This window comes from Equus przewalskii, chromosome 5, assembly GCF_037783145.1.
Source record: "Equus przewalskii isolate Varuska chromosome 5, EquPr2, whole genome shotgun sequence".
NCBI classification, from domain to species: domain Eukaryota; kingdom Metazoa; phylum Chordata; class Mammalia; order Perissodactyla; family Equidae; genus Equus; species Equus przewalskii.
Window position 1 is genome coordinate 77,492,177 of NC_091835.1, and position 60,948 is coordinate 77,553,124.

Here is a 60,948-nt window from a genome sequence, read left to right on the forward strand (position 1 = left end):
ACTATTTGAGATGCACATATATAGGCTTCAGGGAGTTCAGTTGGTTCTCATTCCCCCAAAAGAGAGGTTTTCTTCAACTTATATTACTTTGAAAATTATTTTGTGGTGTAAAATTATGCTAAATTTGTGGTGTCAATTGGTTTTTTTTCACTCCAAAAGAAGCACAGGGTAGCAAACTACTATTTCTATGCCATCATTATTGCTTCCATATTTTATCATTTAAAATAGTCTGCCATTAATAGTAGTTAGGGAAAATAATTCATTTATGTATATCTATATATTACTTCACGTTGGGTCAAGCTTATATTGGAAAAATAAAAAATAATGGAAGCTTCTGTATCCATTGGTTTTTTTTTTTTCTTTGAGGAAGATTTGCCCTGAGCTAATATCTGCTGCCAATCCTCCTCTTTTTGTTGAAGATGATCGGCCCTGAGCTGACATCTCTGCCCATCTTCCTCTACTTTATATGTGGGACGCCTGCCACAGCATGGCTTGAAAAAGTGCATAGGTGTGCACCTGGGATCTGAACCAGCGAACCCCGGGACACTGAAGCAGAGCGCCCAAACTTAACCACTGCTCCACCAGGCCAACCCCACTGTATCCATTGGTTTCATTTTCAACAGTGGATATAATGCACAAGTATAAAAAGATTCTTGCTAATGGAAACAGAAAATAAAGCTAAAAGGACACCTATGCTGCACATTGACTGTGGCAGCTGACATCCTTCATCATCCTCGTCTATTTCCCTCTTTATAGCTAAGGTTCTGGATTAAATACGTTTTGCCAAGGACACATACTCACATGACCTCTGGAAGACAGAAAGTAGGTGGAGGACTTTTTCTGTGGTGATGCTGGCTGACACATTCCACTGTCTAGTCACCACCTTATGACTATGGGGCAGCTGCAGTCATTGTGGTGGGGAGATCAGTGACAACAAAAGCTTTCCATCCCCTGTATCAGATCTGGATTTGAAGTACAAAGACCTAAGTCAGCACCCAAATTTTACTCCTCCATCCTTTTCATGATTTTTAAGTACCTGGTTCCCTGTATTGAATCTCGTTCTACTCAAAATACCCAAAGTGGTTTTTGTTTTCTTCATTCAAACCTACCTGATACAGCACTTAACATCTCTGCATCCTAAGAATACACTGGAAAGTGAAGATCTTTAATAAAAGAAAAGGCTTATTTATCAACGATTGGTCTGTTACCAAATCATGGGTTTGTCTCCACACAAAAGCCAGGTATTGAAGCATCTTTTAAAGTTTCCTGCCCCACTCCTAAACAAAGCAAACCCCAAAGGACCACAAATGCCTTGATAAACTCCCACACTGTGGAAATGGGTGAGCTGGTTTGATAGAGAGGAATAAGACTGAAGTAGCATCAGCGTCGATTGGCATTATCTACTCCTACTTTCCTGACATTTTCTCCAATATTATGAAGCATAACTTGGAGGAATAGATAGCTATTCTATTTCCCTCAAGCAGGCAACTTGGGGAAATCCCTGAGTGCAGCCAGTTCACACTCTATTGACATCTATTGACCACAAAAATTTAAATGAGAGAAACAAATTTCAGTATTCTGTTCACAGATGGACTAAGCCCTGCTGAGGTGATAATTAGAACACACCAGGTTCTGTAGCTTTGGTAAAGAAAGAGAGTCGGTAGTCTCTGGCTTTCCATTTCTATCAGTATCCATCCTACAGGTTCTATCAGCTGAAAGATGCATATCAACTGACAGAATTTGTTGACTTTGCCAAATCTAGCACCATAAATCGTTTGTCAAATGATTCATCAAGAAATGAGAAAAGAGCAAGCGCTGGTGGCCCAGCGGTTAAAGTTTAGCATGTTCTGCTTCAGCAGCCCAGGTTCGGTTCCCAGGTGTGGAATTATACCACTTGTCTGTCAGTAGCCATGCTGTGGCAGTGGCTCACATAGAAGAACCAGAAGAATTTACAACTATACACAACTATGCACTGGGGCTTTGGGTTGGGGGAAGGAAGCGAAAAGGAGGAAAATTGGCAGATGTTAGCTTAGGGCAAATCTTCCCCTGTGGAAAAAAAAGAAATGAGAATGGGGTGCGAAGTTATTTTCAATTACACAGAGGCTCACTGGCTTGACAGATAAAATGTGTTTGAGCTTTAGACTAAATTTCAAGCAAAGGGTTAAGTCTTACTGAGGAAAAGAAAAACAAATTTTAAGCACAATATGAAATGTCTAAAATGTTTTGGTTTATTGTTCTAATATCACCACTTTGTAAGCCTTTGGACAAAATTCCCATGCTGGTTAAGGATACACATAAATTTCTTAGTAAAAGAAAATATTTTTTGTAAATCAGAGTTCAATGTTTTTATTTCACAGCATATTATTTATTCTTTTTTATTTTATTGATACAGTGAAACACAGAGATTAGGTGTATGTTTTGATGAATTCTGACAAATGCATAAAAAAACATATGCAACCACCTGTATAAAGATACAGAAAATTCCTCTGTGCTGCCTTACAGTCAATGCTCTGACAACAAAAACTTTCTGATTTCTATCACCATAGATTACATTTTCATTTCCTTGAATTTCATTTAAATGGATTCATATACCATGTATTCTTCTGTGCCTGGCTTCTTTTATTTCACATACTGCTTTTTCATATCTTATTAAGCTGTGTATAAAAATATTTATTTCTTTATATTGACAAATAGTATAAGAATTCTGCAACTCCCCATATAACTCTATATACTCTCATTTCCTCTCTCCTAGTCTTTGGGCTATTTTAATTGTGTATTTTACTTTTACATATGCTATAAACAAAAAATATCTTTCAATTATCTTTCCATTATTCAATAATCTTTTAGAGCTATTAAGAACAATAAATTGCCAATTTTAAAAAATATATCTTCATTTTTTGCCATTTCTAATGGTCTTTTCTTTAAAAAAAAAAAAAAAATAGATCCTAGTTTCTGTTTGATATTGTATAACTTCAACCTGAAGAGCATTTGTTTTCTTGGTGTTGATGTATGCTCAGTTTTTGTTTTTGCTAAAAAGTCCTTCATCCTTCATTGTTTTTAAAATATATTTTTGCTGGGTAGGGAATTCTTGCTTGATTTTGTTTTTAATTTGACACTTTAAAGGTATCATTCCATTGTCTTCTGGCTTGCATAATTCCTGACAAGAAGTCTTTGTGATTCTTATCTTTGTCTGTCTGGATACAAGTTGTCTTTTTTCTCCGGCTACCTTTGAGATTCACTCTCTAGCTCTGATTTTCAGCAGTTTGAATACAATGCATTTATGTGTGGAGGTTTTTGTTTGTTTGTTCTGTTTGTTTTTAGTATTTATCCTTCTTGAGTCTCTCTGAGCTTCTTGGATATATAATTTTTATTATTTTTGGATAATTATCAGCCGTTATTTCTTCAAATATTTCTTTTCCATTCTTTCCAATTAGCTTTCTGGGATTCCAATTACACATATGTTACATTGTTTTATAATGTCCCACAGCATGTTCTGTTCTCTTTTTTATTTTTTTTCCTGCTCATTTATTATTTTACACTGTGGTATTTCCTGTTGACCACAGATCAAGGTCACTGATCCTTTTCTGAGCTGTACCATGTCCACTGCTAAGCCAATCAAAGGCATTCTTTAACTATGTCACCTTTTCTTCCCCTAGCATTTCCATTTCATTCATTTCTCTTCTAAAATTGCTCATCTGTTCATGCACATTGTCTACCTTTTCCACGAGAGCCTTTAACTTATTCATCATAGTCATTTTAAATTCCCTGTCTGACCTGATTCTGTTGATTATTTTGACTCTCAACAGTAGGTCATATTTTTCTTGATTTGTCCTTTGAGAGACACTTGTTTCTTTCTTAATTTTTTTGTGTGTTTCATAATTTTTAGAACAGAAGAGACTGAAATAAATAATATATTTTCAGAAATTGGCATGCTTCTTTTTCTGCTATGCCTAAGAGTGCTGGATTGAGTTATTCCAGTTAGGTTTAGCTGGGCTTGTGTTGTATTGTTTACTTTTGTTTGAAGTTTCTTATTGCTTTTATTACCCTCAGGGTACTACAAGCTTCAAAGCCATCTACTGTTACTTTTTGTTTAGTTTAGGGCTAGATTGCTAGAGTGTCCTTCTCACTGTTCCTGTTCCACTCTCAGCTTTAGGCGTTTCCTCTCAGCCTGTTCCTCAGAGAGGGGTTTTCTCCGTGTTTTTGTCCATTCTCCAGTGGTAGGCCACTATTACTTGTTACTGATACTTATTGGTCTGGTAGAGAGTGGGGTGTATTCTCTGTTGTCACAATTCAGACTATTTTAGGCAAAATTTATATCCATGGGTATTGAGAATGGGACTTTTTCAGTGATCCTGCCTCTTACACAGTAGTAGGATACCTTTAATGGTTGAAGCCTAGGATGGTTTCTTTTTGAAGCCCAGAAATAGAAAAAAGCTTTCTTTTCCCCTTCCCCAGTCAAAATGGGTTCTCACTGGATCCTGTGAGTGACAGAATTTGCTTCCCTTAAGACTTCTGTCTGGTGAGACTTCGTGCCTTTCCTACTACCCTCCCCCTGGTCTACACATGAGGGTGGCTTTCCCCATTCTCCCACTCTTCCCTCCACCTTTTTAATGAGAATTTGGTGAGATCCATGGAGAACAATCTTCAAGTGCCTACAAATTCTCATGCTAGACTATATTTAGCCCTTAACAACTGGCTAAACATTTTAGCTGAATATTTCTTACCAGAATAATGGGAAGCCCATTTTGCTCCTGTGGTCTGCCTTATGTAAGCCAGCACTTCCATCTCATTTCTCTTTGGAGGTATCTGTCTGTCTTTAGATGTCAGGCTAGTTTGTCACCCTTTGCTGTTTGTTCAACAAGTTCTGAAAGAGTTATGATTTTATAGATCTTCTGGCTTTTTCTTGTTGTTAGGTTGGGAATAAACTTAAAATATGCTAAGCAGAGGCTGGAAGACCACCTTCATTTTGAAAGATATTTTTTCTGGGTAAAGAATTCTGAGATGATGGCTTTTATCTTTAAAAATGTTACTCTGTCTTCTATCTTGTATTATTTCTTATAAGAAGTCTATGATTCTTCTTTTATTTGTTCACCTATATGAAATATATCTTTTTTACTCCAGTTGTTTTAAAATTTTCCTTTTCAATACTTGTTAGTAGCTAATTACAATATGCTCTGTATGATTTTCTTTATATTTATACTGATTTTTGCTTTATTAATCTTCCTGGATCTGTGGATTTAGTTTTCATAAAATTTGGAAAATTTTCAGGCATTATAGTTTCAAATTGCTTTTCTGATTCCTCCTTTTCTGGTATTTCAATTACAATGAAATTAAAGAGCTTGAGTTTGACCCACAAATCCCTTAGTTTCTGTATATTTTTTCAATTTTTGTCTCCCTGTGCTTTATTTTTTATGATTTCTATTGCAATGATATAATGCTCACTGACCTTTTTTCTTCTCCATTGTATAACCTGCTGTTAATTCCATCCAGTGAATTTTTAAATACAGATATGTAGTTTTCATCTACAGTCTGTCTTCCATTTCTTCTCTCATTATTTTCATTGGTTTTTTGTTTGCTTTTTTTTAACATCCTTGAACATAGTTATAATGGGTGTTTTGAAGTTCTTGTATTAACCTCATCATCTGTCATTTCTATATCTGTTTTTATGGAATGATTTTTCTGCTAGTAAATGGGTCAATTTTTCTGCTTTGCATGTATCTGTTAATTTTGGATTAGATGCTGGGTATTGTTGAGTGCTGAATTTTGGGTTCTTCCTCTTAAGACTGTTGCAGTTTTTGCTAGAAAGCAACTAAATTATTTGGAGATCGGCTTGATATTTTTCCAAGGCTTATTTATAAGCATTACTAGGATAGTTATGGGATGTCATTTATTCTATGTCTAACTTAGCTCTACTACAAAGACATTATCCTTCTGGAGTGTCTACTGAATGCCCTCTATGTTCAACATGGTTTCTCAACTTTTGATGGCCAGTATTCAAACATTCTCAGCCCTGTGTTAGCCTTGAGGATTATTTTTCTTACAATTTCCTGCTGTGTGTTTCCCTGCACATGTTTGGCTTATTATTTAGCAACAGACCCTAGGAAACCTCTGTGCAGATTTCTGAAACTTTTGTCCATTGCTTCCTCTTCTCTGGTGCTCTACCTCACAAATTCTAGCTGCCTCCAGCTCCCTCATCTCCAAGCTTTGTCTGCTCGATTCAGCAGGATTTCTTGGTCTATTGGGGTCTTCTTCCCTCCACCACCATCTGAAAAGTTCCTCCTAGCAGGAAACAGTGTCAATTGTAGGGCTTACTTCATTTATTTTTCTTCTCTATGGGTCACTTCCAACTGTTCAGGGTCTGAAAATAATCTTTTCATATATTTTTTCCAGTTCCTAGTTGTTTCAGATGGGAAAGCGAGTGTGGTCCTAGTTAATTATGAGTGCAAGCAGTTTTTGAGCAATTTGTTTATGCATTTGGAGCATTTCTGGATTTCAGTTAATTTCATCAGCCCACCCTATAATCAAAGGCCTGGATGATTTCACCTTGTTCCTAAAATATCTCTATATATGTGAGTCCCACTCTATCCAGTTCAGGCATCCACCCGCATGTCTAGAAGCTACTCACAGGCAATCTGCTCTTCTATGAGAGCTTGCTTCTCTTTGAGAATTTAGTTTATTGAGGTTTCTTTGCATTCATCGCTTTTTATTATCCCCATAGAACAGTATGAGTTTTATTTTGACTAATATTTTTTCTTGTTACTGGGCAGTGAAAATCTTTCACATCCATCTACATCCTGACCAGGAGTAGAAGTTGTGTACTTTTGACAATATATTTTAGCAAATCTTACTAATACCACTTCTTTTTGGCATGCTCTAAGAAATTAATTGATCTCTTTCAAAAAGCAATGAGGCAAGCCTTCAGATTTCTTGAAACACAAATCAACCTAAAGGCTTTTATCAATAAGATTCTTTACGACACAGAATTTAAAGGGTCTTTCTTTTTTGCTCAGCTTTGCCGACCTGCTGCTTTTGGTAAAGGGGCACTTTACAAGGTGAGCTCTTTTGGGGTTCTAAATGGACATACAGGCAATAGTTTCTCTTCTTTCCTTCATCCTAACATGCCATACTCCTCTTGGACTTCAGCAGAGAAAGTAAGTTACTTGTGTGTCACACTATCCCCTGCCTTCCTCAAGACAGGATTTTCCAGTCTCTTCTCCTCTGGTATAGAATTAATCTCTGTATTTTCTAAATCCAGCCTCAAGTTATAGCTGTAGTATCTGGGGTACATGCAAAGAAACTGGCTTATTCTAGGGAACAAATAGGTAAAGCTTTCAAAAATACTAAGTTAAAGTGAGAATATCTGTGATACAAAGAGGACAAATAAAATTGTTGTCCTATTTTTATTCTCCAGGGTAAAAATTATGGAGAAGCACTACTAATTTTCAGAAATTCTCTACATTGAATAAATTCCTTAAATATGGAGGGTGGGCAGAAGTGAAATTTACTAAAATTTGTTTGGTCCTCTTCTTAGGAATCCTTTCTTTCGAAGGCAAGTTAAGGATTACAACCATATATATAGTTAAAAAACAAATACACTTATGAAAGAGTACTGACAACAGAAGTGCAGGTATATAGGAATTATATGTATAATCTTTTTGCTACCTATTAGATAATCCATTAAGCAAATTGTTTTTAAAGCAATATTATACTGTCCAATACTGTAGCCACTAAGCACATGTGGCTATTTAAATTTATATTAATCAAAATTAAATAACAATTAAAATTCAGCTCCTCAGTGGCACTGACCACATTTGAAGCACTCAGCAGGCACATATGTCTGGTGGTGACCCTACTGGACTGTAAATACAGAACATTTCCATCGTTGCAGAAAATCCTATTAGATAATGCTGGCCTGAAATGTACTATATTCTGTCCTAGGCACTTGGTTATAGAAACATACAGAATTTCTGCCCTCATGGCAAATTATGTTGCTTTATTCAGAAAATAAGTGTGTAATTAGTGATCTAAACTCATGTTAAGAATAAAATAAAATTGCACCATAAGAATTAAAAAGAATTTCTGAGTCAGGGCATGGAAGTGGCTATTTTACCCAGAATGATTAGGGAAGACTTCTTTTCAGACACGGCATAGAAGTCAACCGTGCCAAGACCTAAGATAAGAGCACTTGAGTCAGAAAGAACAGAAAATACAACTTTCCTGAGCTTTGCAAGGTCGTCCTGAAACAGAAAACAAGGACAGTGTGACTGAAGCATAGAGGTCATTTGAGGGAGTGTTAAGAGATGAGCTCAGAGGAGTGGGAAGTAGCCAGATCATGTGAAGTCATTGTGATAGAAAATGTAATTTGGCTCACTCAGCACCTATTCCAGTTCCCTCTACTTTGACTTTCTGTATAATAAAGATAACGTAAATATATTTCCCAGACTCCTTTCCAACTAGGTTGCCATACATGGCCTAAGTTATGCCAGGTAGGTGTGAGTCTGAAATGAGCAACTTAAGATGATACGTACACAATGGAAGACTGAATCTTCAGGCAAGTACAAAAGCAGAAGGCATTTGTTTGCTTGTGGCTATTATAGAATTGTTTGCATCCATTCTCTGCTGCCATGGATATCTACAGGTCCTGTGACATAGATGGTCATCTTCCCTGGCTATTTTGCTCTTGGCTATGTAATACCCAAGGCTAGTTCTATGACTTTCCTGGATAGTGTATTTGAATAATTTTTTACTCAACCAGCTGAAATGAATTACATTCTCTGAAGAAAAGAACCAAATATATGATGGGACTTCTAGAGTTGTGGAGTGAGAGCTCAATAAACCCTCTCCCCAAAAAACAACGATAAGAAGGAGAAAAGACAAAAATTACCAAAATCAGCAAGGAAAGAGGGAACATCACTACTGGCCCTATAGAAATGAAAAGATTTATAAGGAAATACTATGACCAAAGTTATGCCAATAGACAACTTTGATGAAATGAGCAAATTCCAGAATGATGCAATCATCAACACTGACTCATGGGAGAAAATCTGGATAGATCTATAACAAATAAAGATATTTAATTAGTAGCTAAAAATCTTCTACATGGAAAGCTTGGGCCTGGGTACCTTTATTAATGAATTCCATCAGATATTTAAAGAAGAAAGACCAAGTCTTCACAAACTCTTCTAGAAAATAGTAGAGGAACACTTTCCAGCTTATTTGATGAAAGAAGTCTTTACCAGTGACTTATGAAGAGTAAAGAAATATGAGAAAAGGATTGATTCAAATAGTTGCTCTCTCAGTGTGACCTCAAGGAGTCCCTGGAATGGTGGTAATGGGGCCATTAGAGGTGGGGTGTTACTTTGGCCACACTTATCTCAGGGGTCAATTGCTTTTCACCCAAGTTTAGATTCCTTTAGATACACATGTGTATCAACAGATCTATGCATGATGGAAACCGATGCTGTGACCATGGCTCGGTTTCTTTCCCAAACTCCTTTAGGGGCCTGAGCACATAAAGAGATGCAGAAGAGCATCTGTTTCTCGGACTCAGTTCTTCCTGACAGTTAGGAGTCTGCAGCACCTCAACGTCCTTGAGAGGGAGCAGTTGCTTAATTCAAGTGCCAACCTTCTGGTCTTGGGTCTTTGAATGAAAAACACTGGTATGACAATTAAGATGAAATTCTCCCAGAAGTTTCCTTGGAAATGAAAATAATTCAACATACATTTTGAAAGGTGTGCTTGAGATAATTTTCATGCAAAGATAATCCTTAAATATGCACAAGGATAAATGAAACTCACGAGGTTAAAATTTTCTTTCTTGCCAATTTGCTTACATCATCTGTCAGATTCTCCTCACAAAGTCAAGCTCTCTCCCACTGATTCCCACAGCACTCATTTACTCCTCCTCTGTCCAGGTAACACTTATTCATCCTTCATAGTTTATAAGTCTGTAAGGGGACCTTCATGACCTCTTCTTACCTGACCATCCCTCCCTTACCCCCAATTAATTATGAACAAATTCTCGTGGAAAACAAAGGACATGGAAGTGAAAGAAATGTTCCTTGGGAAAGAAAGAAGGAGAAAGAAGAAGAAATTTTAATACATTTTTGATGATGATCTTACACATTTAAGGAAACACAACTGGAAATGCCTAAGACTAATGTTTGAGACTAAGGTTAGAAATAAATAAGATTTTTGTGTTCTTCTGGGGCCAAAAGAACAAATCAATCCTTTAGCTAATAAACTCTTTTATATGGTTTGTATGTACTTTGAATGGTGCTCTTGAATAGGAGATATTCTTGAGTGAGAAACGAGATATATTTTCATTCTTGCTAATATTTGTTATTTTAAAAATTACATTGTAGTGGTGCTGTGTGACACAATAAAATCATATTCCGATTCTAGAATCTACCATAGGGAATTGTACTGTTTTCATACATATCACGCCCTTTAATAAACACTTGTTCAACTGAGTTGACCTAAGTTTGATTGCCTAATAAATTTAATGGTTGTATAAAAGTTGGATTGACTTCAAGAAAACGAAGCAACTGCTTGGATTATTATTCAAGGGAAGCAAGTAGTGAGTTCAGAAGAACAGATGTCTATACAGTCCAAATATCAAGATAAAATTCACTGGGTAATTGTTCAAGTTGCAAATTTGCCTGAAACATCATTGAGAAGCTATCAACTGGCATGTAATTAAAAATGGGTTTATATCAAGATATCATTTTTCCCTTTTCTGGCAAAAAATCTGGCTAAAATGACTCCAATGTATATTTTGCGAGAACTGCCAACACTGGATCCAATTTTTATGCCACCTAATAAAGTTAGCATTAAAAATACCTCATGTTTGGGGCCAGCCAGGTAGCACAGCGGTTAAGTTTGCACATTCTGCCTGACGGCCCAGGATTTGCTGGTTCGGATCCCGGGTGCGGACAAGGAACCACTGGTCAAGCCATGTTGTGGCAGGCATCCCACATAGAAAGTAGAGGAAGATGGGCACAGATGTTAGCTCAGGGCCAGTCTTCCTCAGCAAAAAGAGGAGGATTGGCAGCAGATGTTAGCTCAGGGCTAATCTTCCTGAAAACAAAACAAAACAAAACCTCATGTTTAAGGAAAAAGAGCTTGTTTTCTATATTTTCATCGTAAACTTTTAGGAATTCTAGTATTTTTGAGGATTAAATAATGTCAGTTTTAACAAAACAAAGCAAACCTTTCCTTTGTTTTCTTTCCTTTTTATTCATAAACATTTTCAGCCTTATCCCTTATTTTCACCTAAAGCGTCTCATATGGTAAATATTAAAATTCTGAGTACAGGAAACATAAAATGATGTATTTCACCATCGGAGAACAAATCACGTTAACCCATTTGGAAACAGAGACCTAGCTTCCATATATTTATTCATCTGTCCATATTTTTAACATATATTTGTTAAATACATCTTCTGTGAACGTCTGTTCTAAATGCTGTGCACTGCCAGTGCTCCTATGGCTAACGTGTGGGTTATAGTTTCAGCAACCAAGTACATAGTTAAGAAGATTACAATGTGACACATAGTTTTAAAGCAAGATAATGATTCCTTTTCATTTTACTTTTACCTACAAGAGCTACTGGAGGGCTTTGGTGGGTAGAGAAATCACTTCCTCCTCAGGACATTTTGAGAAATTTCAAAAGAAATGTTGAATTTGAGATAAAACTCACAAGAGAGGTAAGATTTCTTGAGGCAGCAATGGAAGAAGAGTGTGTTGGTTGGGGGGAATAGAAGAAACTAAAGTGGAGCTGTCCCATGATAATGACAGCGGTCATTGATTTAGTGTTTCCTTTGTGTCAGGTAATTTATACATTGTTCTTGTTAGTATGTCCAGTTGATTCTGACCCTGTGTACAGCAGAGCGGAGCCCTGCCCGCTCTTTCTGCACCATCCTCTCCCCTCCAGTGCTCTATCAGACAATGTTCTGCTGCTATTCATGGGGTTTCCACGGCCAATTGTTTTGGAAATGGGTGGCCATCTCCTTCTTCCTAGTCTGTCTTAATCTGGAAGCTCTGCTGAAACCTGTCCACCACAGGTGACCCTGCTGGCATTTGAAAACCCAGTGGCATAGCTTTCAGCATCACAGCAGTATACAGCTGCTACAGTGTGACAACCAACAGATGGGTGGTGTCTGTCCTTCCTAACGGGGAAACAAACTAAAGCCATGGTGGTGAGAGCAGTGGATCTTAACCATTAGACCCTCAGGGCTGGCTAATCTATACATTATCACTTATCATTCTAACAATGACCTTAAATCCTCATTCTGTAAATGGGGAAACTGAAGTTCAGAGATACTGAGTAATTTGCTGAAAGTCACACAGCTCCTAGGTAACAGAGGCTGAAGTCATTCCTCAGAGCACTCTGACTCTCAGTCACCATTTTAAGATTCATCCAAATAGATCTCTTGTTACAGGACCAGAATTCACACTGGAGAGAACTGGACTTTAAGACTAGAGAGCTATTCTAGGGAAGGCTGTAGGTGAATAACTACATCTGTCAGTACCTAAGCAATGTCTTGTTTCAATGACAGACATGATATTTACAGTGAAACTGACCTTTTTTTGTATGTAAGAGATTCAATACAGGATTCCATTTACTATGGCAGGATATGAAATTGACTCATGAGATTTGACCTTCCTAGTACTTTCAAACCAAGACTTTGAAGGACTCTGAAATTGACAACAAGCATATTACAACTAGGGACTAAAACCGGGAGACGCATACAGTAGTTGGAATGCAAAAGTTTAGATAACTTCTTATTACACTGGACCATCTGCCTGCCTTAGTTCAAGATTCTAATATTAGATTTCATTGGAAAAAAATGAATTGAGATTACATCAAGATAAAGTAGCATATCATGAAAATTATGCATGGAACATCCCTATGAAATCTTATTTTCTCCATCACTTAAACTAGAGCTGTGTTGAAAGTATAAAGACTTCTTCCTATAAGATACATAAGTTACAGTCTAGCTAATATAAGGTTTATTATATTCTCATCAGCTCTGAATTAATTTGAAAGGTAAAATGTAAGTGTGGTGTGTGCAAAATCTGGATTCAACACTGTAGTGATTACAGTAGCCTAAAAATATAGACAACTTCAATCCAGAAAATGTCAGTTGTGGTTGAGGAGTAAAGAATCAAAGGAAATCCATTGCTTTACTCTGACTCATATTTTCTATGCAGGAAGCTTCCATTCATCTGATGCACATACATATACACACACATACACACAGACTTCTGAGTAACCTTTATATTCTACTGGTAGATGCATGCTGGAACTAACTACTTTTGTCAGCCAAAGGCAGCCCCAATGAACAATCTCAGATTTTACCTTCTCATCATACACAAAAGACCCACAATTTGTATTGTGATCGTTTTGTCTCTTTTTGTGGACACTATGCTGAAATTTCATCTGTAGCGATGGAATTCATTGCAATATTAGGAAAAGATATTTTCTGTTTTGGAGATAAGTGATCAGTTGACATTTTTGAGTCTCACTGGATTTACACATAACCAGCTAGGGAGAAAAAAAAATGATAGTTAGAAATGAAAAGTGGAATATAAGAGGTTCAGAAAAGGTCTCCTTGAGTTGACATCTTTCAGTAGAGCTCATTATTTAATAAAATGGTTATATTACATATAAAAAGCTAAGATGCAATATCTAAAGGCTAATTTTTAAACTAATCTTGGTAATACTTTCTTGAATCTAAGAAAATGGTATCATTAAATATAATTTAACAACTCTTTTATGATGAAAATTAAAACTAACATTGTACCAAATGTAGTTATAATGGCTTATAGAACAGGAAGATATTTTTCTGGGATATGCATATTTTTATATTGAGTGAATCAAAAATTATGTCTGTACCTGAGATCTTATCACTGTAATGCAGATACTCCTTTTAGAGTAATGGCTTCCTGTATAATTCAGTTAATTGACATTTAAGCAGTGAAAACTTTGCAGAACAAACCAAGGGGATTGGAGCAATCAAAGAAAAGAATAGGCATGGTTTGTATTGTCAGGGGATAGATAATCTCTTTTGTTTTACAATCAAATTCAGTACTTTTCAGCTTTTGGTGATCATCAGTTTCATTGTATGCCGGTCTGGAATTTGCTATTACCTTTCCTACAAGCTATTAAATTAGTCTGTGACTTTTTCATGGATGCTGGTGGAAGACACAAGACTCCAAGGTCAGAGACAAAGGACTTTATTACTCACAATGTAGTAAGCAGTATGTGAGCATCAACAGATGCCTCATTGCTTTGTCCCCATGTTCTCCAGGGGTTATCCGGAAGACTCTGATGGATACTGCTAGAATTCATGTTGCTAAAATCCAGGTGGCTGAACCAGAATTAGGTTTGAATCTCCTAGCTTCCCTTTTGGTGTGGCTGCCACCCAGAGGATGTACCAATTAGTCTTACCTGAGGTTACTGATAGGAGAAGGACACACATCATGCCCAGAAATGGTCAGGGAACAATCCTGAATTTTCAAAGTAGTTTTATGCATTTTCCCTCCTCTTTCCTCTGATCATTACCCAAGAGGGACACAAGAAGAAATCCACTGACTCTGGGATGGCCACATTCAGTGACAAAATTTTCTTACTAAAGGGTATAGACCAGGAAGAGATAAAGGTAGAGTCAGAAATAATTTTAAGTTGATTTTTAAAAAATCCATTCCACCTCCCAGTGATGCCACAGCCTAAAGATGATAAGAAGCAAGAATGTCCATCAAATACCATGATCATCAGCCCATTTTTTGGTGACCTTTATGAGAAAAGACAAACCACTGTCAGACTGTAGATGGTTTGGGAAGTGGAACATGGGGCACAGTTTAGAGTTAAGAATCATAGTTGGATGGCCAGAGTTAGCTGATCAGAGTGGAACAGTAACACTATAACCAGAAAAAGAGTTGATGGTCATGAAGTATCACAGATAACCTTAAGAAAAGGATGAAAACTTCTGTGTGCTCAATTGGCCAAAAGAAGACAGTGGCAATGGCTCCTGCAATGTGTTCTGCTGCTGTGAGTCAAATGGGTCAACTTTTGGCATGAAGTGGCGACTTTGGCACCAGAAACGTATAGTCTTTTACTTTATGCCCAGTCTGCAAAAGTGGATGTGTTGCCTTCTCCAGTACAAAGGTGAATTTAGGTAGTGATAGTGGCCATCTGAGCAGGCTTGATCAGCAGCCTGATTCCAATTGATCTCATCGGAGAAGAGACCCTCACCACCTGCATGATTCAGTTGTCTGATTGCCCTCTGAGATTTGTTTCTACAGTTCATCGTTCCAAAAAGGGATGTGTTTAATCCACCAGTCTGTGGTCTTCCAAGCGGTAGACCAGATACCTGGGACACTGGCAGTAGCCCAAGTTAGTAAACATGTAAAAAGATTCATCAAGGGTAGTGCTGGTGAGGGCTATTAAGACTGCCTTGAGTTTTGCCTATTGAATAGAGTAACCACATCCACTTTTGTTTGCAAATATCTAGCACTAAGACTGAACATCAATAGTGGCCCAATGGACACCATTAAGTTTTAATTTAGCTGAGCCATCAGCAAATCAGTCCTAGAAATTTAAATGAACACCTGTGAATCAGATGCCACAGAGCCAGCAGCATTGCCTAACAAAGGCAGGGAAGTTCAAGGCAATGTTTCCGTTGCCTCTTTTTGATGGAAAGACAAAATGGTGCTCTGGCCAGTCCAGCTGTTCTCTTAACTATGCCATTTTCATTTGACTGGTGAGGCTTGTTGGGTTTCATATGTTAATAAGCCTGGACATCTTTTTGTACGTTTATTTGCTATTTCTATTTATTTTTTGTGAATTGTCTGCTTGAATTATTTACCCACTTTTCTATTCAGTTTTTCATACTTGTATTGCTTTGTTGAAGTTCTTTTTACATTACATTTTCCAGTTTTTGTTACTTGTCGTACATGGCATCTTTCACTATACAAAAGTATTTAATTTCTATGTAGTCAAGTGTGTCATGTTGTACCTATATGTCTCCTGGGTTTGGTGCGTTACCTCAAAGGTATGTTTCTACTCCAATATTATTAAAATATTTCTGTTTGTTTTCTTCCAAATATTATAATGTTTGAGTCTTTAATCCATCTAGACTTCCTTTTTATATATGAGGATTTGTAAACAAACTATTTTCTTCTAAATAAATAGTCAATATTCTAACAGCATTCATTTTATTATTCTTCCATTCCCCACTGATTTAAAATGCCTCCTTTCTTCATACAAAAATTCCAAATGTGCTGGGGTATATATTTTGGACTCTTCATCTGAGTCTAACATATTAACATAATAGTGTTGATAGGACAGGAAAGTAATTATGTGATATTGTTTTGGAATGAATAGTAATTTTTGAAGATATTGCCTTGTTGCTCATAATGTCATTGCATTTCTCAGATCATGCTTAAATGTGCATTTTTTTTCTGTTTTCTTTATAATGTTACAAGAAGAATTATTAATAGAGCTTACATAACATTTAGGAAAAGATAGAATGAAATTTAGTTTTTATAAGCAACTAGTCAATAGCAAACATAGATTTAATCTTAAAGCATCCCAGTAAGCAGAAGCATCTTTTCAGTAAAGAAAACCACTGCTTCATTCTGTAGTCACACTTACGCCACTGTCAGAAAACCAAAGATGTGAGTGAGGTCAAGGATGATTAAGGAGCTAGGTCCTCTTTTCAGCAATTTTCTTTATGTTTGTGTCAAGACCAAAAGTTAATGAGGTCCATATAACTCACTTCTGAGTTGTAAGTGAGGGAAATCTTGAATACTTACTGTGTCTAATTATGGATTACAGAGGTAACCCCTTTAACACCTAAATCTTGTCCTACGAAATCCTCCAAATGAATCCTCTGTTAACTGACATGTTGATATGGGATTCTATTGAAAGCTTAATTTCTGCTATTTGGCTGTTGGGTTTCACCTTCGATCACTTCTATGGAATATAGTAATTCATAGTTTAACACTGCATATACTAAGCACTCTATCAAGATGGGGACTTGGTTGCTTTTCTTTTAAGATAAATAAGGAGTGTGTACCCAGCACTCTTTGCCTTATTATATTATTTAATTTTTACTACAACCGGTAAATTAGATTTTATTATGTTCACTTTACTGATGGGGAAAGCCAGACTCAAAGAGATTAAGTGACCTGCCCAATGCCAAGAGCTCACAAAGAGCAAATTTGGAATTTAAAGCCTTGTTTGTAGGATTCCAAAGTCCATGATTTCCCTGCTATATCATCGTTCAGATCAAGCTTCAAGGAACTAGCTTACAGTACATACTGAGAGCCCTGAGCAACAGCCCTGCTGACTGAGTGAGCTGTGGTGGAACGCTTACAGAGCCAAGAGGCAGACATTTTAGTTACTTCTGGGAACCAACAAATCTATTAAGAAGAGTCAGAGATTTGTCATTATTTTGCTTTTAAATTCAAAGCATGTGTTCAAAATACATGTTCAACTGTTACTCAGATCATTCCTCCCACACCCCTTTTTTCAGGACAGTTATGTTATTTACTTGAATACAGCTTGGCTCCTTCGTTTCTGTTTGTTTTCCTTTCTGAATATGTAAAAATCTCACAGGAAAGTTTACTCCCTTTCCTGTTTCTACCTTGTTTCCTTTCATTCACAAGCAATTTCTTTACTTCTGATTTAGATTTTTGGTTCCTTTTTTGAAAAAAAAAACAAAAGATAAAGCAGATAGATGTATATTTTCTTATTTCAACATTATCTCTTTAAAATGTAAATTGTGTCACTCACCTACTTAAAACCTTCCAGTGGCTTCCCGTCTTTCCGACGATAAATCCAAACTCCTTCTATGATCTTCTGGAATCGAAATGTTCTGCACCTGACTAACTCTCTGACGTCATCTGCTAGCATTCTACACTCATTCATTCTACTATATCCGTTTGAATATACACATGGTTGTCCTTGTCCCATGGTCTTTACACTTGCTAAAATCTACCTGGAATGCTCTTCAAACAGCTCACCTCTTACATTATTGCGTTATCTGCTCAAATGTCACCTTCTCAGAGAGGCCATCTCTGGCAACCCCCCATTATCATGCTCTGTACTCTTGCCTGGCTTTGGCTGTCTTCATAGCATTTGACACTACCTGACATTATATTATTCATTTATTTGCTAATTGATTGTTGTCAGGACCACTCACTATAATTTAACTTCTATGAGGCAAGGATGTTGTCTTGCTTAACATTCTATCACCTGTGCTTGCAACAGTGCCTTCAAATAGTGGGTGCTCAAGAAATATTTGCTAAATGGATCAATAAATAAATGAATCAGTATTTCCTCCATAGCTCTCATCTTTTTCCTTATTAATCTCAAGTCCCCATCCTTTTTTCTATGAGTTATGTAAAAAAAAAAAAACAAAAAAAAACACCTGTTTTCTATTTCATTATTCCAGTTGTCTGTAGTATTCCCATTGGTTTTTGCTGCTTCCACTACTTTTTAAAATTTTGCAATCATGTTTTCCCTCTCCATGCAATATTTTTCCTGATGTCATAAGTTCTTTTTTTGTGCCTGTCTTGCTCCAACAATGTCTTGTGTCTTGTTGAAAGTAAAGATTTTCTAACATCCTACCTTCTGTCTTGTAGAAACATCATTTCAAGAATGGATATTTCTCATTCTTCAGGTTGATTCTCTTCTTTTGAATGGCTGAAGCATTTCTCATCCCAGCGATTTTCTTCTCTTTGTACATCTTTACAGAGGCAGATCTGTGCTCATGCAGTATTGTGAATTGAGATGAGTTCTCCAAAGACACTGTGTGTATCTCTGGTAGAATCTGCCAGGGGAAATTAAAGGGAGAAGGAGAATTTTTGATTTATTCTGATGTTACTTTGCCAATTTAGACATCAAGGCATCATATGGGATAGAATACAGAAGGAGGAAGTGTTCCTTCTAGAAGCTTTCTCAGTGAGGAGCAGCATCTCTTTGCTGAAGAAGGTCCTGGTAAGTTTGTTGGGGCAACTGGCTCTGTCTCTTTCTAAGTTAGATGTTCATCCTTACAATAAGACTATTGCCCCATGAGTATGCCAAGCATGGAGTAAATATTTTTTTAAAAGTCTTTGCTCTTCTATCTATGGTTTTCCCAAGGATATCAGTAAAATGAAATTGCTCCCCAAATATACAACGACCTACTGTGTGGACCATTTTCACTGCATGTTCCTGCACTTCTCACTAAGGATATACTACCAGGGTCCATTTCTGATACTGCAGGAGTTCCTTGCATGTATCTTTTACTTTCCTAGTTTACAGACTAAAATAGACTTCTCTATATTTTCATATACCTTTCCCCAATTCAGGGAGAATCTGGAGGAGAGGTGTCAAAGACTATATTCAAGTCACCACTGTTACTGAAACTTAGTCACCTAATCTCTTAATTTTTAATGTTATATAAAAATAGAGAGAATAGTATAATCAGCTCTCGATCCTCACCTCCCAGTTGGTTTTTGTATCAAATATAATTTATCTGATGATGGTAATTTTGTTCACTTAACATATTACAAGACTGAGATTTTTGGATTCATTTTCCTTTACCTTATTTGTGATAAGAAGGCTATGTTACATGGACCTTGATTTGTTTTTCACTTTCTATCCTAAACATATCAATATCTCAGAACCAAGATTTGCCTTTATCAAATGAACAGTCCTAGAAAAAAAGGAAGCAGTCACCAGTGAGAAGAGTGTATAAAGAACGAATAGTAATTTTTAAAATGTTAGAGGAAGCGTGTTAAGTTGGTATGTTCCATCTATTTTTCCTGTCGTCCTCCAGCCTCCCTGTGCCCTTCCACTGAGGGAAGGAAAAGAGAGAATTGCACAGGGAGAAATTGTCCTCAAGTTCTACTTTGTTACTTTAAATTAACCCAATCTACTCATGACACAGTGGCTAGGAGTCAACACAATAAGTAAATCCTTTCTTGCCCATTCCCCTGGACTCTCCTACTTTATTACGATTTCATTTTCCTGTCCAGCCTGATTCCTGACCTTCTCCTCTCCTTTTAGGTTCTGGTCACACACTCTTGGCTCTCACAGTAAAATTGATTTCTGGGGTTTGATCCCTGTGGCTGTCTAAGCACTCAGGATGTCCTCATCCTCTGGCTCCTCATGCCAGATTCAAGCTGCTTCCATTAATTTCTTTTTCCTCATTCAAACAGCAGGATACAGTATGTAAGGGCACAGACTACAAAGCCAGAATGTCTGGATTTGAAAGCTGGCTTCACGTTTGGTCAGCTGAGGGTCTTGGGTAAGTAACTTTACCTCTCTGGTTTCCTTGTATATAAAATGGAAATTGTAATGATATGAACCTCACTGGCTTGTTTCAAGGTGGAAATAAGTTTAGTAGTGGTAAGTGTGTAGAATGGTGGTTGATGCATGACAATTGCTATAACCATCTTGTTAGTAAATAAAATAGTCCGTTAGCACAGCCTGACTCCCACAGGATGAGAAGCAAACTAGAAATTTCTTTGTTTCTGTTTTCCAACAGAAAGCCCTGATCCTTAAAGCAAAATCATTTTCTGCTTTGGATTTATCATCTTCCAAACTGGAATTTTCGGCAGCTGCTTCTCTTTCTGGCTCTTTATGTCATGCTTCCAGAAAGCCAAAACTTGGCACTGAACAGCAATAAAATGAATGTTTGCAGAGTTTAAGGCTCTAATTAAAATAAAACTGCTTTAAAACTACAAGGGCTTTGTGTTTAAGGGAATATAAAATTTGCAGACAACGTAGAAGCTGGATACTTCGTAGGATGCTTTCCTCAAGTGGACCTGAAAGCCGGGGCAACAGGACTGTAAATCCACTGGAAATGAAAAAGTACCCGGTTCCAAGTTAAAAGATTAACTCTACTCTTTAATACATCAGATGCAACTGCTTTATTCAAGAAAGTTACTTTCCATGTTCATTTAATTCACATGCCTCTTTTGCTTTTATCAAACAGGAACCTCCAAAACATTTCTCACTTTCCCATCTCATTCTCAATTAGCCTAATTCTTGACTTAATTTTAGTTTCTCCCAATTTAGAATTTCTGATTGTTTCTGAATTGCTGGAGCCTTATCTGTCCAGATGATCTCATCTGTATTGCCAAGTTTCTGTTAGGGTCAAGTCGACATTTTGTTTTTCTTCCAAGTTCAGATATCATCCAAGGATTGAAAACAGATCCCCATACTTCAAATTAGTTTCAGTAACATTTATTTACACCTCATTTGCATTAATTCCTTTGTAAAATTCTGTCAAATATTTTAATCCTGGAAATTTTTAGTCTCACTTGTGTTTGATGAATTTTTATTTCTACTTGAGATTATTTTACAATTTTCCAGTAGTCTCTTGAGATATATTGATCTGAGGAAAGAGCATCTGTCTCTTATCATTAGTTTGGAAGAGATTGTGCAAATACTGCTGCTATTTCCATGAAAAGGAAGGAAGAAAACCATGTGAATCGACAGATTCAGCATGGGTGCCCTGCAAGGTAACTACAGTCAGATTTTATGTCTTCTTATTTGGCTACAGGAAAGAGGGTAGAAAGAGTGAAAAACCCAAATCTGAGCTTTGGAAAGAACTTGTGGCTAGATGAACTCCCAAGCGTAGAGGTGTGCCAATGTAAAAGGCTAGAAGAGATTCTTCCAAAACGTAACAAAGAGACATATTTGGCCCCATGGAGGAATAAACATTGGAACTTATCTATTTGCTTGATGTTCAAAAGAATCAACAATATGGGGCTGCCTGGTGGCACAGTGGTTGAGTTCACCCGCTCTGCTTCAGTGGCCAGGGGTTCCCAGGTTCAGATCCCAGGAGCAGACCTACACATTGCTCATCAAGCCATGCTGTGGCAGCATCCCACATACAAAACAGAGAAAGATTGGCATAGATATTAGCTCAGCGACAATCTTCCTCAAGCAAAAAGAGGAATATTGGCAATGAAAAAAAGAATCAAGAATACTCTGGTGAGTGGTAAGCAGATTTTTAAGTAACCATTCTTTCAAATTTTTCTTACATAACGTGGATTTTTTTTTATACTAGAATTCATTTGAATCCCGGCAGCTGTTACATTCTCTGGCCTTATTAGCAGCCCCTCCCTCTGTCTCCAATCCATTTGGCAACATTTACCAACATTTGTGGCTTTTACAACTGGGTGTGGTGGTGGCTCCTGGCATCCAATGAGTAGAGAACAGAGATGCTGCTAAATATGCTACAATGCACCCTCCCACAACAAAGGACACCCTCCCACAACAAAAAATTATCCCACCCAAAGTGTCAATAATGGTAAAGTTGAGAAACCCCTAATTAGATATTTAAAAATATAGATAATCAAAGAGACAAGGTTATTCATAACTAAGAACCCATGCTATTTCAAGAAACTTGGAAAAATTTTCCTCACCTTTCAACAACAAAATGAGAGTGACAGAAATTGCAAAATGCCTTTCCAGAAAGAAGACTTCGGTAACCACAGTTATGTTTACCTTCGACTCTCCTCCTTGGTTTTCCTAATGGAGGATGTCTGGGGATGGAGGGGAGGTAGTTGTTATAATGTGTTTGAAGTGTTTTGTAATCTGTAGAGAGCTATACAGATCTCAGGAGCCATTGTAGAGATAAAAGCCTAGGGCATGCTCGAACGGGGTTCTTTGTTGTCTGATGGTTGCTGACTTTGTGCAGCAACTACTCCTGGAAATTTTATTTAACCTGTAGGTCATTCCCTTTGAGCATAATCTTTATCCTTACTCCTTCACTTACTACTGCCTTGTGCTGTTTGCAGCACAAAACATACTGAGGCAGTTTTAGTATTAAGCTCTATTTTTCTGAAATGTCAGAGGTTGAGTTTCAAGTTCTATACAGATGAGTAAAAGCCAGTTATTCTCCAGAGAAAATTTTTCCTGCTGTTGTGTTTCCTGGCAGTTGGTAGGGCAGCCAGCCATTGTTGCTTCCATCTGATTAAGTCTTTGAAGGGCCTTAGAACCACCCAGTTGTCTCTGGGCCTCTGAATCACGGGTTATTACAGTAATACTTCCCCTTCCATACTTTACGGACTTCCAGAAATAGCCTCCTTACTAGTTCCAGATAGATTTGGAAGATCAACTGGAGGAGCAAATGTTAGGGGAAATCTGAATCTTTGCTTTACTGATCAGAGAGATCAGAGAATATATTATCATCACAGCCAGAAATAAACATCCTTACTGTTTAGAAACTGGAGTATTTTTGGGATAGAAGGAATGCCCCTAAAAACTGTCTAAACAGGTAATTGTGTAATGTTGACTCTAAACCCCTTCGATATGGAGAGAGATTTCTCTCCTGTCTACATCTGCTCTTTCATATACAGAAAATGACCCTTGTCCTAGGTGAGTAGCTTTACGTCAAATCATAACTCTGTCTTGCTAAATCTAGGGAAGAAATATTTTGTATCTGGGCTAGAATTGGGCTATTCAAATAATCATACTTTCTGGCTTTAGATTTTGACCAGGCATTATAAGTTCGAGATCAAGAATATCTAGGAGGAGTTATGACTAATTTATTTTTGAATACTTTCTCCAAAGCATTCTCTGGGAAAAGGGGGCTATTTGGCTTTTCTGAAAAGCTAAGGCAGTGTCTCTGGTGTTCCTGTAATAGAGATGTCCCTGATCTTTCACTGAGCCAATTCACGTGGATTTGCAATATGACAATCCAGGTGGTCTGCCATCCCATCCTCTAAATCTGAGAAAATTACTTCTCTGTTTTGGAAATTCTTGGCTTCCTTAATGCCCACCATGTGAAGAGGAAATAAGCTGATGCTTTTTTCTTTTTTGTAATGGATGTTGTAAATGGCTATTTAATTCCAAATTAAATGAAGATTTCTCTACGTTTTATAGGTCCCAAGCAAATGATTATAGAGATCCTATCATTTCAGTAGATTAATATAAAGCACTTTACTGTGATAATACTGAGAGAAATACATCAGAACAGGTCACAGGATTGACGTTAGCTGCCAAAGTGGCATTGAGAGGTGTTGGTCTGACACTGAGAAGCATTTTTTGAAATGTTCTATGTGGGTGTACTTTTTCTAGACTAGTCTTGAATCTTAAAGACATAAAATTGAGGGTGGAAATGAATTGAGGAACAACTGTCAGAAACTGAAATTAAATGAAATGGAAATTTAAATACTTGATGAGAATGCTGGGGCATAATATGACTTCTGTCCTTCGATAGTAACTATTACCAGCCTAAAGAACAGGGTACTAATTCTAGGCCAGTAACCTCCTGTGGCCATGGATTTTCTCTGTTCAATAGTTTGAATTCCTTACCTGTCCCACTCCTTTTCACTTAAAACAAAATCCCCCCAAAATTAATATTCACATTCATGCTTATCTCCTTCCATCAAATCTCAGAGAAAGTGGTAGCATTCTTCCTGTCCAGTGCAAACCCTCCACTCATGCTTTTAATCCCATCCTCTTCAGCCACCTCGAGGGCCTTGTTCTAATGATTTTCTATCTTATCTATTTTAATTTCCCATCATTTGCCTTTCTATTGAGATACAATGACATATAGCAAAGCATCAACTTGATTATAGGTGTACAACTTGATGTTTTAACATATATATACCCATGTAATCAACACATTATATACAGGAAATGTATATGCATCGTACATACATGTTATATATGCACACACAGATATTCACGTAATCAACAGCATTTCCAGCACTCCACAGGCTTCCTCAAGCCCCCAAACATATAAACACCCCCAAAGGTAACTAGTATTCTGACCTCTATCACCATAGACTGTTTTTGCTTTCTTTTTAATTTTATAATTTAATTTCAGTGAAATCTTAAATTGTGTATTCTCATGCCTGTCTCCTTTGCTCAGCACTGTCTGTGTGAAGCAATTATGTTAGGGCGTGTGAGAGAAGTCCATGCTTTTTTACTGCTCTGTGTAAGTGCATTGTGTGGGTACTACATGTTTAGTTTGTCCTACTGTTCACAGACACTGCTGTTGTTTTCAGCATGAGGCTTTTATGAGTAATGTGGTCATGAACCTTCTAATAGTCTTTCAGTGAACATGTTCACTCATTTCTTTTGTAAATCTACTCAGAATAGAATCAGAGGTTCAGAGTTCTATGGCATATATATATATCGTGTGTGTGTGTGTGTGTGTGTCTAGCTTTGGTACATACTACTAAACAACTTTTTAAAGTGTGACATTTTTACTCCTACTAGTACTGTATGAAAGTTCTAATTGTTCCATTGTTCCACATCCTTGTCATTTCTTGCTGTTATCAATTCTTCACTTTATCTGTTCAAATGAAATATAATGATGAAATATAATGATATCTCATTGTGAGTTTTTGTTTTTTTAAGATTTTATTTTTCTTTCTTCTCCCCAAAGCCCCCCAGTACATAATTGTACATTTTTAGTCATGGGTCCTTCTAGCTGCGGCACGTGGGACACCGCCTCGGCAAGGCCTGATGAGCGGCACCATGTCCCTCCCCAGGACCCGAACCGGCAAAATCCTGGGCCGCTGAAGCAGAGCTTGCAAACTCAGTCACTCAGCCACAGGGCCGGCCCCTCAGTGCGGTTTTATTTTTATTTTATTTTATTTTTTTTAATTTTTATTTTTTTCGGATGTACACTATATTTCGAATTCTGTATACATTGCATCATGTTCACCACCCGAACACTAATTATAGTGCATCCCCTCACATGTGAGCCTAATCACCCCTTTTGCCCTCCCCCCGCCCCGCTTCCCCAAAGGTAACCACCAGTCCAATCTCCAATGCTATGTGGTTTTTTTTTCTTGTCGTTTTTATCTTCTACTTATGAGTGAGATCATATGGTATTTGACTTTCTCCCTCTGACTTATTTCACTCAGCATAATACCCTCAAGGTCCATCCATGTTGTCACAAATGGCTGGATTTCATCATTTCTTATGGCTGAGTAGTAGTCCATCGTGTATAAATACCACATCTTCTTTATCCATTCATCCCTTGATGGGCACCTAGGTTGCTTCCATGGCTTGGCTATTGTGTATAATGACGCAATGAACATAGGGGTGCAAGTATCTTTATGCCTTTGTGTTTTCAACTTCTTTGGATAAATACCCAGCAGTGGAATAGCTGGATCATATGGTAGATCTATCCTTAATTTCCTGAGGATACTCCATACTGCTTTCCATAGTGGCTGCACCAGTTTGCACTGTCACCAGCAGTGAACAAGGGTTCCCTTCCTTCCACACCCTCTCCAACATTCGTCGTTTCCTGTCTTGTTAATTATAGCCATTCTGACTGGAGTGAGGTGATACATCACTGTAGTTTTGATTTGCATTTCCCTGATAGCTAATGATGTTAAGCATCTTTTCATATGCCTGTTGGCCATCTGTACACCGGAAACTATGAGACTTCTAGAAGAAAACATAGGCAGTACTCTCTATGACATTGGTCTGAACAGCATATTTTCAAGTCCCATGTCTGACCGGGCAAGGGAAACAAAAGAAAAAATGAACAAATGGGACTACATCAAACTAAAAAGCTTCTGCACAGCAAAGGAAACCATCAGCAAAATGAAAAGACAACCTAACAATTGGGAGAAGATATTTGCAAACCACATATCAGATAAGGGGTTAATATCCAAAATATACAAAGAACTCATACAGCTCAACAAAAAAACCAACAATCCAGTTAGAAAATGGGTAAAAGATCTGAACAGAGATTTCTCCAAAGAAGATATTCAGTGTGGTTTTAATTTGCATTTCCCTGATGACTTTTAGGCTGATGACCTCTCTTTGGTATCTGGATCCTCTTTATGAAGTGCCTGTTCAAGATTTTTGCTCATTTAAAAAAAATCTGGATTGGGAGTGTTTTTCTTCTAATAGTTCTTAATATATTTTGGAATCGAGTTTGTATCAGATACATGTATTGTGAATATCTTCTGTCAATAGGTAGCCTGCGTTATTATGGTCTTAATTTTGTATTTTTAGAAACGGAAAGTTCTTATTTTGATTGAAATCCAGCTTATAAACCTTTCCGTTTATGGATAGTGCTTTTGTGTCCCATTTAAGAAATCATCTACCCCACATCATAAAGATATATCCAGAAGAAGTATTGTTTTACCTTTCTCATTTAAGTCTGTGATATCTTTGGAACTGCTTTATGTGTGCCATGAAGTAGAAGTCATGATTTAGTTTTCAATATGGACATTCCATTGATCCAATAAATGGGTATCCGAAAGCCATTTATTGGAAAGATGAGCCTTATGCTACTGAATTACACTGATGCCCTTGATGTGTATCAGGTGAACATGTACACTTGGCCTGGCTCTGGAAACTCTGTTCTTGTTCCATGAATATATTTGCTTATCTTTGAATCAGTACCACCCTGCCTTTACTACTTTAGCTTTATAATAATTTTTGATACCTGGTAATATAATCCTCTGACGTTGCTGTTCTTCAAAATTTCTTTGGGTATTTTAGGTCTCTTGATTTCTATATAAATTTTATAATCAGCTTTTCAATTTCACATGTATTACAAAGAATATATATCAAGTTAGAGAGAGCTGACATTTTTAATCCCTCGAGTTTACTAATATATGAATGTGGTCCTTTTTACATTTATTTACATCTTCTTTGGTTTCTGTCAGCAATAACATGTAGGTTTCTGGTTGAGGTCATGCACATCTTTGTTAAAGTCATTCCGACGTTTTTGACGTCTTTGATGTCTTATAAATAACATTGGTTTTTAAATTTAATTTTCAAATTATTTGCGTCTAGTATCTAAAATACATTTGATTTTTATATATTGACCTTATATCTAGTAACATTGTGAAATTACCTTATTAATTCTATAGGTTTGGCTCTTTCTAAGAAAAGTACGCTTTTTCTAAGTATAACCAAGTCATTCTAAAAAATACAGGAGTTTTGCTTCTTCCTTTTTACTCTTTACAAATTTATTTATTTTCATCATCTTACTGCACCAGATAGAGCTGCCACTGATGCTGATCAAGGTGGGCCCCTCTCCTCCCACAGAGACTGGGAGACAGCGGCCCTGTCTCCAGGCGTTGACTGTAACAAACAACAAATTCTTCGGGCAGCCTGGAGCTTTCCCAGGCAGGCATTTTAAAGGGGCGGGAGTCATCCTAGGGACGAGGTCTTAAGCTGCTGGAACTCATGCTCTTAGAGTTTGGAGACTCTTTGTCACTTCTGACAAGAATAATTCATGCTTGCATCTTCACTTTTTGATTTTTTTTCTCAACCAGCAATAATATGGTTTGGATTTCCATTATCCACTCAAATAATTTTGTTGTTTCGCAGTTTCAAAACCAAAATGGACATACTTTTGTTTTAACCTTGTGACCTTTCTGCAGATTTTGTCTCCTTTAGCTACCACTTCCTTCTTGAAATTCTTTTCTCCCTTGCTTACAGAAACACATTATTCTTATAATTCTCCTAGCTCTTCAAATGCTTCTTTTTTCCCGTGGTCAATATTCTGCCTCTTTTTACCCATTAAAAACCAGTGTTTAGGGGCTGGCCTGATGGCATAGTGGTTAAGTTCATGTACTCTGCTTTGGTGGTCCGGGATTCACAGGTTCTGATCCCAGGTGTGGACCTGGCACCACTTGTCGAGCCATGCTGTGGTGGCATCCCACATAAAATGGAGGAAGATTGGCACAGATGTTAGCTCAGTGACAGTCTTCCTCAAGCAAAAAGAGGAGGATTGGCAACAGACTTTAACTCAGGGCCAATCCTCTTCACAAAAGGAAAAAAACAACTAGTGTTCCATCCTCAGCACTTGCTGAACTCTTTATCACTATACTATGGGCTGGACTTCTCCAAATTTTAATCTTGAATCTCTCCTGAAGTGCAGACACATTTCCAGTCACTGGCGGATCTCTGCAAGACTGTAACCCACAACACCAACTTCCTCATGTGCTGCGTCTTTGTAATTTCTACACCTGCTTCTTAGGAGATTTTTCTCTCTTCCTTCAACCAATTCATGCCTGAACTCACCTTTCCACATTCCAGATTTAACTCAAATATCATCTCTTATGGGAAGCCTTCCCTAACTCTTTGAGGCTGATTTAATCTTTCCTTCTTTTGTCCTACCATAACTCTGTTCATATTTCAATTATATGACTATCACAGTGATTGAAATTGTTGGCTTTGTTTGCCCCAACAAAATACTTGTGGTAGCTTACCTTTATTTAAGGTACTTCTTTTAGAACAGGATTCCAACACTGAATGCTGAGTTAGTCCATAATTTCCTTCCAATTCCTTCAGTATTGGGACATTGTTAGTTCATACTTCTCTCTCTAGCACCAAATTAAATGTCTTGCATTTGGAAGATAACCAATATTTTTATGGATAGCCACTAAGTGAGCTGTGAATAGAGGAAGGTATGCAAGGTTATTTTCTCTGACCGCAATCTTGCCTGAATTATACAATGCTGGAATACAGAAGACCAGAAGAGGGAGACATATGGAAGCATCCTTTAACGTCACTGAAGAGTAAGACCCTCTCATGGAGAAGGGATGGCTAAGCATAGACTGGCGCTACTGAGATTCTCCTAAAGACTCTGGTTTTCAGACGGATGGCTGCCACCTACTGGAAAAGACAGGGACATTTTGTACACATTTGGAGAATCTGCACATTTTTAAGTCACTATGTTTCTAAGTTCAGCTTGTCTTTATTTAATGCACCTCTTTTAAAATAGGATTTAAGAGCTGGATATTGAATTAGACTAGTGTTTCTTTTCAAGTCTAACATTTGCATTTCAATCATAAGGCCCCAGTAAATAAAATAAATGCATTCATCATACATGAATGAATCAATTAAAGAGTTATTCATTGATTTTAGTAATTTGCAAGTGTTTGCTGCTTTATCTTCAAGTTCCTTCTCTACTTCCAATTTTAGTAGCACCTAGATTGTTCTTTCTTTCAGAGATATTGTCAGTAAGATGAAAATTTTAGTCTTTTGTTGTTGTTGGATTTTTAGGAATAGTATCCTATATTCCTAATTTTCTCAGCTCAGAATTTTATTCTTCAAAGTCAACCACCATTTCATTCCCTGGACTTCTGACTACTCTCTTGACCTCATCTCCATTCTGGAATTAACTGAACATTTTCTTTGTTCTCTGTCATTCAACTCCTTCCTTCTAACATGTGCTCTGTCACTCTTCTTCTCTTTAAGATATTTTGTGGCTGACATATCCGAAAAAGAAAATACGCAAATGTATCCCTTCTTTCAATTTGTGTCATATCATACTGATTTCCAATCCACTTTGTCATTGATCTCTTTTTGTCATTGTGTCCTAGTCACTTAGCAAACATATTAGCATGTTTAAGATCAATGTTTATGTTTTACAACTGCATCTACAGGAAACAACTTATGAAATAATACAATTTTGTCTATAGCAGATAAATTTTTAAAATAAAAAATATATATAGTTTAAAATGTCAAATATCTTGCAAATCTCCTACAATTTGGAAAATAAGTTATTCACAAAGAAAAATACAAAATTATTAAGTAATAGTGTCTAATATTTATGAAGTGATTAAGAAGTGCCAAGAACTCTGTTGAATGCTCTAAAGGCATTATTTCATTTAGTCTTCAAAACAACTTTAGGAAGTTGGTAATTCCCTTATTGCCCATTTTACAAATGACGTTATTGAGGTTTAGAAAAATTAAGGAATGTGTCCAAGATCACATAGCATGGAAGAGAAAGAGCTATAGGCCTTCCGTCTTGCTCATGATGCTACAATTGCCCATTTTTCCAGTTAGATAAATGTGAAGTTTAAACAGGCTGCAGAAGGCCGTAGTGATGCTGAATGAAGATGGCACTATTGCTAACAGTTTTCATTTTATCATTTTCCGTTCCTCAAGTGTCATTTGAAATAAGGATATCCTAGTATTTTTACACTAAGTCTAGCCCCAGTTTTCTTTAGGATAAAGTGGACAATCTATCAAATAACGTGTCAGGAGAATAGCCTGTAGATATATACTCATCAGAAGAACAGCCTGCCACTGCAACAAGGAAACAAGGGACCTTCTCTCAAAGGCCAGCTGGTAATATAGTCCTCGTGCATTTGAGAAACAACTCGAGGTGAAAGGAAAGAGATTTTTCTCATGTAATATAAAATGACATTTTCACATTGTATAAATTTACCTTGTAGGGTATCTTCTTTTATAAATCTATTTGACTTTATTTACTCAGAAACTATTTCATGCTGAATTTTTTCATTTATTCTAAAATTAATTTTACTTTTAGTCTTCTTCAAAGTTGCTTGGAAGCTCATTTTTATATATCGCAACCATGATATTTTTCAATCTTTAGTAGCTTCTCTATAGCAAGGATTTATGAGTGCATTTTGTGTGTGTGTGTGTGTGTGTGAATTGGAAAACTTTTTCCAACTATACAACATTTTCCAGTTGAACTGATCAAATACCATCTTTCAGAGATGAAAGTAGGATCAGGCTGGTTTAGCTCCATAGCAATGCAATTAATGAGACTATGTTTTGAATTGATGTTCTACCTAGTAACCTGATCAAATCAATTCAACTAATTTGAATTTATTTATCAATTTCAACTAATTTGATCATGGATATGCAGGAAGGATATGTTAGGAAGACTCTAAAAAGGGTAGAAAGGTAAGCCAACTATACTCTGCTATTGTTGCAAAACTTACGTTTGTCCATTGTATGTGGTCTGGGGAGGCAGGTCTTGACTGGTTAAGCAATTCATGAGGATGTGGGCACCCGACCGTGATGACAGAGAAAGGGGGATGCAAAGTCTCCTTGCCTGTGTGCATACTGTTTTCTGCATGAAAAGATGCACTGCCCTCTTTCCATCTGATAAACTCTTAGTTCCCATGAGATGCTAAACTGGTAATTGGCTCAGAAATATGTGTGTGATCTCCACTCTCAGATCTCCAGCTCCTCTGAGGTTTCGGTGATCACTACTGTGGGTAAGAAGCTGGGCCTAGGTCATCTCAGAGACCACTGGCAGTGTCTAACTCTATAGCTCTCTTAGTCTTACCCATTTTTGTTGCAACCTAAGGAGTTACCTGTTATGTTTAAAACTACTCTGGACTTGGGGAAAAAAAAATAGATCAGGCAATCTTCCAAAACATTGCATTTTATATCTCAGCATGAATTTCATGCCTATTCTCCTGTGATCACTACCTCTTGGATCGGTGGATGCTTCACAGCCCACTGTCCATATGGGAGAGGGCCTCAGGATCAAAGAAAGTTCAGTGCCGTTTCCAAAATACTTCTCGTTCTATTTTGGGGTTAGTACATGTTGATCTGCTAAACATTTATTTACACTAATTTTGAAAAGCTGAGTTAATTAAGAAGATAACTATCAAAACAGGGCTAAATAGTATTTTGGATGATAATCTTTCACCCTCTCCTAAGACCACATTTAACTTCTATGAAGCACACTATTATTATATTTTCTACTTCTAATTTTACAGCCTCTATTTATGATCCAGCATAGAGGTTTTTTTAAATAATTTTTCTTTCTTTCTTTTTTTTTTTTTTTTGGTGAGGAAGATTGGCTTCGAGCTAACATCTGTTGCAAATCCTCCTCTTTTTGCTTGAGGAAGACTGTCCCTGAACTAACGTCTGTGCCAGTCTACCTCTACTTTGTATGTGGGACGCCACCCCAGCGTGGCTTAATGAATGTTGTGCCAGTCCATGCCTGGGATTAAAACCCGCAAACCCCAGGCTGACAAGCGGAGCATGGGAACTTAACCACTACACCACGGTGCTAGCTCCAGGTATTTTTAATGCATTGAAACAACATATATGAGCATCTCAAATTTGGTTGGAGTGGAAAGGATAGAAAAATGAATTCTTGATTCATCTCTTTAGGTGAACACATTTGTCTCAATTGATCCTTTTTTGTTACAAATCTTTTACAATCCCAATGTATCTTTCACACTACTCACTGTGCCTTGTTTTTAGAGAAAAACAATCTAATGTCAATAGCAATAATTAGCCATGAAACTCAAAATTTTCTCAGCACTTGTTATGATCTAGCTTCTGTGCTAGTTGCTGAGGATTCATGATGAGAAAGCGAGGCCCAGTCACTATGCATGTAAACCTTAGTCTTAAAAACATTTTAGAAATCAATTCTGATGCATAATATTTAAAAAGTATGCCAAATATAAAAGCATTTTGGATTGGGCCAGCCCCGTGGCCGAGTGGTTAAGTTTGTGCGCTCCGCTGTGGTGGCCCAGGGTTTCTCTGGATTGGATCCTGGGCACGGACATGGCACCGCTCATCAGGCCACATTGAGGTGGTGTCCCATATGCCACAACTAGAAGGACCTGCAACTAAGATATACAACTAAATATCAGGGGGGATTTGGGGAGATAAAGCAGGAAAAAAAAAAAAAAAAGATTGGCCACAGTTGTTAGCTCAGGTGCTAATCTTTAAGCAAAAATAAATAAATAAAAAAAATAAAGTTACACTGGATCATCTGCAGTTCTGGAATATCTTAATCAGTCCACTCATCTCTGAGCATGGATAATGAAAGGTTCTTATTTACTGAAAAGAAAACAAACACACAAACCATGATATATTAGTCAGAGTTCTCCGGAGAAACAGAACCAATAGGCTATATATAGATATCTGTAAAAGGAGATTTATTGTGGGAATTGGCTTATGCAGTTTGTGGAGGCCAGGAAGTCCCACAAACTGCCATCGGCAAGCTGGAGACCCAGGGAAGCCTGTGGGATAATTCAGTCTGAGTCCAAAGACCTAAGAACCAGGGGAGCTGAAAGCCTGAGGACTGGGAGGTGGGGAGCGGGGAGACCTGCTGTTACAAGCCTCGCCGCACGAAGGCTTGAGAACCAGGAGCAACGATGTCTGAGAGCAGGAGAAGACAGATGTTCCAAGTCAGGAAGACAGAGCTCACCATTCCACCGCCTTTGTGTTCTATTTGGGCCCTCAATGGATTGGCTGATGCCCGACCTCACTGGTGAGGGAGACCTTTACTCGCTCTACTGATTCAAATGCTAATCTCGTTCAGAAACACCCTCACAGACACACCGAGAAATAATGTTTTACCAGCTGTCTGGGTGTCTCTTGGCCCAGCCAAAATGAAACATAAAATTAACCATCCCATGTGATAAATAAAACATATCGAATGGCAATGTAATTCTATATCAGCTGTAACTGATGAAAGTTGCAGACAGTCTTGGTAATTAAGAAGCATTAACTCTTTGATGCCAAAGCTCTCGCAAACCAAACAGGGCTGTGGGACTCTCAGGGCTTTAAGGCGTTGGCCCTCAAGTCAGGCTGTTGGGGATTGAGTTCCAGCCTCATCACTATACTAACTGTGTGAAAGATTGTGTGACTTAACCTTTCTCAGTTGTTTCAGTTTGCTCATTTCTAAAGTGAGAATAATGATAGAATCTGTTTCATGAATTGCTGCAAGGATTAAATGCTGTAATATAAGTAAAGTGCATAGCAAAGTAAGCATTCCTGTTTTAGCCATTAACCATTATAAATATCATTAATCATTTAGGTCCCTGTGTCCCTGAGCTTGCCTTCCAATGAGGATGGTGGATGTACAAACAGCTATACTTACATTCAGTGGGGAACGGAAATGTGCCGATGTGTCATGGAGAGGAAGGAATATTATCCACAGGACAGAACATACAAAGATGGGAGCATTAAAGTTCACTGTTTATTTGAAATGAGATAGCTTTTTGGTCTTCTTGAAACAGAAGAATTAAACATTTCATGGAACTCCAACTTGAATTTTAAATCAGTAAATGAGATGATGCTATAAAACCAAGTTTATTGGTATATAATAGATCAAGAGTAGAAATAGGAAACCCAAAATTTAGCAACACTGCCTCATCTAAGGACCGGGATCAGGAGTTCTGGAGAATATTATGAGACCATGTTTGCTGGAAAATATGTTTTCCAAATAGGAAAAGAAGAGCTCACCTGAAAATCGTAGGCCAAAAACATGGTTTGAAGAACGGCACTGAGAAGAGTGGTTTTCTCTCAAATACCAGTTTTATCTCAAGTAGCTGACAGGTCTAAACACATGTGCACAATAAAAATGGAAAATCACTGGTTTTTTTAGACTGAGGTCTTCAGCAGGCAATGAACAGAGTTAATGCCACACGGAGGTGATTTAACACGAATTTTGCAATATTTGAACAGGCATCGTCACCAAATCTGCTAAATGGAGTTCCTGATTTCGTTTCTTTCTAGAGTGCTGATTTAGTTGTGCAATGGTACTGTCACCAGATGAGATTAATCACAATAATGATGCGTCTTTTTGCTAAGGACATTATCATAAATCATTTGATTACAGCCCAAGAGAAAAGGTTTCTACTTAAACTTTCTAAATGTTATAAAATGGTTATAAAGCATGAGCTGTTGGAAATAGACATTATTTTTATTTCATTTCCGAGCATATGGCAGAATGATTTTTCGTTGATGCTGAAGTAATTATCAAAGACACACACAGAAGTATCTTAAGAGACACCGAAAATAATAGTATCCTATGATATCGATTTCAAGTTGTTCCAGTTACATTCATGTGACCTTAGGTAACTCATTTAAAATTTGAGCCTCAGTTTCCTTATCTGTAAAACACAAATAATAATATTTCACAGGATTTCTATGAGGTAACGTATTTTAAAAATGCTCTGTAACCTAAAAGTAATTCTTCCTCCTTTTTCTCCTCTTCCTCTGCCCCTTCTTCTCTTTTTTCTTCACCATTCTTTCCTTTTCCTATTATTAATTAGTCATAAATTTGCCAAGTCAAATATGTATAATTTTTACTCTCAAAAACATTTTGTAAGTTTGCTTCAGTGTCCCAGAGCTAAAACCACACTCAAGGAAATTCTTAGTGTGCTAAAGTTTTAGGTTCAAGTTTATTCTATTTTCATATCACGAGATTGTTTATCCTAAAAATCTATATACCAATCATTACACTATAGTCTCAAGTTGACAATATAATCTCTTAGCTGAGAGCTTAGTACATGAACTTTAATTTTGTTATCTTTTAATAGTAACCAATTTGAGACCATCGTACATAAAATGTGTTTTAAAATATTCATCTGGTACCTAATGGTAATTACACAATGTGTAACACCTAATTTCTTCAAAGCAGTATTGTGGAAATTAACTTAAGAGAAATTGAAAAACTTATTTCCCAAATTCTGAATACTATTAAAACACTATATAATGGAAAAGCATTGAAAATATTCTTCTCAAAACTTCAGTTCCAAAATGGTTAAGTTTTCAACTTTGGATCTTTGTTTTTTTCACTTTTCACTTGATCATTAATTACTAATGGTAGGTATAATGCTTAATTTAGCCACATATAGTGACTATTGGAAGGATGAGCTTCGCCTAAAATAAGGAAAGCCTTAAATTTTAAAATATTCCTTAGAAAAACAATATTTTAAAATATTTCAATCATATACACACTACATTTCATGTCCCTTAATTGAAATAGCTAGAATGAAGTTAATTTCAGTACTCTTAAAAACATTTCAGATATCCAATGGCTTTATCTTTATAAATAAGATGAGGCCAATTAATTGATTAATTGAGTCCAAGTAATTGATCCCACTATAAAATACCAGAACTGGGGAATTTGCTTTTCTGTGATGCACTGACTGCATAGTTTAATAGTCAAGGAGGGGCTTCAATGGGAGAGGTTGGGGTTCCTTCAAGACCATAAAACCTCTTGTGGGTTATCAAAAGTGATTACCTGATTACCTGTAAGGAAAAAGGAAACACAGTGTGTGTTTTTTCCAGTTGCTCATTAGTTCTGCACCTAAGGTTTCTCAACTATAAAAATGGTAATTCTAATAGTATCTACCCACCTCATACAGTTACTGTAAAGATTACAGAACTTAAAGAAAACATTTAAAACTAAGCCTGGCACAAAAGCAGAGCTAAGCATAGAAGGGAGAGTGTTGCTAGGCAGAAATAAATGTGCTGTCTCTGTGGCTCCAGGTGGTTTCAGGATAAGCTTCTCCACAGCGCCCTCACCCCACCGTCTTCCCTGGCTCCCTCCTCCACTGTTTCTTCTCTTCTTTCCTTTCCTCTGGTGCCCTGGCTATCTTGTGGCTATGACTCTTATTTTCTCTGTCACTCTCTCACCTTCTGACTCTGAATTTCAGACTTTCTCTCTCTGAATGCCCATCCACCCATTCTCTTTCTCCATCTCTTTCTCTCAATTCTTGTCTCTCTATTTTTGCCATTCAAAGATATTTTTAAAATAACTTCTTCACTATCCATGTTCTGTGTGCACTGGAATCTGATGGTCAGCACGAGGGGTTGACCTTGGAGTATGAGTCTTGACAGAAGACGGTCATCCGGAGAGATGCCCTCGGTGTTGTCAGGGGTGTTCTTCACGGCTGCGGGTATAGGGGCCATACTGGTGCCTACAGGGCTGCCTGGAGAGGAAAAGCATGGATTTCAAAGGTTCCTATGACACTGGACACCTGTGTATTCAGTAAACATCTTTATGCTGACTGCGTGGGGTGCTGGGTAGAAGTCTGATGATGCCAGCTCTGTTCATAACTGCACCGCTCATCGTGCTGTAGTGAGGAGCCAAAATACAAATGAATTTGTGTCTTTCTCAATTAAAAGTCACAAAGCTGAACTGAAAGCTTTAGGCGGGTTGGGATCCAGTTGTTTGATTGTGTCCCACTCTTTTCTCTCCTTAAAATAAATCAGTTTCTTTTTTTAAAAAAACAAAATAAGCTTGAATCTCACATAGCAATAATGGCTAAAATTTATTAACTATGTCCTCTGTGTAGTTAGGCCCGATAACCAGCTCTTCAGAGGTACCGTCATACCTGATCTTTCCAGAGTGCTGGAAGGTATTATCTTTCTTTTACACATAAAGAAACTGAGGCTCAGAGGATTTATGTAATTTGCCCAAGTTTATCCAGGAGATAAGTGTCAGAGTAGGGATTTAAAGCTAAGCAACCTGCTTCCAGAGCTCAGATCCTTAATCATTGATTGACAGAGGGAACAAAGTTAGTGTGGCTGCAGCTATTTGGTTCCCTGCAGGCAATACAGAGCTGGGCCTTCGATAGGATTTCTGCTGAGCCAGAAAATGCAGAGACATTGATGTAAACTACTGAGCAGATCTGTGCTGGGAACTGTGAAATGCATGCACGCTTGCACAGGTGACTTCATTCTCATTTGTACAAAAATTAACTCAACTAGATTCTCCCTTTTCATCTCTCTTAGTTTTCGTATATAAATTGATCCCAGCATTCGTAGTTGGTTCCTTGTCAGGATGTGTATACAAATAACAACGTAAATAGCAATGCATTGAGGAGAAAGCCCTTTATATTCTGAGCTGTATTAATTTTTAATGGGCCAAATGCAGGCAAGTTCCTGGACTTTCCTGAATCATCTCAAATTCTGAGGTTCACCTTTAAGGATGTCATGATCTTACCAGGCAGTAAACCAATTCTCTGGAGACTGACCACATTTGAGAGCCAATATAAGCCATGACTAACAAAGTCATTTAGAAGAAAGCAGATTTTAAGACAGGAAAGGCATCTTCTCTTGTGTGTTTGTTCTGGGGTTTGATTTCATGTGTTCTGTTTATTTTCAAGCACAGAGTGGCACAATTTTATCCATACGTTCTGAATATGGAATACTTTGTAAAATCAAAAAGACCCTGTTTGCAAAAGAGATATTCTTGGAAAGAAACAGAGAATGAGAATCAGTCATAATGTTTCTAAATTATAGACAAGAGCCAAGTGCCTATACACTTTTTACAGTCATTTTTGTTTGTTTCGTTGCCTAGCTAACACTCCCGAAGAAATGGGCGGCGTTGACAGTGGAAAGTACTGTTTTGTCTGTCTTCCATATGTGAAAGCAATTATTTGAATAGAAGAAATATTGGAAAATTGGGCTCTGTTTCCAAATAGACTTGGATCTACAGAAGTGCTATCACGAAATCCTTTGGATGCTGTGATGACTTTGTTATTTCTTTGGTAAAACAGAAGTGTCACCATAGAAATACAAAATATTGACTGAGAAAACTAACAACAGCTCACATTTTGGAAAAGTAAACATTAAATTTCTCTTTTATATATGACTTCAAATGTGTATTTCACCTCACTGTAATACCTTATAAAGTTTTGTAATAAGTAGTCAACAATGAAATAATATGGCAGAAACGTGAAAAATGTGCGTTACAGTGAAGTGTTATATAAAGATATAACGTTAAAAACTACAGACAGCTTTATAAACCCAAAGTGAGGTGGATTGGAGATCAAAAAGTAAGAGAATTTAATAACTCACTATACCATGAGAAAAGTATGTTTTCAAGTACATCAAGACTACCAATTTGTCCCAATATTTCTCTCTCCTCCTCTCCCCACTTTCTCCCTCTCTCTCTCAGTGAGGACTTTTATAGATGGTAAATGTAAGAATGTACTCACTATGAGAAGCAGGAAGAGAGAGCCAAATTTTAAAAGGGTAGCTTCCTTTTTCCTCCACTTAACTCTTCATTATTCAATTAGCTGTGCGAGCAAAATTGAATGAGAGAAAACAATTTCACCTGAAACTGATTAATTGCATGCCCTTTAATTTGAATGTTCAAATTATCTAACTCAGAAATTATAATACACATGTAAAAAGGGAGTTTTAGAAAAGACGTCTTTAAAAATCTACTGCACAATCTTTTCTCTATTCATTTTTGATCCTTGCACAAAGAGAAAATGCTGTTAATTGAGCCATTTTTGTGACACAAAATAGCTTCCTTTATGCCTACAATTACAAAAAGAAGATGAACATTGAGTTTGTAAAAGCTACAAGATTTTTAGAAAATTATTCATTATATAAAGAAGAGTCATTAGTTTTCTTTTGTCTGAAACATAAGTAAAATATTCTATGATTGGTATTAAATATAACCTACTGGATCCTTGAGAGTCTAGATTTTATACTTAAAATATTCGTATCTGTTTACTCCTTCTTATTATACATCAAATAAATTCTCTGATTTGAAATGATACATATAAGAATCTTGAGGCAGACTGTGATGTTTACAACCTTTCAAACACCCAATTGGATGTGTTTTTATCGTGAATGTGTGAAATGTCTTCCTCCTTCCTTAATAGTCATTGGTGTGTTTTGGCTTAGCATTGAAACAACACGTTTCACAGCCAATAGATGGCACTGGAAGTATTCAAAACATACTCTTTATCTTTTCCTTTCCATTGACTATGATTATTGCTGAAAGTGAATGACAATTTATATAGTTAAATTAAAAACAAAGGCATATTCCAAATGTTCATGTTTAAGAAATTCAAATATTTAATTGTTGCATTCCTGTTGGAAATTTTAGCACCCGAACAATGTGAAACAATTCCTTCTTTCTCCACCAGCTCGTAATTTATTAGCGGGTCATTCAAAGAGATTTTGCCCCTACCTGCTAGGATTTCTGAGGAAGTCTGTAAGCTCACTTGCTATGTGTGATGTCTGCAGAGATTTTATTTTTGGTACCATTTTCCTGCTGATGTGATTGTGGTGGGTTGAGGATTACTGAGAAATGTAATTAAGTCTTTTCATTGCTGGTCCTCACCTGGATTTTTCTAAAGCCAGCTTCGCAAGTAACCTTTTCATTCTCTGTAGTAAACAAGTCCATAAAATGTTCAATGAATCACGCAGAGTAGAAGAGAAAATGCATGATAGCATTCAGCACAGACTGCAGTGAACAGAGCAATCCATTTATAGGATGGGACTAATTTCCCTCTAAAATTGGCTAACAATGGGCTTGATTATGTAGACTTAGTACAAAAAGATCCCATGTGGAGTTCAATGGGGATGCCACATACATAGGAGGCCAAGCTAGCACTATATCTGTTTTGTTAAGTGAGATCCAGTGTCTGTGCCCTAATCTTTGCCACTTTTTTCTCTGCAGTTACATCAGTGCCTCACAAAACCAGGTGATAGTTTTAGAAATGTGTTATCAGCATGACGCAGCGTCAAACATTTCAGCTATTCCATCTTCAGATTACACCCCATTACTTTTTCAAAGTTCTGTCTTAAAACTATTGAAGAAGCCATTGCTTTAATCTAAAACAAGTGTAAATCTTTCCTTTATGAAAATTCAGCATCAAGTGAAACTTACACATAGCTAGAGGAAGACTACATTTCAATCTATTTGCTTATGTGTAAAATAATAAAGCATTTAAGTTGTGAATGTGTTGATATCTTGTTAATACTATTTCTTTTATAAGGAACATCACCATGAAATAAATGCATGCATATACATATTTATATTCATATGCATATCCTAATGATGTCTCTCATATATGTACGTATGACATAAGGCAATGTATCTAGAGGACCTAATACAGAGCCTGGTTATTTTTTGAGAACCTGCTAAAATAGATTGCAGGACAGAAAATCAGCTGATATAATGTGTTGCCTGTTCAAATACTAAATTTGTATTTTTTAGCAATGATGTTTGTATACCTCCCTACACCTTGCTTTACTAAAACCATTCTTCTTTAATGTCTGGCTTTAAGAAATTCTCTACATGTTATTTCTCATAGGAATGCTCAATGCCCTAGAAATCATTGTGTAAATGTGATCATATTCCCCTAACTTCCTATACCCACACTAGCTTTACGGATTATACAAGGAGTAGGACAATTTTTGAATCCTTCCCAACAAGATTAGATGTATTTTCTTGAGCTCTGTGACACCTGCAATCGAACTAAAGCAATTCCTTAATGTGCCTAAGGGTGTTTGAAGTTCATATGGAAAGTGGGGACCACATAAAAGAAGTGTCCACAAGTGATACTCAGAGACTCCGGAATTCTCTAAGGGGAAGCTCCTGTGGAGTGCTGCACTGTGGCCTGCAGATACTTTTATCCTAGTACAACAGTGTCACTTTGATGCTTGAGAGTCTAGAGTGACAACCTTCATCTTGATGTCTGCATTTTAGTCTCAATGGTATTTCCTTCCTTCTAAAATCACTAGACTCTCCTTTTCAATAAAGAAACAAACATACCACAACCACTCTCTTGTTATGCAAATTAGGTAAAATTTTTAGAGCAAAGAGTGTGGAATTTTGTTATAGTTTAATAGCAAATATTCAGCTATCATGCTGCAAAGTTGTTTGCCTTTGAATGAATAAGTGCATTATATAATCCAAATAATTTTAAACTGTGCCAAATTTGGTAACAGAAGGTAACTCAAACTGAGAAGAAATAGAAAATTTGATTGAGAATGTTTAATTCAGTTTACAATAACAACAAAATTAAGCTATAAGTTGCCTTCACATCCCAGGAACAAACATATACATCAGGCATATTTTCCTGTTTGTGTTTTTATGGACTCATCCTTATGATGGATGAGCTCCAAGTTTAATCAGGAAACCAACAAATTATAGTTGGTGACCGTAGGTAAGTTACCCAAGTTCTCAGCCTTCAGCCATCTTATTAGAATAATAATTTTACCTACCTCATACAAATGTCTTGAGAATTATATTTAAAAATACATGTACTAAATGTGAAATGGTGTAACTACAGTTGATTAACAGTTTGGCAATATTTTAGTAAGTTAAACATAGTTAGACATATGACTCAACAATTCTACTGTTAAGTATTTACCCAAGATAATTGAAAAGCGTGTTCACATAAGAACTTGTGTATGTGTCTTCAGAGCAGCATTATTCACAATAGTCAAAAGAATGGAAACCATCCAAATGTCCATCAACCAATGAATGGGTAAACAAAATATGGCACATACATACAATGGGATATTATTCCAGCATAAAAAGAATTGAAATATTGATACCTGCTACAACACAGATGAACCTTGAAAGCTTGATAAGTAAAAGAAGCCAGTCACAAAAGATCACGTATTATATGACCTCATTTTCATAGGAAATATCCATAATGGGTAAATCCATAGAGATAGAACGCAGTTGACAGGGGCTGGGAGGAGAGAGGAATAGGGAGTGACTGCTAAAGGGTATGGCGTTTCCATTTGTGGGACTGAAAAAATTCTGGAACTAGATAATGGTGGTAGTTGCACAACATTGTGAATATATTTAATGCCACTGAATTGTACATTTTAAAATGGTTAAAATGATAAATTTTATGTTATGTGTATTTTACTACAATTATAAAAAAATAAAAACTAACAAGAAAAAAATGTATGTGCTAAAAGTTTTGAGCTCTCGATATTGACCAATGGACACAGTTTTGAGCTCGTGTGATTCTTTGTGATGTGTTGCATATGTGAAGATTAAGAATCGTTCAAAAGAAATAGTGACGAAAGACTAGCCTGGTTAAACAACAATCTTGCTATCGCTTAGAATCTTATTTACACATCAACTAATTAGTCAAAGCTACATTATGAAAAGTTCAAGCTCTAGTCTGGTAGAGTTTGGGTACTGTTGATAATATTTCTAATAGTAATAAATATCCTGTGGCAGAAAAGCCATTGTCCATTATGATTTGTCACCTAAAAAGGGGACATTAAGGATCATGCTTAGGATCCAGTTATGTTTTGTTTATCTTAAACAATTATTGTTCCACAGCCTGTTAGAGTTAAAGGTAACTTAGGGATAATTTAACTCAACTACTTCAATTTTTATTGAGAAAACCAAGACCCAGAATGGTCAAACAACTTACTTAAGGTTAGTAAATGGGAATCTGTGACATTTTGATGCCACCTAATACTTTCTATTGTCAAAAATACTGTCAAGTAACAGATACCTTCCTGCCTATTCCTGACCCCTGCCTACCCCTTTGTTCAATCGGCTTGCAGATAAAGATGCTGGTTGGAGAGGTCTGTTACACGCACATTACTTGGAGATATATTCCAATATTTTTACACTTTGATGCCAAAATATCACATTTAGCACTGATAATTAGTGGCAGATTGGATAAGAAATATGTCTCCTGATTCTGGAATGACTTTCCCATATTCTAGAAGCTGGTGGTAGCATATAATCAAAGTATGCTGTTTACCCTTCTGCCAGGTCCCTGTCCCTTGGTAATCCCTTTGCTACACCCGTGTTTAATCAGTGCACACTCAGTGCTCTTCTTCTCAGAGCTGACTCATTCCTTAATGGGGAAACTTCTCAGATGGCAACTAAGGACATTCAACTCTGATTTACACTACCCTGGGGCTATTGACGGAAATGTCTAGTAACTGATTATGATCTACTCTCTGATTAGCAAGTATGAACACTTGGATGATTCAAAGAGAACTATGGATTCTGCCCTTGTCATTAACAAAGGCAATGAATCATTTGTGAATGAAACAGGTCATGGAGTAGGAGTACACCTACATCCCCCACCGCTGCTCCTCCTGCTGGCACTCTCCTTAGTGCCTGACAGCTTGCCTTGCACATAGCTGGCCCTCAGCAAAGGCCTGCATGATGAACACCTGAACTCTGGATAGAGACTCTCCTCGGTAAGAATGTAGCCTCTGATCATATCTGTCATCTTAAATTTCCAGTGAGTATATAGTGCTCAGAACTGCATACTTTTATGACTCTTTCGTGAAAGATATTCCTTAGCTACAGCTTTAATAATAATAGGAGATTTACATACATTTCAACTAGTGCCATATTCCTCATGTCAGTTTATCTGAACCTTGAAAAATTCTTGCTCACCTTTACCTTCTGACTAAAAACTGTTGGCTTAATTTGACTTGATGTTTTCATTGTTACCTAATCAAGGCCACACTCAGCACATTGCAGGCATGTGCCTCTTGATAGTTTGGCGAATGATCACCCATCATTTCAGAAGCTGTGATCACAAAGGTCTTTTCTAAATCATTCGGCTTTAAAAGGAAATCTAAATATTTCCCAAGAATAGGTTAGAAACTTTTTATTACACCGTATGATTAGTAGATAATTATTTTCTTACCTTAATTTAATATCACCATACTGTTAAAGTCAGAAAATAGATGAATAGAGATAAGGAAAAATATATATGCACATGTCAGTCAAATATTCTTGAACTATTTGGGATACGCATTTCTGGTTTCCATAAAAATAATCATTGCAGAAACCATCTTTCATACAGCCTTAGGTAGAATGGCTCCATAAAAGCAAATGCTTAAGGACGATGTATGCCTGCCTAACTGTCTAGTCTGGCTTAGTCAGACTACTGTAAATACCACAGACTGGGTGGCTTCTAAACAACAGAAATGTATTTCTTATAGTTCTGGGGGCTGAGAACTCTAAGATGAGGGCGCCATCATGGTCCCCTTCTGATAAGTACTCTCCTGATTCACATCTGGTACCTTCTTATTGTGTCCTCACTTGGTCGAGGGAGCTAGGGATCTCTCTGGAGCCACTTTGTATGGTGCTAATCCCATGCGTGATGGCTCCACCCTCATGGTTTAAGCACCTCTCAAAGGCCCCACCTCCTGATGCCACCACATCAGGCATTGGTATTTCAATATATGAATTTTAAGAGGACACAAACATTCAGACCATAACACTCACCAAAATTACATCGTGGAACTAAGACTACAACCCAGGACTTAACCAACCACCACTCTTTATATGTATTTTTTATTAGGTTAATTACAATAGATGAAGGTAAGAAATGCCTATCATGATTAGGAAAATTTCAAGGGCCAATTTTTATAAATATATTGTGTTAGATTGTGTATGCACACACACAAGCATGCACATGTGTTTAGTGTTTGTAATATGGGTAAGAGAGGAGAGGAGGTGTGGGAATAGGTGTGAAGACACAATTCCTGCCCTCAAAACTCTTTTTTGCCTTAGAAGTAGTTAGATAAAGAAAACCTTTTTTCACTTCTGTATAAACGGTTTTGATTAATATGTGCTTACACACGAAAATACAGAAATTCTCGTTATGTGAAAAATCCCGTTGCCATTGGTGCAACTCAGCAGTTCTTTTACCCATACCTAATTGACTTCCTGCTAAATTTCCCACCTAAGTAATGTCAAATTTCCTCTAATCTTCCCAAATGGCCTGATCTACCCTGTTTTTCTTCCCGACAAGCAGACAACCCCTGCATTGACTCTGCTGAGATTAAGGTCATCAGAAAGGTGCTCCTTGACTTTCCTTCCCTTCCACCAAAATCACCTGGGAATCATCCTCCAGGCGTTTCTATCGTTCCTCTTGCCTAGGAGAAGTGTCCTTTGGGCACTAAGCTTTCTCGGTTAACCACAGTCCTGTGTGATAATTCACACTGGTTCCTCCTCGTCCCTGCATGACTGCTCTGCCTGTCTCTGCCCTGCTCAGAGTCGTAGAAGACTAACCTCTTCAGACTACATCACTCAACGACTCACAGCCTCTGGTTTGCAGTTGGGTTTGGACAATGGCAAGCGGCGGAAGGAAATCAGAGGATGGGAGGAAGAAGATATCAGGTGATTTATTTCCCTACTCCAGTCCTTTGCCCCGTGTCCTTTTCCTGCCTCACTGTAATTTTAGCAGGGCCTGCATATGGGTTCTGGCTCCCATGGGCAGCCCGTCTTCCTCTGCTTCAGCTCTCCCTTGGACTTGGCTAAACCGTTCTTTGCTTCCCTTACCTCTTCAGGCCAAGGCGTCTTAAGGACTTCCTCCAGTTACAAGTCCCTGGTGCCTTGCCAATGCTTCTAGTTCCCTTAAGCCTGTTCACACTGCTGCAGGTACTCCATCCCTTTCAAGTAACCCTTTGGAACATACCTTCTGTACCCAGGTGGCACCCTGATTGATCCAAGCTCCTTTCATCTTCTCGAGGTCCAAACTGCAACTCTCTTTCTCTTTTTGCCTTGCTCACAATTTTACATTTTTTGCTTTCATTTATTTGTAAATGTCTTCAAATCCTCTCAGTATTGGGACCCCCTCTCGCTCATACTTCTTCCTCTTCAAGATGTTGCTCTACGGCAATCTCTCAACCTTTTCTTCAAAGAGTTGTCTACAAACATTAAAATGTGATAGCTGCTTCCACAGCTGTTTTAATGTAATTACGTCTTATTTTTTTTCCTATTTTATAACAAAGATAAGAACACACAAATGCCCAGTTTAACAAACTGATGGAGGACAAACCCCCTGTGATCTCTACTCAGATCAAGACATGGAACACAGCAGGTTCCCAGAAGCTCCCTACGCAGACCTCCCCTCCCTCTCTCCTGCTTCAATAACTGTCCTGAGTTTTACAGTATTTACTTCCCTTCTTTAGAGTTGCTACCTAAAAACGCGTTAGTAAAACAAAGTTTATTTTTCTTGTTTTTAATTTTACATGAATGAAATCATACATTACTTTTCTTACTGTATTGCCTTCTTTCCTTTAACATTCTGTTTTTAAGATTCATAAATGTTTTTGTATGCATCTGTAGTTTAATTTCATTGCTGTTTAGTATTCCAGCATATGAATATACTATAATTTGTGTATCCATCTTACAGTTATTGGGCATTTGGGTCCTTTGTAGTATTGAACTATGCACTCTGAACCTTCAAGTGCATCCATCCTAGTGAACGTAGGCAAGCATTTTTATGGGGTTTATGCCTAGGCATGAAATGGGCTGTTTCATATTATATCTGCCTTCCAGATCTATGAAATACGGCTTAGTGCTCTCCAAAGTAATCTTAACAGTTTCACTCCCACCAGCAAATGGTGAAAATCCGTATTGACCTACATCCTTGCCAACGCTTGGTGTTACGACACTATTGGATTGTTGCCATTCTGTTCATTGATGAGTTGTATCTTGCTGTGATTTTAGGGTGCTTTTATTTCCCTGATTATTAGTAAGATTGAGCATTTTTTGGAATGCTCTTTAAGATTTTTGCCCATTTTTCCTCTTTTTGCCTTTTTCTTATTGCATTTTAAGAATTTTTAATATATTCTGAATATGCAATTTTTGTGGGTTACATATATTGCAAACATATTTTTCTTATCTGTAGGTTGCCTCTTTTAGTCTTTAAGTGCTATCTTTGATGAGGATGAGTTCTTCATTTTAATGTAGTCCATTTATCAGTTTTCCTGTTTTTGCCTAATTCTTTTTGTGTCTTGCTTAGTCAACCACTCCCTACCCCGAAAATCCTGAAGATTATATTGAGAGACTTCTACATTATATTCTAGAACTTTTATTTGGTGCTTTTCACATTTAGCTGTATAATTCATCAGGAATTGATTGTGTGTGTGTGTATGTATTAGGTGAGATAGAGGTTCATTTAATTTTGTGCTTTACTTATGGATAATCAGTTCTTACAATGGTTACCGAAAAGACTATTTCCCTCGATGTTTTACAGAACTACTAATGTTACAAATCAAATATTCATATTTGTGTGGCTCTGTTTCTGATCTTCTATTCTGTTTCACTCATATCTTTTTCTGTCGTTCACTACTACTACCTGCTCTTAATTACTCTATCTTCATAATTATCCTTGATATTTATAGAGCAAGCCCTATAACCTTCGTCTTTTTCTTCATGCTGTCTTGGATATTTTTAGACCTTTGTATTTCCACACAAATTTTAGAGTTTGTTTTCAAGTTCTGAAGAAAATAAAACAATTATTTGATATTTTGGTTATAATTGCAATAAATCTGTATATCAATTTGGAGAGAGTTGATACAATTCCAATGTTGAATTGTCCAACCCACAAACATAAAAATATGAAACATTTAGTGAATTTGTGTATTAGCTTTGTACAGGGCTTTGCCAATCTCTGTGTCATTCTAATATGATTGGAGAATCAGAATAGGTGGGTTAGAAGCATTAAAGGTGATAGTCAAAAAAATGGCCTACTTGAGTTTGAGCTTTTAAAGGTGATTTGTGATGATAAAATCAAGGGTATAACCAGAGGAGAGGGTAGTTGAAGGAAGATGGAAGAAGTAAGTATTAGAGATAAGAAATCTGAGCAATTGAGAGTATGTGTACTAAAGCATAAACTCCCCGTGGGCAGGATGTTTTGTTGTCGTTTTTGCCTTATTTTCTGTTACATACCCAGCAACACCTAAAACAGTGCTTTGACATAGTAAATAATAAATATTTCCTTAACTTGTGGAACAAATGTAAATAGTGAGTAGAGAGAAAAAATGCAAATCAATTAATTAAATTTAATTAGCAATGAAAACAATGGCTTGGATTTTTTAAGACTTTTTTTTGAGCAGTTTTAGTTTTACAATAAAATTGAGAGCAAGGTAGAGGGATTTCCCATCTATTCCCTGTCCCAACATAGGCATAGCCTTCCCCATTATCAACATCACTGACCAGAATGGTACATTTTTTACCAAGGATGAACCTACATTGACACATCATAATCATGCAAAATCCATAGTTTATCTTGGGATTCATTCTTGGTGTTGTATATTCCATGGGTTTAAAAAAATGTAAGGTAACATATATCCATCATAATAATATCATACAGAGCCTTTTCACTACCCTAAAATTTCTCTGTGCTCTGCCTATTTCTTTCTCCCTCCCTCCAACCCTCAGCAAATACTGATCTTTTTATTGTCTCTGTAATTTTGCCTTTTCCAGAGTGTCATATTGTTGGTATCATATGGTATGCAGCCTTCTAAGATTGGATTCTTTCACTTAGTAATATGTACTTAAGTAATGTGTACTTAAGTTTCCCCCAGCTTGATAGTTAATTTCTTTTTAGTGCCGAATTTCCCACAATTTATTTGTCCATTCACTTCTTGAAGGACATTTTGATTGCTTCCGAGTTTTGATAATTATGAATAAAGCTGCTATAGACATTTGTGTGCAGGTTTTTGTGTGGACATAAATTTTCAACTCCTTTGGGTAAATACAAAGGAGTACAGTTGCTGGATAACATGGTAAGTATATGTTTGGTTTTTTAAGAAAGCACCAAACTGTCTTCCAAAGTGACTGTACCATTTTTCATTCCAACCAGCAATGAATGAGAGCTGCTGTTACTCCACATCCTCCTCAGCATTTGGTGTTGTCAGTGTTCCAGATTTTGGCCATTCCAAAATGTTATCTCATTATTGTTTTGTTTTGTTTTTAAAGATTTTATTTTTCCTTTTTCTCCCCAAAGCCCCCCATTACATAGTTGTGTATTTTTAGTTGTGGGTACTTCCAGTTGTGGCATGTGGGATGCCGCCTCAGCATGGCTTGATGAGGGGTGCCATGTCCATGCCCAGGATCTGAACCGGCGAAACCCTGGGCCACCAAAGCAGAGCGCATGAACTTAACCACTCGGCCACGGGGACAGCCTCTCATTATTGTTTTGATTTGCATTTCCCTGATGACTTATGATGTGGAGCATCTTTTCATGTGTTTATTTGTCATCTATATATCATCTTGTTGAGCTGTCTGTTAAGATCTTTGGCCCATTTTTTAATCAGGTTGTTTTCTTATTGTTAAGTTTTAAGAATTCTTTGCATTTTTTCGATAACAGTCCTTTATAAGATGTATCTTTTGCAAATATTTTTCCCAGTCTGTGCTTTGTTTTCTAATTCTCCTGGTATAGTCTTTCACAGAGCAGAAGTTTTTCATTTGACTAAAGTCCAGCTTATAGATTATTTCTTTCGTGCTTGTGTCTTTGGTGTTCTATCTAAAAAGGTATCACTGTAACCAAGGTCATCTAGATTTTGTTTCAGCTGTTCCAGTTGTTCCAGCACCATTTTGTTGAAGAGACTGTCTTTGCTCCATTGTATTGCCTTTGCCCCTTTGACAGAGATCACTTAACTATATTTATGGTTGTTTATTTCTAGAATCTCTATTTTGTTGCGTCAATCTTTCATCTATTCTTGTGCCAATACCACACCATTTTGATTAGTGTGGCTTTAGGGTAGGTCTTGAAGTCAGAAAGCATTAGTTCTCCAACTTTGCTCTTCTCCTTCAATATCGTACTAGCTATTCTATGTCTTTTACTTCTCCGTATGAACTTTAGAATTTGTTTGTTAATATTCATGAGATAATTTGCTGAGTTTTTAATTGAGATTGCATTGAATCTATAGATTAAGTTGGGAAGAACTGACATCTTGACAATATTGAGTCTTCTTATCCATGAACTTGGAATATTTCTCCATTTATTTAGTTTTCCTTTGATTTAGTTCATCAGAGTTTTCTAGTTTTCCTCACATAGATGTTGTATATATTTTGTTAGATTTATACATAAGTATTTCATTTTCGAGGGGACTACTGTAAACGGTATTGAGTTTTTTATTTAAAATTCCACTTGTTTATTGTTGAAATATAGGAAAGCATTGACTTTTATATATTAACCTTGTATCCTGCAACCTTGCTATAATCCCTTATTAGTTCTAAGAGTTTTGGAGTCAATTCTTTTAAATTTTCTACATAGACAATCATGTTATTTGTGAACAAAAACAATTTTATGTCTTCCTTCACAATTTATACACCTTTTATTTCCTTTTCTTGCCTTATTGCATTAGCAAGGACTTCCAGTACAATATTGGAAAGGATTGGTGAGAGAGGATATCATTGTCTTGTACCTGATCTTAGTGGGAATGCTTCAAATTTCTCACCATTAAGTATGATGTTAGCTGTAGGGTTTGAAGATAATGTTCATCAAGTTGAGAGAGTTCCTTTCTGTTGGCTTAGATTTTTTTGAGCACTTACTATGTACCAGCCACTGAGTTCAGCACTTTATATATATTGGTTCACTTCAGCCCTATGAATTTAGTAATATTATCTACTTTTGATAGTTACTTAGAGATATTCAACCACCCTCCAAAAGTAATAGAGCTAGTAAATTGAGTTGGTAATTTGTCAAACAACACCTTCTTCACATCGCAGCAGTCACTGTGTCTGCTCTCCCTTATAGTTCTTCTATTTTCTGCTTCATTTTTTCTGTGTTCTCCCACTAGAATAGTAAAAAATATGAAGGCAGGAGCTTATCTGTTTTGTTCGCTATTTTGTCCAAAATAGTGTCTGTCTCATAAATAGTTGCTGAATGAATAAATGAATTAGCAAGTTGCATCTGTGTTCAGATTCTGGTGCCTAAGCTCTTATTTTTTGTATTCTCCCTGTGAAACAGAACCATGAAAGAGTCTCACTGAATATGCTCACTCCATGGACCAAAGGTACCCTTCATTAGACTCCTATGGCTAAAGGTACAGGGGAAGGTGGATGGATCCCTATTGTGCAATCATAATCCTGGGTTTCGCAGTGTAGAATTACACCCACCTATTGGTACTATTGATTAAACCAGACTGTAAGAATGGAAACACAGAAGGAAAACCTGAAATTAAAAAAAAAATTTTATATATATTTACAAACTAGTTTAATTTAAACCAAAGAACAAAGAGACTTTGCTATTACTCTAAACTTGTTGGCTGCTGTATATCATTATTACTCTTGAGATCTTCCTATTATTTCAAAATTGTGAGTTATATGAAGTTAAAATTAGTAAAGGGATTTGAGTCTCTGTATTTCCCAGCTGTGTTTCTTTTAACCTGAATAATTTGCATGTATGCACTCAGGGTTTTGATTCTGTAATTTTAATGCCAGTTATGAAACTGTCAGGTTACAACACTAAGTTAATAAATAGAGACCACAGTCTTGTTACAACAATAGGGCCTTGGTGGCATTCCAAAGAAATCAAAGACAAAGGTAATAATGTTTGGTTAGATTCAAACCGTGTGGCTGTTTAGAGCAAGTTTGTTCTATAGTCCTTGTCTAAGGTCAGTCCAGGTACCTACCTGCTCACATGTTCCCGGATGGCACCTCACTACCATAATTAGCTATGTTCTAGTCCATGCAGTTGCTGTTATACAGCTTCCTTCTGGTTTATACTGTGCAGATTAACTTGTCTACAGCTGGCTCCATAACAAAGAGATTCAAGAAATCATCCATATTAGTTTTACAAAGTAATACAGTCCCTGAAAGACATGTGGGAGAAAAACAAAGCATTAATATAGCTGGAAAATATAACTCATATTAGTTATGTGCTTCTCTAGACAGTTGTCCATGGAAACATCTTAACAAACTTAAAGTCTGACAATATAATTCAAATTTATCCTATTAAAAAAACCTCACTTTTTTCACATAGCAAGCCAAAGAGGACATCTCCTTTGTTTTTCACCACAGTAAATGCCAATTACTGAGGACTTATTTGCCAATAACTTAGTAATATTACTTCTAATTCTCACTACCAACATGAAAGTGCAATAATTTTGACCATTCTTAAGAGCAAGCTAAGAGATTTGCCTACAGTTACATTGCTGGGTTTGGAAGCCTGGTTTGTCTGACTCCAAGGCATATACTCTATTTAGTATTCACTTAAAATGCAAAGTGAATAGCTTATGATTAGTAAAGCATATGAGTTTTTGTTTTTTTTTTTAATAAGGTTCTGCTTCTAGGTCACCTGCAAGATCAGCTAGTGGATGTCTTCTGATGATGATGAGCTTCATGTCTGTCATTTGGGATTCTTTTCTGAGAATGAATATGCAATCTCTCTTTTCCCTTGTTAAGCTATATTTTAGTATATATATATATATATATATATATATATATATCTTTCTTTTAATAGTCACATTAGAGAAGAATGAAGAAATCAGGGATCGTCTTTCATGAAGAAGTAAAGTAGAACTACAACCAATAGATTGTGGAACGGAATGTGGATGATTTTGTGGTCAGCACGGTCAGTTCTTCCATTCATTCAGGATGTTCAGTGCCTACTGTGAACCAGACACTGTGCCAGGAAAGAATGTTGATAATGTAATATAAGCTGTCTCATCAAAGGACCCCCATAGGCTTATGAAAATAAAACTTTATGCTTGAAGAAATACCATTCATTTCAACATTAAAATAAATATCTATTATTTTGCAAAGTACTGTGCTTGGTGTAGTAAAATTTTCGTAGTCTTTGAAGGCAGACAGACCTAAGGTCTAGTCACCTGTCTGCACTCTTTCTTTTATGAGGGCAACTGAGATAAATTCTTTAACTACCCTAGGTCTCCATAATCTCATCTATAAAACAGAGGTTATAGAACTTAACTGTAGTGATCATTAAATGCGATAGTGTGTATAAAAAATGTGGCACATAATTGATCATATCACTTTTGCAACTGAGACAGAATTTTAGATAAATTCTAGTGAAATTTTCCAATTTTTTGGCAAAGAATAGTGAAAGCCAAAGAGTTTCTTGGTAGCATCTGTAAGTTGCAAAGCAAGGCACAGATAGGATGGCCTAGTGCCCAGGACTCCTGATTTTTATTAGTTCAATGCTGAGCATGTTGTATTAAAAAAAAAAAAATCTGATAGAAATAGTATGCCTTTAACTAGGGCCAAGTTGTAGTTTCTCCCTCGCTCCCTCCCTCTTTTCCCTCTCTCCTCTTCCTTTTCCCTCCCCAAAGCATTATTCAGCAAATTAAAAGTTATGTCAGAAAATATCAACAGAATGTGAGTGCTAGGGTGATTTTTTTAATTGGCAAGCTACTGAATGACTCACAGAGAAGTAGCTGGAATTAGCTTGCCTCTAAAGTTGGTAACTCCCGCCTTTTTATCTGTCTTCTCAATCTCATATTAACAAGAACAGGATGGATCAGAACACCATTAACCTCAGAGGTAATTCACAGACACACATTATCACTGAGATCTTTCTTCTGCTTCACCACCCAGGAATGGCAGTCAGCTGATGTTAAAAGACTCTGGATCATTTGGAAATGTCTATATAACCTTGATCTCTCCTATCTCAGGGAGATATTATCAACCTATTGTCCCTGGATACACACTCAATTTCTGAGATAGTTTGACCTTTGGCGATTTGGGGAGGTCATGGCATTGGGGAAGCCATTCTTTTAGAACTAAAGCTTCTTATCCTCCAACCTCTCACTTCCATCATTAGGAAGCAGAAACCCTGACACTTCAACAATGGGTGCTGCCTTTTCTGTAGATGTCGTTAAATACATTCTTTCCTTTCTGAATTTCCTTTTGATAATCTTGATCCATATTGTTTTTTCTTCTAATTATTCATATCAAAGATTGAAGCCAGGGTCATCATGCCATGATACATTTTGTGGCAACATGATATGATGAGAAGTGATGTTCCAAATTCTGAATCAATATACTGTGTCCAGATTTGATTTTTAAAGTTGAATTGGATACTAAAGCTAATTTTTCATCTAAAATGCTAATATAAATGAAAGCTCCAATGAATAATAATGTTGCCAGATCAGAAAATCATTTTTGAATATAATATTTCTTTTTGGCATTTATTTATTTATTATGGACAAATATCAAGATATAACTAAGACCCATATTTCAGACATTCTCTAATCTTTTAATAATATTCATTTTTAAAAAGAATATGATAAGGAGACATTAACATAGGCTACTTTATAGCTTTTATGGTTATTGGGGGCAAGACGTTAATTTTTTAATATACTTGTTGGAAATTTTAGAAAAATACATTCCAACATTTAAAAGAAAAAATTGAAGAGAAGGAAATAGTTTTAAGAAGCTTACACTATATTTAGATGATGGCATACCATGCTTACAGAGCAAAGAGAATTCACTTTCACACCTATCCTAATACTCATATATCAAGTGATTTGGCACCCCACATAAAAACCACAGGCCACCCATCTGCAACATACACTCCTCCATTGTATCTGGAAGCTCTGTCCTGTTATATTGATGCAGAGCTATAGAACTATTTCTTATGGAAACTCTGCAGTCTGAGTTCAATAACACACATATTGTACAAAAAATTCACAAGAGAGTAATCACAGTGTATTAAGTCAAAAGAATAAAAGAAGTTTTATCTACAGACATAATAGAATGTTATGATGAAAGTAGCATAGTGAATGGAAAAGAGGTTGTGTTTTAAAACTCAACTCTGCCACTAAGAATTTGGTGACCTGGGAAAAAGCACCTAACTCCTGTCAATATCATTTTCCTTATCTTTAAAAATGAGGATAATCAACAATCACTTTTATCTGTAACTATATTATACTACATGTGTTTAGGTTGTACCATTAAGGAAAAACAATCAAGTTTATTTTTCAGGGCTTAGAGTAGGTAAACTGAGGAATTCAGCAGCCATCCTTTGATTTTGTCATGCAGGAGTTCCACATTCTTCTCTAAATTCAGCCCAGTGTATAAGCTGTAACTGTAGGGGTCTGGGCCATGTGGCATGGATGCATGTCCTTACCTTATCATCTGGTTTCACTTGTGCCTTTTTTCTTTTAATTTTTCCCTCCCTTGTTAGTACCTTCTCCATTCAAAAGTTTATTTTATAGAAGGGAGAAATATAAAGATAGTTTTTCTCACTAAGCAGAGACTTCAGTGGCTACACATGACAAAGAATACAGACTTTATAGAATTAGTCCAGGTAAGTCACTAAACAAATAAACAATAGCAACAACAATAACAAAATGCATAGAAAATCATGGAGTGATAACAAGAATTATCACATTATTTTATTTAAAATGTCCAATATTCAACCAAAAAAAATATAAGACACACAAAGTATGGCCCATATATAAGATAAAAAACAGTCAAAGAAACTGTCCATAATGAAACCCAGACATTGATCTTACAAAAACAAATACTTCAAAACAGCATTTTAAGTATGTTCAAAGAACTAAAGGAAAACATGTCTAAAGAATTAAAGGAAAGTCTGAGAGTGATGTCTCACCAAATGAAGAATATCAATAAAGATATAGATTACTTTTTACAAAAAGAACCAAATACAAATTTTGAATAATTGAAATGAAACATTCACTAAGGGCATTTAAAATCAGCTTTGAACTGGCAGAAGAATGGATCAGTGAATTTGAAGATAAGTTAATTGCAGTTGTCCAGTCTGAGGAACTGAAAGATAAAAGAGTGAAGAAAATTAACAGGGCCTCAAGACCAATGAGACAATAGCACTTGTACCAACATATGCATAATGGGAGTCTTAGAAGAAGAGGAAAGGAAGCACAAAAAGAATATTCGAACAAGTAATGGCCAAAAACTTCCAAATTTGATGAAAAGTATTAATTGGCACATCCAAGAAGCTCAACAAACTCCAGCAGCATAATTAGTAACATAGTCAAATAGTTTGGATTTGAGAACCAAATCCAAGGAGAATTTTGAAAGCAACGAATAAAGCTAATCATGTACAAGGGAACCTCAAGAAGAACAACTACTGACTTCTCAATAGACGTCATGGAGAATAGAAGACTGCAGGATGACAGATTCTAAGTACTAAAAGAAAAAGACTATAAACCAAGAATTCTATATCCAGTAAAACTACCCTTCAAAAATGAAGGAGATATAAGACATTCCCAGATGGGCAAAAACAGAAAGCATTCATTGCTAGCAGACCTGCCCTAGAAGAAATACTAAAGGGAGTCCTTCAGATTAAAATGAAAGGACATTTTATCCTAAAATCTGCACAATAATGCACGGAGGAGGAGGAGGATATGGAGGTATCTAGGAATAAACATTTGGTACACTACTGAATCAAGTTGGTATTCATCTGAACTAAATTGTTTTAAGACGTTAATTGTAATATCCAGGTAAACTATTGTGATAGTAATGCACTAAAAAAAATAGTAAAAAATACAAGACTTCAGCTTCCAGGAAGATGGAGTAAGCACGCTTTTCCCGATTCCTTTTAGTAAATAAAACCAGGAACTCTGGACATTATATATACACAAACATAAGAAGATTCTGAACAATACAGAGAAGAAGAAAGATCAGCTGGGATCTTGGGGCCCAAGGAACAATATGGTAGTGAGTTCCCTGGGTTTTCTTTTTGCCTCATGTATCCCAGACTTGGAGCTGAACAAGCCAAAAACCTAGAAATACCAATGAGTACAAATTATAAACAGCAACAACAACAAAAGTCTGCTGTCTAGCCACAAGTAAGGGCAGCCAAGCAAGACAGAAAACTTACAGACAATAACTGCTTGACTTCAGCCAAACAGAAAAAACTACCAAAAAATCTGTGGCCACATCCTCACCCACATCAGGAAAAGCTGAGTGTGGCACTTAACTTCCATGCTGAGAGGCTGTAATGAGGGGCTCTTACATCCCTACTGGGATTGTATCAGAGGAAGGGATTGATAAGGATTATGTCAATAAGAAGTTGGGGCTATCATTCCCACTGGATGGCAATGAAGTACATCACCAGAGGTGTCACTGGACACCGCATAGAGAGAACTTTCACACCCACTCATCATTAACAAAGTGCCCTTCCCACTCCCCAATAGAGTGGTATCAGAAGAGGCCTAGTGGGGAGTCATAACTTTCAACATCACCCAGTGGTCATGAGGCCACCCCACCATAGTATCAGTGGCAATCACATGAGGAGATCCAGCAATAATAATAACACTCCTCTTTACGTCAATGGAGGCTGAGTAGAGAACCTGGACTCCTATCTCCACCTGGCAATAATGAAGCAGCCCTTCTCCACCCTTGCAGGATTGGTGCCATACTTAGCCAGCTAAAAAAATACTTAAGTAAGATCCAGAGTCTTATAACATATTATGAAATTGTCCTGGTTTAAATAAAAAATTGCTCATGATCAAGAACAAGGGATATCGCAAACGGAATTAAAAAAGACAATCAGTAGATGCCAACACCAAGAAAAAAGAGAAATTTAGGATTTTAAAGCAGCCATGGTCTAAATACTGCAATGAGCAATTGCAAACACACCTGAAACAAATGAAAAGTTAGAAAGCCTCAAGAAAATAATAAAAAGTCTCAGTCAAAACAGACAAGATATAAAGAAGAACCAAATATATTTTATAAAAGAAAAATACAATAAGTGTAATTTTAAAAGCTTTGTTGGTATGCTCAATAGCAAAACACAGGGCAGAGGCAAAAACCAGGAATGGCAGAAAGAACAATGGAAATTACCCACTCTGAAAAAGAAAGAGAAAATAAACTAAAAAAAAAGTTAAGAGAGCCTCAAGGACGTGTGGGACTATAACAAAAGACCTAACATTCATATCACTGGAGTTCTGGAAGTAGAGAAGAAAGAAGACAGAGCTGAAAAAGTACTCGAAGAAGTAATGGCTGAAATCTTCCCAAATTTGGCCCAAAAAAAGTGTAAAGGTAGATTCAAGAAGCTGAGCAACTCCAAACAGGATAAATCCAAAGAAATACATGCTAAGATACATCTTAATTTAACTTGCAAAAAGTAAAGATAAATAAAAAACTTTGAAAGCATCCAGCAAAAAAATGACACTTTACATATAGGGAAAAAACAATTAGAATGACAGCAGAACTTTTTATTAGAAATCATGAAGGCCTAAAAAAGGTGGCACAACATTTTTTAAGTCCTGAAAGAAAAGAATATTAACCCGGAATCGTATGCCAGGGAAAATGTCCTTCAGGAATGAAGGGGAAATCAAGACACTCTCAAAGGAAGGAAAACCGATAGAATTTGTCACCAGCTGACCTACCTTAAATGAACTGCCAAAAGATGTCTTTTTTCACGGAAAGGAAACGGTAGAAGAAACCTGGGAAGACTGGGAAGGAAAAGAGAACATGGTAAGAAAAATATGGGTAAGTATATAGGTTTTTCTTCTTCTGTTGAGTTTTCCAATTTATGCTTGGCAGTTGAGCAAAAATTATAGTACTATAGCTACATATGTGTAGAGAAAGTATTTAAGACAACTATATTATAAACATGGGAGGATAGAGAGACATAAACAGGAGGTAAGGTTTCTCTAATTCACTTGAACATTCAATATAATGCCTAAAGAAACCACTAAAAAGCTGTATAGGGGGCCAGCCCCATGGCCCAGTGGTTAAGTTTGCGCACTCTGCTTCAGCAGCCCAGGGTTTAGCCAGTTCGGATCCTGGGCATGGACATGGCACTGCTTGTCAGGCCATGCTGAGGCAGTGTCCCACGTGCCACAACTAGAAGGACCCACAACTAAAATATACAACTAGGTAGCTAGAGGATTTGGGGGGAAAAGCAAAAACAGAAAAAAAAATGATTGGCAACAGTTGTTAGCTCAGGTGCCAATCTTTAAAAAAAAGGGAAAAAAAGCTGCATAAAGATATATACTCAAAAACACTATAGACAAATCAAAATGGAACCCTAAAAGATATTCAAGTAGTATATAGGGAGGCAGGGAAAAGGAAAAAGTGAAATGAAAAAATGGGAAGAAAAAAATGATAAACAAAAAATAAAATGACAGACAAGTTTAAAATATTAATACAGTATCAGAAATACATATGGCAAATTCACTTTTATGTGGAAATTAAGCAAGACGCTCTTAAATAGCCAATTAGATAAACTAGATGGGGAAAATTTCTAGAAAAACATAAACAACCAAAATTGACTCAAGAAGAAATAGAAAATCTGAATAGATCAATGATAAATAAAGAGATTGAATTAGTAATTAAAAACTTCTCACAAAGAAAAGTCTGGGCCCTGACGGTTTCATAGTGGATTCTACCAAACGTTTAAGGGAAACAATACCCATCCTTCACAATCTCTTCCAAAATAGAAGAGCAAGGAATACGTTTCAACTCATTCTGAGTCTAGTAGTATCCTGATATCAAAGCAGACCAAAGCACTACAAAAAGAAAACTACACACCAAATACAACACCTATTTAAGGTAAAAACACTCAACACTGTGTAATAGAATGGAACTTTCTCAACTTGATATAGGTTATCTACCAAAATGCCACATCATACTTAATGGTAAAAGACTGAATATTTTCCCCTTATGGTCAAGAACAAGACAAGGATTTCTACGCTCATCGCTTCTATTCAACATTTTACTAGAGGTTCTAACAAGGTCAATGAGACAAGGAAAAGAAATAAAAGAAAATGGATAGGAAAGGAAGAAATTAAACTATAACTATTTGAAGATGACATAATCTTGAATATAGAAAATCATAAATAATACAAAAAAACTATTAGAGTTAATAAATGAGGTCAGCAAGTTTGTAGGACACAAGTTCAATATAAAACATTAATTGTATTTTGAAACACTAACATGAACAATCTGAAAGTGAAATTAAGAAAAAAAATTATTCATAATA

General features: G+C 36.7%; 1 long non-coding RNA gene across 1 annotated transcript; it reads left to right on the forward strand.

Moving 5' to 3' along the window:
- Positions 1 to 19,991: 19,991 nt before the first annotated feature.
- Positions 19,992 to 53,779, forward strand: LOC139083410 (uncharacterized). Its single transcript, XR_011540107.1, has 3 exons — positions 19,992 to 20,303; positions 51,985 to 52,030; positions 53,479 to 53,779. It is a non-coding gene; the product is annotated as an uncharacterized lncRNA (long non-coding RNA).
- Positions 53,780 to 60,948: the final 7,169 nt, after the last annotated feature.